Raw genomic sequence first — 72,089 nt, 5'->3', positions numbered from 1 at the left:
TGAAGATAGGCTTCGTGTAGAGATTTACAGAGTCTCACTGTTCCACCAGCAAAGCTTTAGAGAAAATAAGTTTTACATTGTTGAGGTTGATTTCTTCTCTGAGAGGATTCGTTCCTGAGAGGAGGAGCGTGGTGAGGGCAAGAGGTGCGGCGTCACCACACAGACCCCGGGAGTCCGGTGAAAACAGGCCAGAGGCAATCAGCCCGCAGACTCAGTTGCTACAGCTGCTTATATTGCCAAGGCAGCCAATCCGGTCAAGGGGTGGTCTATGCCCTAACCAATCACAGCCTGTTGCCAGTCAGGCTCTGTTGCCAGGCAGTTTCTGAAACTATCCAATCACAGCCTGTTGTCAGTCGGGCTCTGTTATCATGTGGTTTCCAAAGCCATCCAATCATGGCCTGTTGCCAGGCAGTTTCTGTTGTCAGCGGCCATCTTGGCATGACCTTCTCACCTCAGCAGCCATCTTGGCATGACCTTTTCACCTCTCATTCCACCACATTAAGTGAGTCAAATATCAACCTCTTCCAGAATTTCAAGGCATTTGTTAGGTACTAGTTTGTGAAGAAGGCAGCGTGAAGATACAAGACTAGAACAAGTTCAGAGCAGTGGAAATTCTTGACCAAGGCCTCTGAAGTATGTAAGATACGATAATCAGGGAAACCCACAATGAAGAGGCTGCTACACCTGCAGTGTCCACAGCCCTGAGCTACAAACCACAGACAGCAGCACCCTTGTGGTCTATGGTCTGGTTTCTTTGGGAGGAAGAATTTGCTTCAGTAACAGATTCTCTGCAACTTGCACAGGGTAGACCCACAGCTCTCACCTGGAAGAGATTGTGCCTCCTACCCCAGGGTCTGGTTGCCAATATCTGGAGCCATTTTGGGTTGTCATAGCTGGAGGAGAGGTGCCATGGGCATCCAGTAGATATGGATGCTGCTCAAGGTCCTACAACACACAGGACAGCCCCTCACAAAGAGAGATCACAGGATCCAAAATGTCAACGATGCTCAATGGAATAAATACACGGCAGACTGTGCATAGGAAAGATGTGTTCTCACTGCTATGGGCTGGATGCTCTGCTCACGGTGATTTGCACTGGTGAAGGTTAGCAGGCTCACCTCTGTGAGCAGCTGCTGACTGGGTGAACCCCTGAGACCACCAGGCCTCCCCATCACTGACAGATGGTGAGAAAACCTGAGGCTGACGTGACTTTCTTGAGGTCACACGCGTTAGCGGACGAGAACCGGAACGTGTGTGCACCACCCCTCCCAAGTTTACATGCTGAACCGTAATCCCCCGTGTGATGGGACGTGGGGGAGGTCATGCATGTGTCTTGAATGGTATGCATGTTCCTGCATGAGAGGCGGGAGGGGGCAGTTCCCCAGGGTGGACATGGCCAAAAGGTGCTGTCTGTGAGGAAGCGAGTCTTCAGCAGACACTGAGTCTTTCCAGCCTCCGAAACAGTGAGCGGTCAGTTTCTTTCTGCTCTATGGTATTTTGTTATGGCATCCAGAACAGACTAGGATCGGCCCTCACACACTGTGTCCTTCAGAAACAGCCCCAGATTCTGGCAAAGAAATTGTTGGCTCTGCAAGTTACGAAATGAAGCTGCTGTTGGGAATGATTTTCTTCTTTTTCCCAAAACCATGGAATTTTCATGTGCACTTGTGTGTGTGTTCACGTTTACCTGTAGAACAGACTCACTTCTCTCCGAGACCGGAAGTGCTTCAAGAGATAAATCAGAGTCCCGACTGCAGGTAGGCAGCCTGGGTTAAATTCCTGCTCACAGGGGCCGGTGCTGTGGCTCCGCAGTTTGAGGCTCTGGTCCGCTGTGCTAGAATCCCATATGGGCACCGGTTCAAGTCCCAGCTGCTCCACTTCCAATCCAGCTCTCTGCTGTGGCCTGGGAAAACAGTAAAGGATGGCCCAGGTGCCTGGGCCTCTGCACCTGTGTGGGAGATCCAGAAGAAGCTCCAGTCTCCTGGTTTCGGATCATCCCAGCTCCGACCGTTTTGGCCATTTGGGGAGTGAACCAGCAGATGGAAGACTCCCTCTCCCCTCCCCTCTCCCCTCTCCCTTCTCCCTTACTCTCTCTCCCCTCCCCTGCCCTGCCACCTCTCTGTAACTCTGCCTTTCAAATAAATAAATCTTAAAAAAAAAAAAAAAAAAATCCCTGCCTGCAGCTCACAGCTAGAGGTAAAGAGGACACTTCCAGCCTGGGAAAAACAGCCAACTGAATCCTTGTGGAGTTGACCTGCTGTTCCCGGCTGCAATCCCAGCCCCACCCACCCCTCCCAAACACTTGATCTCTTAGTCCTGCCTGTCCCAAGGGACAGAGAGAACAGCGAAAAGCTCTGCTGATAACGCCTCTAGGGTGTGGTTGTGCGCTCTGGGAAACGGCCACAGAGCAGAACCTGAATCCAGAATCCGAGCTACCACGGTGGGGGGGGGGGGGGGGGGGCGGGGAGCAAAGCAGAGTTGGGTAGCGCCGCTGGAAGAGAAGCTGGGAATGCTGACTGTCAAGTGTGGGATTGCCAGGGGCCTGCGGAGCCACTGCTGAGAAGAATCACTATATTCCTAAAGTTGTACTTAGGAAATTTGTACTTGTTAAGTAAAAGATTTCTTTGGAGAAAAAAAATCCTTTGTCATGCCTCCAGGCAAGATCACAGAGCACAGCTTTGATCAGGGGGCAGACTACATAATGGATGGCTCAGTAGTGCCAGGGTTAAGGCCCAGCCACGTCAGCTTGTGCAGCTGGCCACACACCCATTGGCCTTCCTTACCCTCAGTATAAGGTAAGGAAGGTTCACGAACCCTTATTCAATGGGCTGGTTGTAGTCCCTGATCTGCTAGACCTTGGGAACCCCTTGGGGAATCTTTTGAGACCGAACAGTGTGAGAGATCCACTTCCACATGGATCTGATGACCTGACATGCCTGGTAGAAGCCATAAGGCAACAAGGACAAGGAGGCTCCAGAGAGGAAAGTTACCCAAGCGAGGCGCAGGTGCAGGTGGGTTCAGCCAGGGCAGTGAGTGCTGAATGGAGGTGAAGGTTCTACACAAAGGGAGGTGTGAGGATATTTATTGGCATCCTCCAGCCTCTCAGCCCTATGACCACTTAGAAAGAAGAGATCTGAAGAGAAAACTCAAGCCCTGGATGCCCATGGTCTCTGTCTCCTATGATAGGAAACCCCTACAGTGTTTCCTGCCCTCCACTCAGCCCCAGAAAATAAACCTGGCCAATTAGCAGAGGCAGTCATATTTTCATCCAAGCAAACGTAAGACAACAAGGCGCACATGAGCTACAGAGCGATCACAGCAACCAAAAGCCACCAAAGAGCAAACCCCAGAGGTCCATTTAGTACCACCTGCAAGTGCAGTTAGCTGCAAGCACTTCTGAGTGCAATGGAGATGGCGTGCTGGCTCCTCTACTCATTGCCCGTATCGGTCTGGTACTCCAGAGAGAGATCAATAGAATATATACATACAAGAGAAGATTTATTAAGAGAACTGGCTCACAGGTCTAGGGAAGCCAAGACATCCCACAATACACCAGCTGCAAGCTGGAGATCGAGGGAAGCCAGCGGCATAACGCCCAGGCCAAGGCAGCAGGCCGGAGATCCTGGGCTGAATGTGTGGCGTCCTGGAGTCCAAGGACCAAGAACCAGGGGTCTCTGAGGTCTGAGAGCAAGAGAAGTTGATTCTCCAGGTCCAAAAGAGAAAGAAAATTCATCCTTTTTCTGTGTATTAGCCAGGTTTTCATCACTTTAATTAAAATACCTGAGAGGAGGGGCTGACACTGTGGCACAGCAAGTAGAGCCACCACCTGCAATGCCAGCATCCCATATGGGCACCGGTTCGAGTCCCAGCTGCTCCACTTCCAATCTAGCTCCCTGCTAATGTGCCTGAGAAAAGCAGCTGAGGATGGCCCAAGTGTGCAGGCCCCTGCACCCACTTGGGAGAGCTGGAAGAAGCTCCTGGCTTCAGTCTGGCCCAGCCCTGGCTGTTACAGCTATTCGGGGAGTGAAGCAGCAGGTGGAAGCTTTCTCTTTGTCTCTCCCTCTCTCTCTAATTCTGCCTTTCAAATAAATAAAAAATCTTAAAAAAAATACTAATCAATCATTTTGTGAGAAGTAGTTTTTAGGGGGTAAACCCTAGTGACCTAAAGACCTCCCACTAGGCCCACCTCCCGGATTCCATAATGAGGTCAAGTCTGTGCTCCGTCCCTCCCCCCCCCCGATCTAACAATCCATTATCTGTTAACACAAGACTGCAGGGATGAGCCCCACGAAGCATTTAGCACAGTGCTTGATGCATGTACTCTCAGAGAGGAGTGATGCCCTCCTCATTGTGGATGCCTCAACAGAGGACTGGCAGTACTGAGACTGGGCGGCCAGAGGCAGGCGAGGAGACTATGGAACTCCAGGTGGGGCTAGTGGCAACGGACACGCAGCTCAGGCCGAGGTGAAAACAGGCTCACGACCGCGGAGGCCGGCGGCCAGGGTGGAGAGTGCCGGCAGCCCTCGCCCGCCCGTCAGCTGTCTGAGGCAGGTGAAGGTAGTGCGGGAGGAAAAACAGCAAGAGCAGGAGATGAGGGGGTCTGCAGGGCTGAGACACCTCCATCCCAGTGGAGCTCTTGCCAAGTCCCAAGCATGGGGAACTCTTGGGCAAGCGTCCAGTAAGCATCATGAATGGGGAGGAAGGCTGAAGTCCTGCCCACTGGCAGGAGGCTACTGACCCACAGGCCTCAGGACCAACTGGACTTTCCTGGATTCACAAGGCTCGGAAGGACGGTAAAAACGCAATTTTTTTTTTGACAGGCAGAGTTAGACAGTAAGAGAGACAGAGATAAAGGTCTTCCTTCCATTGGTTCACCTCCCAAATGGCCATTACGGCCAGCGTGCTGCACCGATTCGAAGCCAGGAGCCAGGTGCTTCCTCCTGGTCTCTCATGCGGGTGCAGGGCCCAAGCACCTGGGCCATCCTCCACTGCCTTCCCGGGCCACAGCAGAGAGCTGGACTGGAAGAGGGGCAACCGGGACAGAACTGGCGCCCCAACCGGGACTAGAACCCAGAGTGCCGGCGCCGCAGGTGGAGGATTAGCCTAGTGAGTCTAATAGACACCGGCCTATTAGCAATTGCTTTTTAAAATCAGATATAAATGGCTCTTGAACATATGAAAATACACTCAGCCACACTATAAAAAGTGCAAAACGTTAAGCTTTATCAGAAAATAAGCAAGAAAAACGTTTAAGGACATAAAACAACCCTGTGTGTATTGTCTGTGAGTGTGGATTTAGTGTGCTCTCTGTGGCTGAAGATTTGCGATTTCTATCAAAATTATAGCTCCACATTCCCTTGGACCCAGCCATTCCACCTCTAGGAATTTATCCTCCAGTTCTACTTGTCCCTTATGTGCAGAATGATGTATGCACAAGGTTTTCCATAACAGCATTGTATCCCAGAAAAAGACCGGGCAAGGAGACGGACAGGCATTTGAGCTAACAGTTAAGTCACCAGTTAGACACCTATGTTCCGTATCACAAGGCCAGGGTTCATTTCCCTGCTCTGCCTGCCGACTCCAGACTCCTGTTAATGCAGACCCTGGGAGGCGGTGGAGATGGCTCATATGAGTGAGCCCTTGCCATCCAAGTAGCAGACCTGGATTGAGTTCCTGGATCCCAGCCTTGACCTGGCCCTGCCCACTCCCCATTGCAGGTATTTGGGACTGAAGCTACAGTGGATGCACTCTTGTGCTCGTTCTCTCGCGCTCTCTTTCTCACTCCCTCCACCCCCCATATATATATACATACACAAATATAGATACAAACATATATACATATATATACATATGCCTCTCAAATAAAAATAAAATGAAGCATTTTTTTTAAAAAATGAAAAGGGTAGAGGAAAAACCTTAAATGCTAACTAAACAAATAAAACATTCAATAAAATGAAATATAGGCCGGTGCCACGGCTCAATAGGCTAATCCTCTGCCTGCAGCACCAGCACCCCAGGTTCTAGTCCCGGTCGGGGCACTGGATTCTGTCCAGGTTGCTCCTCTTCCAGGCCAGCTCTCTGCTGTGGCCCAGGAGTGCAGTGGAGGATGGCCCAAGCGCTTGGGCCCCGCACCCGCATGGGAGACCAGGAGGAAACACCGGGCTCCTGGCTTCAGATCAGCGCAGTGCGTCGGCCGCCGGCCACAGCGGCCATTGGAGGATGAACCAACGGCAAAGGAAGACCTTTCTCTCTGTCTCTCTCATTGTCCACTCTGCCTGTCAAAAAAAGAAAACAATCTAACTTTGGATTGTGTTATTAAAAAAATAAAATATATACCCACTAAAAAGAATGACAAGATATCCTATGTGTTCTTTTATTTTTTTAATTTATTCATTTAAAAGGCAGAGTTACATAGAGGCAGAGGCAGAGAGAGCAAAAGAGGTCTTCCATCCAATGGTTCACACCCCAGATGGCCGCAAAGGCAAAAGCCGTGCTGACAAAGCTAGGAGCCAAGAGCTTCTTCCGGGTCTCCCATGCAGGTGCAGGAGCCCAAGGACTTAGGCCATCTTCTACTGCTACCCCAGGCCACAGCAGAGAGCTGGGTCAGAAGTGGAGTAGCTGGGACTTGAACTGGCACCCATATGGGATGCTGGCATGGCAGGCGGTGGCTTTACCCACTACACCACAGCGCTGGCCCCTCTACATGTTCTGATATAGAATAATCCCCATGGAAAAAGTAGAAGTCATTACTACTATAGAGCTAATTGTGAAAAGAAAGAGGAAAACATGGGGCACACACACATTCACACACAATAAATTCTGTCTCATGACTCCATGGATGCTACAGCAGCTGAGACAGAAAGAGCAGTGATCCCGCACCCCATGGGAGACCAGGATAAGCACCTGGCTCCTGCCTTCGCATCAGCGCGGTGCACCGGCCGCGGTGGCCATTGGAGGGTGAACCAACGGCAAAGGAAGACCTTTCTCTCTGTTTCTCTCACTGTCCACTCTGCCTGTCCAAAAAAAAAAAAAAAAAAAAAGGAAAGAAAGAAAGAGCAGTGATGGAGCCGCAGCCTGGTGCTACCATTTTCCTCAGAGACCCCGGATGCTCAGCTCCCTGGGCTCCAGCTTGCTCACTGTGGAAGAGGCTAATAAATACTGCTTTATAAAGTTATCTTGAGTTTTAAATTTAAAAGCATCTATTTTTTATGACATGGTATTTTTAAATTCTTGTTAAAAGAGACCCAAAAGATACAGCCTGTATCCACTGTATAATAACCATTAAAACATTAGCTGTGTAGATTTTCACTTAAAAAACTTAATGACTGGGGGCCAGCACTGTGGCGCAGTAGGTAAATCTGCCTGCAGCGCCAGCATCCCATATGGGAGCCGGTTCTAGTCCCAGCTGCTCCACTTATGATCTAGCTCTCTGCTATGGCCTGGAAAAGCAGAGGTCCTAGGTCCTAGGGCCTCTGCACCCGCGTGGGAGACCCGGAAGAAGCTCCTGGCTCCTGGCTCTGGATCAGCTCAGCTCAGCTCTGGCTGTTGCTGGCCATTTGGGGAGTGAACCAGCAGATGGAAGACCTCTCTATGTCTCTTCCTTTCACTATCTGTAACTCTACCTCTCAAATAAATAAAATCTTAAAAAAAAAAATGAACTCCTCTCTGCCTCTCCTTCTCTGTGTGACTCTTTCAAATAAATATATAAATCTTAAAAAAAAAAAGGGGGGGGGAGCGGCGCTTTGGCGTAGCGGGTAAAGCTGCCACCTGCAGTGCCAGCATCCCATATGGGTGCCGGTTCAAGTCCTGGCTGCTCCACTTCCCATCAAGCTCCCTGCTACGGCCTTGGAAAGCAACAGAAAATGGCCCAATTCCTTGGGCCCCTGCACTCACAAAAGAAACCCAGAAGAAGCTCCTGGCTGCTGACTTCAGCCTGGCCCACACCAGCCATTTTGACAATTTGGGAAATGAACCAGCAGATGGAAGACCTCTCTGTCTCTCCCTTGCTCATTCTCTGTAACTCTGCCTTTCAAGTAAATAAATAAAATATTTTTTAAAAAAATATTCAATTTGCAAAGCTCTAGAATTAATGTGGTTAATACGGTATATGCAGAAGAAAGATACTACTAAGATACAGAGGAAACTCATCCAGGAAGGCAGTAACCAGGATCCAATAAAAGCAGGAGTTAGGAAGCAAGCAGTTAGTCTAGTGGTTCAACACCCAGGTCCCCCATCATGCACCAGTGTTCACTTCCCAACTCCGTCTTTCCGGTACCATCAATGTACCTGTGTTCACTTCCAGATTCCATCTTCCCGGTACCATCAATGTACCACTTCCTGATTCCAGCTTCCTTTCAATGCAGACCCTGGGAGGCCATGATTACATCTCACGTAACTTGGTTCCTGCCCATCCACTCAACCAACAATTGATAAGAGCCTCGAATATGTTGGAGTCTGGATACCTGGGAACACCCCTGTCTCTGTCCCTCTCATTTACCACAATGTTGAGAAACTGGAGTTTTTTAAGAGAAAAAAATAATAATAAAACAGGAAAAGAGAAGAGATGCTGCGGACCATGCTCAGTCCTCAGTCTAATACTGTTCTCCCCACCCCCCAAAAAAGAACCAGTCTTCCGCCAACATGTTGCCTGTCACTCCAGGCTCCCGTCTTCTTACCGGCGTGGAGATATTTCCGTGTGATTTGCACATTACCTTGCAATGCGCGTTTCCTCTGAAGCACTTTATCTTCTTCCAGGAGAGCTTCCTCCAGGCCTCCTGTGGCCTCCAGTTTTTATTATGTCCCTGCCAGCCATTGAGGCACCTCCCGTTGGAGTCTGAACCATCACAGCAGCTTTCCCGTGATCCTCTCCTGCCGCCAGCCTCTCCCACCTCCAAAGGGCCCTGCACCAAAAGCCAGATAAAGCCTCCTGGAGGTGACCTTCGTCAATACTTCCTGCCCAGAAACCTTCACTGGCTTGCTCACGGCCTGTAGAGTTGCCGGCTCTACCCGCGAGGCCGGCGCACTGCCGGGATGGAGCAATGGGGTTCTTCCCAAGAAGCACCGGAGACATGTTTGGGTGAACATGTGCGCTTTATTAACAGTCAAGCACACCTTTTAAAGGGCAGGCAGGAGGGGCGTAACTAACTCAGGGCAATACTAATTCTATAGGATAGACCCGATATTGGCACATCTGTGCCTCTCCAATCAGCTTGAAGATCACTAGCTCGGGGAGTTTTCCAGGTGGTCCTAATGGGCCGGGGCCACACCCCGGAGCTGTTTGCCTGATTGTCAATGACAGGGCCCCTTAACAGGGAGTGGGGGTGGGGAAAAGTGTCTGGGGTTCCCGCCACCTGCCAGCAGTCAGGTTGTGGGGTCGGTCCCTCCAGAGGCACACCATGCCCTCTCAACCCCCTGCATGAGCAGGGCAGGCAGACTCCCCGCCAGGTCCAGGATCACCCACATAGTTCAAAATACTTGTGGGGCATTAAGGGCACGATATGGGTGCTTATCACCTCCTCCTGCAGCCCGTATCTCATTGTCTCTTTACAGCAGGGTTTCTCAACCTTGGCACTGCAGTGACAAGTTATTTTGGACCTGATGGTTTCTTCTCTGGGAAGGGGACTGGGCTGTCAGGCATGTAGTAGCCTTGTAGCAATAGCCCTGGCTCTTTACCCAGCAGCCCCTCCTCCAATTACAGCAACCAAAAATGTGCCCTCTGGGGAACAAAATCACAGCACCACTCCCCAGGAAGCTTGCACTCCCTAAATTCAGGCCAACTCACTGTTCTCCCACCAAGACAATAAAAGAAGCGTCATTCGGTATACATACGCATTGTATACATACGCATTCCTTGTGCCTCTTTGGTATCACATACTGCTCCTCCTGGGATGCTTCCAAGTGCTCAGGAGCCTTCAGGGAATAGGGATCTTAGTCCTCCGGCATAGGAGAAATCCTATATCATCTACCCCCTGCCCCCTCTCCCACCAGCTCACCAGCTCCCTCTCACAGGACTCACTCCAGGCAAACACTTCCAACTCCCGGCTTCTCCACCGCTGACTCCTTCTGCCCATGCAACCCTGAAGCCAGAGATTCTCCTTGTCTGGACCACCTGGGATCCGATGCACCTACTCCATGCTCCCGTGTGGCCCTGTGTGCCCTCATCAACATCTCTGGCACACTCCACTGGCCCTGTACGTTTTTTTCCTGACTCTCCACCTAGACCATGAGCAACTTAAGGGCCGACTCTGTATAATACATACCCTTGTTTCTACAAAGCCACAGTAAAGACTGCTAACATGTGCTGAATGCCAGAAGCTGTTCCAGGTGCTTTGTATATTTTTATTAATTCATTTACTCTTCGAAACAACCATAAAAACAGCAGGTGTTGTTATGATGCCCATTTAAAAAAAAAAAAAAAAAAAAAAAACGGGGCCGGCGCTGTGGCACAGCAGGTAAAGCTGCCGCCTGCAGTGCCGGCATCCCATATGGGCGCTGGTTTGAATCCTGGGTGCTCCACTTCCAATCCAGCTCTCTGCTGTAGCCTGGGAAAGCAGTAGATGATGGCCCAGATCCTTGGGCCCCTGCACTTGCATGGGAGAACCGGAGGAGGCTCCTGGCTCCTGGCTTAGGATTGGCTCTGCTCCAGCAGTTGTGGCCAGTTGGGGAGTGAACCAACAGATGGAAGACCTCTCTCTCTCTCTCTCTGCCTCTCATTCTGTCTGTGTAACTCTGACTTTCAAATAAATAATAAAAAAAATCAAGAACCTCAAAGAATTAAAAGAAGTGTTTCTGTTAAAAAAAAAAAAAAAAAGCTTTATCTATTTATTTGGAAACAGAGTGACAGAGAACAAGAAATGGGGAAGAAAGAGATCGTCTTTCTGCTGGTTCATTTCCCAAATGGCTGCAACAGCCAGGACCAGGCCAGGCCAAAGCCAGGAGTCAGGAACTCCATCCCACCTGAGTGGCAGAGACTCAAGTGCTCGAATTGCCATCCGCTGTCTCTCAGGCACGTTAGCAGGAAGCTGGATCAGAAGCTGAGTAGCCAGGACTCAAATGGGCACTCTGGTATCAGATGCCAATGTCCCAAGCAGCAGCGTAACCCCCTGTACCATAACATCTGCTCCAGTTATATCCCCATTTTACAGACGAGGAAACTAGAGCTCGCACTAGAAAATAATCCTAGATAGGCTGTTTTCAAGCATACACTCTCAATCCATCACATTAATAGATGGCTAGTAAAATGTATGTTGAGAGGGAAACCCAACTATGCTAAGCCAAACTCTCATTAATTGAAATTGGGTTTAAAGGGAGGCTTATCTCTCTCAGCTTTAGTGCCATGTTCTCGGAAACCTCTGTGCCTTCAGAGACAAGTAGAGGAAGAAGCAAATGCATAGGCTGGTGCACAGAAGAAGAAAGGTGAGACAGAGACCCAAGCGAACTGCTGGCTGTGCACCCTTCATGAACAAAGGAGCAGAAGTGAGAAGAGTGGGACCTGGGACACTGGGACACTTTGTTGGACTGCCTGCTACTATCTACACCTTGTCTGGAAGGATCTGGAACTCTATCACCAATGGATTGCTGAAGCCACCTAGGAGACCCACTTTGCTAACCCCAAAACAGTTCCCGACGGCCCTTTGCCCTGGGCCTGCGACATCCTGGACTAGGTCTGTTCTCAGCTGTGGCCAAGTGTAACCCGTGTACAGTACATCATCTCTTCTGCTGCCTTAGCCAAAGAATCAAAAGAAAAAGAAAAAGGTTATGCAGTGTGGGATGATTTGTTCTTAATAGTTTCTTGAGATAATTAAATCCAATTTAATTTTGAATATGGAAATGCAAAATAATATTACTGTATTTATAATACCGAGCATAACAAATACAAAAGTGGAAGATCCAGAGATTATATCATGAAAATGCATGAATAATTATACTTTAAAGAAAAATCAACTCAATTCTATTTGAACTACTTCAGAGCATTATAAAAAAAGTGGAATAAGGGGGTTATAAATTATTTTTTGAAACTAGCATAATAGAGATAACAAAGCCAATCAAGTATATATGTCAAGACTTACAGCAATATCACTTTCAGTTTCAATTCAAAAACCTAAATATAATAAGCATAATAGCAAACAAAGTCAGGCAGCTCAAAGAGAATAATACAGCATTTCAACATGGGGTTTATTGCAGGAATACAAGGATATTTCAGTATTATGAAACTCAATATATAATTTACCATGTCAGAAATGAAATGAGAAAATAATCATATAATTACTCCCATGGATGCTGAAAAGATATTTGATAAAAATACAATGTCTATGCTCAAGAAAATCTCTCACTACATAGTTCCTTTAATTCAACTAAACACAAATTTATTGAATACTTACTATATGCCAGGCAGAGTTCTAGGCACTCGAGCCAGGAGCCTGGAGCTCCATTAGGATCTCGAAGGTGAGTAGCAGAGGCCCAAGTACCTGGTTCATCTACCTCTATTCTCCCAGGTGCATTAGCAAGAAGCTGGTTGGGAAGCAGAACAGCCAGGACTTTAGAATGGGGTGTGGACGTAACCCCCTGCACCATGACGCCAGCTCAACTCCGTGGTCTTTTTGCAATGCCCTCATGTAGTAGGAAGACCACATACCTGCAGATGTCATGGTATTTCCTGCTTCTGACTTTGCACCATTATAATTAACTTGTAACCTTGGGCAATTCATTTTATCTTCTTTTCATCCCTAGGCGTTAGCATTAGATCAAATACCCTTTGAGATCTAAATTCTCTAACACTTTACAGCTTACAAATTGACCTAAAAGTATTTTATATATCGGAACTAGTTTTGACTGCTCTTCCTATTAATACCAGATAGTTTACTGAGGAATCTAGCACCAAATATTATTCAGTGCCCACTCCTTTCACAATGTTACAGTGGAATGAAGACAGCATGCAAAGTGCATTTTAGGGCTCAGTGTAGAGTTTCTGGCTTGATAGGAGGTAGGTGGAACCCCTCACCCTATACAAATAGATACAGGATTGAACGCCTGGGACAACGGGCCCTGTGACTCATTCCAGAGGTTTCCACAAGGATGCTACAGCTCATAGATAATCAGTTGTCCATAATTCAAAGGCCTGTTTGCTTTGGTCACTTGTTTGAATCGTACATCTTTTCTGTGTCCTACCTGTTGGCCATCCTACAAAATTCCTCCACCAAAAAAGGGAAAGGGAAAGGGAGAGGAGGTGTTTAGCACAGCAGTAAAGATGCCCTCATCCCACACCAGAGTACCTGGGTTCAACTCCCAGAGCTGGTTCCTGACTTCCACTTCCTACCAGTGCACACCCTGGAAGGCAGTAGCAATGGCTCAAGTTATTAAGTTCCTGCCACCTCCGTGGAAGACCTAGATTGCCCTCAGCTATGGAAGTTGTTTGTGGAGTGGACCAGCAAAGGGGAGCTTCCTTCTCTGTCTATGTCTATGTTTGTGTGTGTGTGTGTGTGTGAGTGTTTCAAATAATTTTTAAAGAAAAAAATCACAGATCAATCTACTTGTTAACAGCTTTACTAACTAATGGGAATTATGAGATACCCTAGCTAATAGGTAAATAATGTGCTTCAAGAAATTTAAAAGCTGAAAGGCATCAGCCATTACATAGTCTAAACCACCCATGTCATGGGGAAGTGAGGCAAATCCAAGATAAGCAGGTGTTCCTGTGCGTGGTTTAAAACTGTTTCCACCTATAATCCTTTATCCTTAAATTGTTTCCCAAACACGGCTGTTAGTTACACGTCAAAACATTATTAGCCTAAAAAAGAAGTATGAGGTTATTTTTTCGATAATTATTTGGCTTACTCTGTGTTTCTGGACCCTGATGTTCCTGAGACCGTGACCGTAAGGAGCAGAACTTCTAGGCAGGAAACTGAGACGAGGGACTAGACGTCAGAGGGAAACCTCAGCCCTCCCTGCCACCTTCAGTCTCCAGTCACTTCTCAGGAACACTTGTCGTCTGACACCTTTTTTTTCTGTAACCTTCTCTCCCTTCTTTTCCACTTCCATCTCCAGCCAGAATGATTCTTAGAGCTCCCAGGCTTCTCGCAGACACATGCCCAACCTAATTCTACCCAGGAAACAGCTGTCAGCACATTTCCTTGGGGGTTTGTATTTCCCTTTAGCTTAAGTAGGTCATTGCACTAAAGGAAGTGTAAAGATGGAATGAATGAAAATAAGCTGCTGGGTCTGGCTTGTGTGCAATCTGTGAACAACAGCTCAGGGAGATGTGCAGAGCGGCAGGGCTGGGCAGCCAGGGGAGTCCCTGTGAGCCTGCAGGTGACTCAGACCTCACAGAGATACCAATCACACAGACAGTATGGGCACTCAAAGGGCCTTCATCCTAAAAATCGTAAAGTCAGGGTCTTGCCTGAAGCTGTGCACGAATCTCCTAGGGGAGAAGAAAGCCTGGCAGAGAGCTAGAGGTGAGTTCCACAGGCGGAGGATGTTTTGAGTTGAAAAGGGCTGACCTTGTCTCGACTGTTGAGGAACAGGTTTTTTTTTTGTTTGTTTTTTGTTTTTTCATGCAATTTGTTGAACTCTTTATTTAGTATAGAGTCAACCTGTGTATAAAGTTAGTTCAAAATAGATCTTAGTGGAAAAATAAGACTGGGAATAGGAGAGGGAGGAGGAAGAGGGGTGAGAGGGTGGGTACGGTGGGAAGAATCACTATGTTCCTAAAGTGGTATTGATGAAATGCATGAAGTTTGTATTCCTTAAATAAAAGGGTTCTTTGGGGGAAACAAAGGCTGGAAAGGGGGAGAGGATGACCCAAAAAGCAGAGGTCTAAGGAGCACAACTGACTTCCTCCCCACAAATGACCTGTTTCTCACCGCAACCAAGCTCATCTCCCTCATCTCCCTGGTAGGAGTCCCTTAGGGTAAGCAGACACCAGCCAGCCGTAAAATAAACACTCCCAGTTGGATGCAGGGTCTTAGGTAAGACTCCCAAGGATTAGACTGGGTGAAATCCAGTGAAAGACAAGTGTGAGCTTGTTGGGGAGAAGGAAGGAAAAATCACCCAGAAGAAACAGACACTGTGGGGAGCGAACAAGTAGCAGCCCTGACGTGGTCCTAGCGATGAGGTAGTAGAAAATAAATACCATGAAAAAAACTATGCATGGGTTTCAAAATGTTGGCTTCAAAACAAACACCTTGCAATTCCAGTTTCCACGAACTTTTTGAAGTACCTTCATCTGAGTGCCCTGAGCCTTTTTGGCATTGTTGGCCCTTACCCTTCGAAACCCCCTAAAAGCCCACTTCCTGCCAGGTGCAGCAGTGTCCTCCTGTACAGCCAGGACACACCCAACCCCATCACAAGAGAAGGTCTAGCATGGCTGCCATGCTCTAATCTGGAGAAGCACTCACTGTCCCAGAGAGATGACGCCACACATGCTGTTTTAAACTTTCTAGTAGCCATGTTTTTAAAAAGTAAAAAGAAAGCCGGCGCCGCGGCTCACTAGGCTAATCCTCCGCCTTGTGGCGCTGGCACACCGGGTTCTAGTCCCGGTCGGGGCGCCGATCCTGTCCCAGTTGCCCCTCTTCCAGGCCAGCTCTCTGCTGTGGCCAGGGAGTGCAGTGGAGGATGGCCCAAGTCCTTGGGCCCTGCACCCCATGGGAGACCAGGAGAGGCACCTGGCTCCTGCCATCGGATCAGCGCGGTGCGCCGGCTGCAGCGCGCCTACCGCGGCGGCCATTGGAGGGTGAACCAACTGCAAAAGGAAGACCTTTCTCTCTCTCTCTCGCTGTCCACTCTGCCTGTCAAAAATTAAAAAAAAAAAAAAGGTAAAAAGACCCATGAGGCAGACATGTAGCCCAATTAAGACCCCTATGTGTCATACTGAAGCATCTAGGTTCAGATTCCCGGCTCCACTCCTGACTCCAGCTTCCTGCTCATAAGACCCCGGGCTGCAGAGGGGCGGCTCAAGTGCTTGGGTCCCTGCCCCCCGTGTAAGAGACCCAGACTGAGCTTCTAGCTCTCAGCTTCAGCCTGGCCCAACCCTGGCCATTGCAATCACGTGGAGAGTGAACCAGCAGCCTGCTTTTTCTATCTGCCTCTCAAACAAATGATTTCTTTAAAAAAAATTTAAACAGATAAATAATAAAGAGGAAACAAGTGAAACTGATTATAATAATGTATTTTATTTGGTTCAATAGATGCAAAACATTGTTTCAACTTGTAATTAATATTGTAAAATTATTAATGAGACAATATGTTCTTTTTTGGAGTAAGTCTCTGAAACCCAGTGTGTATTTTATACTTATAGCCCTTCTCTATTCAGACCCGCAATTTCATCATAAATACTTGATTTGCATTTAGATTTCATAAACATTAGAGTTGATAAAGTAGATTCACAAGCCCTAGGAGCTTCAAACATGCTTACCAGTTTTTCCATTAATTTTATTATTCATTCTTAAATTTAAATTAGGTAAAATTTAAAACTCGGTTCTTTGGTTATGCTAGCTGGACCCAGTCCGATGGTGCAATAGTCGGTGACTCGAGAGGCTACTGTTGCATGCACGGTGATGCAGCTTTCGAGGGAAAGATAGACAGTCATTCGGGGAGCTCACAAACAGCCCTGCAGCTCCAGCTGTGATCAATGCGTGGCGCATATGTGTGCAGATACATCGTGTGGTGAGGTGGGTAGTGTCTGACCCCGTCTGAGGCGGGGGGAGGACCTTCTCTAGGAAGTGCTACTGCAGAATTCTGAAGATTAATGCAGGAAGAGAGTGCGGTTGGGGTGAAGAGCTTTCCTGGCAAAGGAAGCAGCATTTACCAAGGCCCTGAGGCAGAAGGGAATAGAAGGAGGGCGGTATGAGTCAGCATCCTGTGGGGAAACAGATGGTCCTTTCAAATTGGGCAATTTGAGGAGTATTTAATAAAGAGACTATTGAACAAGATGAGGCCAGGCTATTGGGAAAATAGAACAGAATAACGCAGTACCATAGCCTAGCAAGAGCAGGGAGCCATAAACCACTACCACCCCAGCTTGTGGGGGTGAGGGGATAAAGCAGTTTCCAGAACCCATACACGAATGAGGAAGCACATTTGACAGGAGCTGGGGCCTGCAGGAGACGACTACAACCAGCCGGCAGAGTTCCAGTGGCACAGTCACAGATAAGTGAACACCCGCCCTCACGTTGCCCTTCTGTAGCCTGCGCATGCGTCCGACTGGCCACGCCCACCAGGACCGGAAGGCGAGGGACCCGGATGGCGGGGAATGCACAGGGCAGCCTTGAGGCCCAGGGTAGCACATGGCAGGGTGAGAGTCGCTCTGCAAGGGCACACTGAAGAGATTCCAACCCACGGTTTGTCTCTTGGTTGTCTGTTACCGCTGTAGCGAATTACCACAAACTCAAAACACCACCAGTGAGTGATCCTAGAGTTCGGAAGTCCTAAAAATCACAGTGCTGCCTAGGTCGCGTTCCTTCCGGAAGTTCTCAGGGAGGGCCCATCGCCTTGCCTTTTCCGGCTATCGAAGGCCTCCCCGTCCCTTGGCTCATCACCCCCTCCTCACTTCCGTCATCGCGGCCCCTTCTCTGCCTCTGATCGTCCTGGCCCCCTTTTTGGGTGCCCTTTGTGGTTACACGGGGCCCAGCTGGGTGATCTCCCCACCCCAAGGTCCCTAGCTGAATCACATCTCCGAAGTCCATCTGCCACATATAGCAACACGTTCAGGGGTGTCCGTGATTAAAATATAGACAACTTTAGGGGCCATTGTTCTGTGTGTGTGTGTGTGTGTGTAAGTGAACAGAAACCACCAGGCTGGAAGACAGAAGGCAAAGAGGGGTGATGGAGAGTTTGGGTGATGATGGGCAGGAAAAAGCCCAATCAGCAAAGTTGTTTACACCATGGGAGGAGCATTGTTGTGCATGGAAAGTCTTTGAACTTGCATTCTGAAAACATACACTCTACAAAAGAAAAGTAGATTTGAGGAGGGCGCCATGGCTCACTTGGTTAATCCTCTCCCTGCGGCAATGGCATCCAGTATGGGCGCCGGGTCCTAATCCTGGTTGCTCCTTTTCCATTCCAGCTCTCTGCTGTGGCCTGGGAGGGCAGTGGAGGATGGCCCAAGTGCTTGGGCCCTGCACCTGCATGGGAGACCAGGAGGAAGCACCTGGCTCCTGGCTTCGGATCAGCGCAGCCGGGAAGAGCTGAGAAGTTGTGTGGAGATCATATGACCAAAGATAATGGCTTGGAATATGGAATGAGTGTAAAAGTGGAGAGAAGGGGAAGGACTTGGGAGATGCAGGGGCAAAGTTTGTAGGACTCCGCAACAGATCTGCAAAGCAATGGGGAGTAAAGGAGATGGATACTGTGTAGAAGAAACCAACTCAGTTTGTCCTGTTCTTTCACAACACAGACTGCTTCTGACACCATGCTGTGGTGGAAGGAGAAGGCCATGCCAAGATGGCTGCTGGTAATGGAGCCTGCCTGGCAACAGGCTGTGATTGGTTAGGGCATAGACCTCCCCTTGACCAGATTGGCTGCCTTGGCTATTTAAGCTGCTCTACCAACTGAAATAAACGAGTCTGCAGGCTGCTCGCCTATGGCCCACTTTTACCTGGCTCCTGGGGTCTGTGTGGTGACTCCGCGCCTCTTGCCCCCACCGAGCTCCTCCTTTCAGAACAAATCTACTGCAACACCATGCTCCAAGCAAGCAATCAGTTCCATAGTGGACACCAGCTGGGTAGACACTGATCCGAGTCAGTTTTGGTTCTATCAACCTGGAGATAGCATCCAATTCCACAGGTTGAGGGCTCAGACCCTAAGACCATCCCCTGCAGCCATACTTCAGGTGCCAGTGATAAGCTCCAGGTTGCTTTTCCTGCACTTCTGACTGACTGGCTATAAGTCAGAGTTCTCACAACCCCTTCCTCAGATTCAGTTTGCTGGAATGGCTCATAGGACTAAAGGAAACACTTAACATATTACCAAGTATTTTATGAGATGTATTTAGGTACATATGAGTTTATCTATTTGAAAGGCAGAGTGACAGAAAGAGAGGCAGCTCCCATTTGCTGGTTCACTCCGCCAAATGGCCACAACAGCCAGGTCTGGGCTAGGCTGAAGCCTGGACGCAGGAACTCCATCCAGGTCTCCCACGTGGGCAGCAGAAACTCAAGTCCTAAAGGCAATATTTGCTAGTCCTGGGCGTATTAGCAGGGACCTGGATTAGAAGCAGAGTAGCGGGGCTGGTGCTGTGGCGCAGCAGGTTAAAGCCCTGCCTGCAGCGCTGGCTGCCAGTTCAAGTCCCAGCTGCTCCACTTCTGATCCAGCTCTCTACTGTGGCCTTAGAAAGCAGTGGAAGATGGCACACCCATGTGGGAGACCCAAAAGAAGCTCCTGGCTCCTGGCTTCGAATCAGTTCAGCTCTGGCCATTGTGGCCATTTGGGGAGTGAATCAGCAGATGGAAAACTCTCTCTCTCTCTCTCTCTCTCTCTCTCTCTCTCTCTCTCTCTGCCTCTCCTCTCTCTGTGTAACTCTGCCTTTCAAATAAATGAATAAATATTTATTTTTAAAAAGAAGCAGAGTAACCAAGACTCAAAGTGGCATTCCGATATGAGATGTGGGCTTCCAAAGTGGCAGTTTAACCTGCTGTACCATGACACCTGCCCCACAAAGGATGTCGATGAATCCCAGATGAAGAGATGGATAGGGCGAAGTAAGTGGGAAAGAGCATGAAGCTTCCATTCCCTCTCCAGGCACTTGAATCTCAAACATATTCAGCTATCCGAACCCAGCTCTTTTTTGCTTTTTATAGATGCTTCATTATGTAGGCATCACTGATTAAACCATTGGCCATTGGCACTCAACTTAAACCCTCTGTCTCCCTAAGGGTCGTGGAGTTTGGCTGAGATCCCAGCTCTCTGAGCATAACGCTGCTTCCTCTGGCACCCAGGCCCCCACCCTATGGCTGTCTAGTTTGTCTCCAACCATCACCTTCTTTAAATAAGCTCAGGTGCCTTTGAAAGGGCTTGTTGTAAATAATAAAACTCTTGTCTTTTCTTTATGACTCTGAAGCTATTGCAAGAACAGAAGACAAAAGGTAAAATATTTTGCCATTATTGTCAAAGTCACTTTGGAAATTGCAAGGGCTGCAGGAGCTGGGAGCCAGGGCCTATGAGTGAAAAAGTCTGAACATCATGGTATCACAGACATGTGGAAGATGGTGCTGAAGTTTCTGGCTTGCTGACCTGGATGGATAGTGAGTAGCTAAATGTACTGCAAGCAACACTGCACTCAGAACAGGCTTGTTGTGTTTTGTTTTTCAAGCAACATACAATCGTATTTTGAAGTCCAGTAGTTGAGGTCAGTAAGTCACACATGTAATCCGATAAGGGGAGACATCACGTTGTCAGGGGGAGTGGGGAGCACGCTCTGCGTTTGTCACCACAAAACTGGTTACTCATGGAGCAAACTATGTAAGTATTTGGAGTGTTTCAAAGCCACAGCACAGCAGCTCCCCGACATACAGAGATGGTTCATGACTGGACTGTCACCCAGAGCAAACCTCACTTAAGTGAGGCAGAAGTGCAGGTCTGGAGGAGGAAGGCAGGACCTGGTGAGCCACTCTCAGTGCCAGAGAATCCCTCTGCATCCTGAATTTCTAGGTTAGCGTGATGCGTGATACTGGGTAACATCTCGATCTGTGTCATTCAGACAGGTTTGTTTGAAGGACAGGAGATGTGGTTTTGAACGTGCTGAGTCGGAAGTGACCTTAAAAGAGCCAAGCAGAGAAGCCAAATGGGCGGCTGGAGACAGAAGTGGAGTACAAGAGTGCAAAGGGCCTCTGACTGCAGAGGGAATTTCATCCTCGGTTAGCAGGTGGCCCTGGATATGAATGAAATCCCCTAGACGGGGCACCAATTAGCAGAGTGTCTAGGATCTAGCCTAGAGAGACTAGAACATCTAATGACCAGAGGAAGGACATAATACCAGATAAAAGAAGGCAGATAAGCCTGAGGCATCTCAAAAGCCAACGAGGGCCGGCGCCACGGCTCACTAGGCTAATCCTCCGCCTTGCGGTGCCGGCACACCGGGTTCTAGTCCCGGTCGGGGCACCAATCCTGCCCCGGTTGCCCCTCTTCCAGGCCAGCTCTCTGCTGTGGCCAGGGAGTGCAGTGGAGGATGGCCCAAGTGCTTGGGCCCTGCACCCCATGGGAGACCAGGAGAAGCACCTGGCTCCTGGCTTCGGATCAGCGCGGTGCGCCGGTTGCAGGGTGCCAACCGCGGCGGCCATTGGAGGATGAACCAACGGCAAAGGAAGACCTTCCTCTCTGTCTCTCTCTCACTGTCCACTCTGCCTGTCAAAAATAAAAAAAATAATAAAAATAAAAAAATAAAAAAGCCAACGAGATACATTCAAAGAGGATGTGGTCAACAAGGTTGATTGCTCCTCAGAGCTGTGTAAGTGCGTCTCTGGAAGACCAACATCAGCTCACCCACGTTCTCAGTCCACGAGAGTCTGGCGGAGCAGTTCACACCCTTACGGAGAGGGGGTGCCTACCCTGCCCCTCCACCAAGTCCACGGCAATTGGTTTAGGGTGGACACATCAACACTGAGATGTCTACGGAAGAGCATCCTTCTTTTTGCTGCCTTGAAGCTTGGGATAAAGGGCTTCAAGGACCCAGAGTTGTCGCCTCCCTCTTGCTGCCACATGATGTCTATGACTTCAGGCAACACTTGGAAGGCAAAAGATGGCAAGAACCCAAATACTTATGATATCTTTTCAGGTCTAATCCCAGCCGCCGGGCTTGTGGCTTGATGTAGCTTTACACTTCTAGCTTTAAATGAGTCATTAATAACCTTCTGCATAAGCCAAGTATTTTGTCGCTTACAATGGAAAAGATGCTAAATTCTAGGGGAAGATAAATGACATATAATTTGTGTCCAAGATCTTTAGAAGAAAAAATGCATTACATATCAAGTTGCACAAGGTATTGATTAGAATTTTCATCAAAAGCATAATAAAAGCATGAAAATAGATAAGAGAATTTTGAGAGTAGAAAAATAAGAGTACCGGAAGAGTCTCATGAAGCTGAAATACTCAGAAACAAACTGGAATATGTGTAAAAAGAATTAAATAGTCCCAACTACCTTAAAGTAACTTTCTTTATTGTGACAAGAAATCTAGTTCAAAGCTTTTTGTGTTCTCCTTTGTTTTAAGCTTGTATCTTTCATGAGCCTTGAAATGGCAATTTTACAGATGCATGAATTGTAATATTCATGGTTTCCACAGCATTCTAATTGTTCTCAGTAATTATAATTCTCATTGACACAAAAGTTACAGGCTCCTGGGACTTGCTCAGTAGAACTTAAGACTGTTGCTAGGCACCCCATAAAAGTTATTATCCCCTTTTGGGGAACTGAGGAATTTGACCTTGAGTAACTTCTACATTTGGAAGTTAAAATTTACTGGCCTGTCTTCTCTGAACTCATTTAATGAAAGCTCACCAAAATGTGAGGCCACTTTGACCTAAGGGAAGAGAGTGGATCCAATAGATGAAGAACCACAAATATCCACCATGTACAAGACAGCCAGCTAGGCACGCTTAAGAACTTGAGGCTTAGAAACTTTGCTCTCACAGAGCTTGGAAATTTGTGGCAGAGGTAGGACATACTCGTGAAGAGCCAAACCAATATTCAATCAAATGCAGTGAGTCCAAACAGCAAGAACTCGGAGATTGGAAGAGCAAGAAGTCACTGGGGGTGGAATGCCTTAGCGAAGGCATAAATGAATGGTCAGAGACATACAGGGCTCTGCTGGCAGAGATCAGTATAAACAACCACCAGAAGGAGAAAGAGGTTGTAGGTAACCATAAATGTTATAGAACAGTCCGGCTGAAACAATGATTCTGGGATGTTTGAAAAGGTAGGGAGAAAATGGAGACCTTAAAAGTGTGGGCTCCTTCTTGTGTGAAGTGAAGTACTGAGATCGTATTTCAGGCACAGTCCATGGAAGCAGACCACATGCCTGCCCCAAGAGCAAAGCCTGCAAAGTGAGAGCCTGCGATGGTGTGTGTGTGAGGAATAGCTCGCTGCTGTCAATCAATGCAGTGTGAAATGGAAAGGGCCGCGGGAAGCAGCATTGTGCTGATACAGTCGGGGCTGTGGTTTCAGAGGTCTTCCTCCAGCTGCTGCGTGGAGGATGGATGGAGCGGGGATGAGACCGGAAGGAGCCAGGTAGAAGGTGGGGTTAATGAGGGCCTGGATGAAGACCGTAACAACGGCAATGGGGGGGAGAAGATGGTTAGCATGCATTAGGGCCCATTGCCGCAGTGGCACTACACTCTCAACTTTTGGGAGAAGGCTTCCTGGCTGCAGGAGTCATCGCCAGACTATACATCACACCCCTCATCAAAATGTCCTCCTACCCCTATATGCACCAGCACTGCCGTCATCACCTTACCCTCCACATTGTTACCCACTCCAACCTCATTTAGGAGGAAAGGCTTGGTGCCCCCCAGAGGACCATAAAACCACCTTTGCACAACCAAAGTGGTGGCTGGTCTCTTTTCGAAAGTCTGTAGTGCTGCTCTGCGGGCCGAGATGGGATGGGCACCATCAACAGCTATAATGTTAAACAACAAAGGGTAAAACTGGGCTCCAGACCTACATAGAATGTGTCTTCAGTACAGCAGCACAGGAAGTCTTTTGTCTTCTGTCTGAACCTCAATGTATTTAGTCATTTTTATTAGGTGCCAAGTATATTTTATTTCATTTTATTTGTCTAGGCTTTCAGTAGCATTTTTTGAGGGGTGCTTTATGCTTGATCCTGGACTAAGCACCAAGGGATCTATGAGAACAACCAAGTTCCCAGGACACAGTCAAAAGGACAAGAGCAGTAATCATTTGATAAATTGAGATGAGATCCCCTGATCTCCCTCTGTGGATCTCCATCCTTTAACCCTCTTCCCTGAGCCTGTAAGCTTCCACCCAGATTCAGAAATGGCCATTACATTTCTTCTGCTCCCTGTGATGGCCTCTGTTTCTTTCATCATTTCATGTGGGTTCCAACTTTCTTTGCTGCTATTGTTATACCTCTGTCATTATCAGATTGGTGTGGTCTTGACTATAGGCAAGGAACATTTATTTTGTTCCAGCTGAACTGTGGAATACCCTCCCCCCCACCAACACACACACCTTTACAGTAGGCCCTATTACTAGTCAAAAGATAACTTTACCCCTGGCCTCCATTTCTAAGGGAACTCTCTAGAATTCATTGTTCAACTTGCTTTTTGTTACAACCCTCTTGCAAATGGCTCTGGCTATAGAAACTGACTTAATAAAACACTGTTAAAATCTCTATGGGGCTGGGCCAATAGGGCTAGAAAACTTCACCCTTACCTGTCCTTCTGCCCCACCACCCTCAGGATCTTGTACCAACCTCCTGTGCACACTCTCCTCTCAGATCTGTTATTTCTTTTTGGGATGCTCACTCTATGGTGTGCGTGGTTTCCTTAACAGCTCAGGAGTCCCGGGCCTAGAGCACGGGTGGTATGAGCTAAGCCCTTCAAAGGGACCCACACCTGTCTGGATTCACAGCAGACAAATAATTTAGGTCCCCAGTGCTCTCTCCACACACACAAAAGTGATTCATGGTCAAGTGTTTGGAAGGCAGCTATGCTCACCACTATACCACCAACGCCCCACCATGGTCAAGTGTTTGGAACTCAGGGCCATTTTCTAAGGAAACAACTGAAAAGGAATGGATGGGTGCCCAAGAGAAATCACAAAAGTCCACTTGACCCACATCCTCCATCTGAGTTCTAAACCAGCCACAGAACCTACCTAACAGTAGAGCAAGGTTTCCACGGGGAAGAGGGTTCTGAGTTCCAGCCCTGTACTCACCTCTGCCAAGGCCATCAGCAGCAGAACAGCCTGCCTTTCACCCTCTGCAACCTGCCCACCCAATGGTAGGGAATCATCAGAAGCCTAAGAGTTGAATTTTTTTTAAAGGGAGTAGAGGGAGCAGGGTGGGCATGGACCTGGGAGGTCAGGCAGGTTTTCAGGGAGGAAAGTACAGAGGGGCTCGCTGCCTCTGGGATTGGGGCTCACTCAGACACTCAGACTGGTTCCCCTAAGCTGCTACTTGGGGGACAGGATAGGCCCTGGTGGTGAGAGTTCAGCTGGAGGGAGTACTCAGCTCCTGTCTGGTCTATACCACAAACCTTGCTCCAAAGTGAACGGTTGGAGTAGGGGCTTAACAAAAACGCCTGAACACTACAGCTAGCTCAGTATTGTGATCAGCACTGATCTTTGTTAATGAGGTCAGATCCAATCAACGCCCTAGACCAGACGTCTGAAATGTGCAGCTCACAGAAATATTTAGTGTTTGACAGTCCTGTTGGCTAGGGCCCTTCCAAGGACCTGAGAAAATCCCTGACCTCTTGCTCTGTCTCTCTCTCTCTCTCTCTCTCTCTCTTCTCTCTCTCTTTCTTGCTCTTTAATTAATACTTATGTGGAGTCAGGGCAAATTTACTTATAATGGGAAAATTTAGGTGTGGAGAAAATAAGCATGAGCCTCTTTTATTCCCTTCAATCTGTTCAGAAAGATAAAGGAAAAAAATAGGTTTTCCTCGATGATAGAGTGGGAGGAAGTGTGAAAAAGCTGTCTATATTTTTAATAGCCCTTGTTTGGAAACTCAGAAAGTAATTTTTAAAGTAATAATAGCACTATGAAAGTTTCTTTTCATTGCGAGTACCAATGGATTTAAATAAGGGCTCTTCCTTCTAGGTCTATTGTCTTATTCTGCTCTCATCTAAGTCTACTCTCTTACTCTATTTAAGATACTGTGATGTGAAATTACTTCTACGTGGCCACATACCTAAGTGAAAAAAGAGAAGATGATTTAGAAAGTTCACCACATTCCAAAGGGACTATTTCAAGTTTCAGAATCCTAGTAGCTTTGATATTGAATTAACAAATAGGTCCATGATAATTACTGAGAGGCAATTCATTCACCAGTGTTTTCTGAGATTATTGCTAAACAATGTATCACAGGAGGCTATACACATAATGCACACTCACAAGTACAGGGCACAGTTCTGACACTGGTGGAGTTTATAATTCTCTGCATATATGAAAAGTAAAGAACTCACTTTTTCACTGTAGCCAACTACCAAACCATGTACCTATTACTCTCTGAAATGAAAGGGCTAGACCCAAGTTGAGCTCTACAGAACTGTGACAATTTACTGAGACAGAGAGGTCCTTTTGGTTGTTGGAAACTAACTGTAGCCCAGCTAGGGTTAAGTTTGACCTTGTCTAAGAGACGATGAAGAAAATGGCCTCATCAAAGCTAGAGGTTGGTTTTGGAGCAATTGGGAAGACGTTTACAAAGAGGAAGGTATGGTTGGAGAAGATAGTCCAGTCAACAGTGTGGAGCTTGGTTCTGTCTCCCTCTGCATGGATTATGAGGTCACTGTAGTATTCTAAGAGGAACTGGCAAGAGCCAGGCCTACTGCGGAGAAATGAAAATTAAGAGGGTCTCCAAGAAACAAAAGGCAATTCCTACAGAAATACGGATAGACAGTGTGGTTCTGACATAAGTAGGAGACACTTCCCTTGTAAAGGTTTGGTCTTGGTCTTGCTTCTTCTCTAGTCTCTGAAGCCATCTCCTCTACACCTTTCATTTATATGTCTTGTTTTTTTACTAGTACTGTTTAGGGATTTTTTATTTTTAAATTCTTTTCTTAAGTCGCACAAGTTTACAAATTTACTTTGGAAATTTTGACAACTCTATAGGAAAGATAGAAATAAGATATTACAAAGCACCTATACCCTCATCACTCAGAGATGATTTCAGAAAATGTTTCGATGTATGTTTTTCCACCCTTGATCAATACATTTTGGAGTGATTATGGAACAGGCTGAGCGTGGTGGGGTACAAAGACAAAGCTGTGTGATTTTCTTCCTCCCCACCAGGGCCTTCAAGTGTGTCTCATCAGTTCTCCATCCTCTGCCCTCACCCAGGATCTGGGCAGATGCCATAGCGTTCCTGCCATGTTTGGGCATGGGAACCATTTAACATGCTAGCCTTTAAAGTCCAATTCTATCTAAGTCCAGATCATGCTTCTGCCTTCCCTGAGCTCAGGGCTATCTGTAGTGCAAAGACTTGGATTGGAGGAAGCTGTCGTGTTGGGAGTTAAAAAGAGCCCAGGTAGGCAAGAAACCATAAGGGAACTGGCCTTTTGAGAGCTAGTGGGTTACTTTGGAACAGTTGGGAAGAGATGAAGGGAAGGGAGAGCATCCCAATCACCCCATGGACAAAACCCACATACCCCACCCCAAGGGTGGAAGTGAGGCCTCTTCCCACTTTGCTGCCCCCTCTCGTTGCCATGCCATTGTGGACTGCCCAGCCTACTTCCCGCTTCAGATACCTCCAGGGCCATATCAACTGCCACAGTCCATGCTGAAAAGCACTCTCTAAACTCACTTCACGTTATCTTTTCTGAGAAAACTCTTCTATAGGCTGCTGCTAGTGGTAATGGTGATTACTAAGCCTCTTTTTTTAAATTGACCATAAATACTATGGAACTGTTGATTATATGAGTATACTTGTTATCAATTATTCTTAGCTTTTGACTTTGGCCAAAAATTCTTGCTAAAAAAAGTCCCATTTTTTCACATCCTAACACATATACACATACATGCACACAGATGAAATAATATTTAGAACATATTATTATAGTAGTAATATTAGATCACGTCACTTTGCACTATCTTTTTTCCATTAGTATACAGTGAACATTTTCCACTTCAAGGAAGTATATCCAAAAAATGTGATTTTATTGGCCCATAATTTTTCAGCATATGACTGTACATTCCTCATTATTTCATCAACAATCACTGTCAATTACAATTTCACCAACATATCACTTTACATATGAATCTTTGTGCACATATCAGGATGTTTGATTACTCCATTAAGATAATTCCCGGAAGTGGAATGTTTTAATCAAGGGTCATCGACTTTTTAAGGCTCTTGACACATACAGCAAAGGTAGCCCTCAAGAAATGTAGAACTCATACACACACTGTACCTACACATTCCTCCCATGTTTTTCATCTTTGCGATTTGATTCCTGAGCTATCAGACTTTTTTGCCTGGGTGCATATTTGATTACCATTAAAGGAGACTCATTGACTCTTTCTTGTGCAAATGCTCTGCTCCTGGCCCCTGCTCATTGTTCTCTTGGAACACTTTCTTTTTTTTTTTTTTTACTACTTTCTTACTGAGATATAAACTGACTCCATGTGATAGGTGCCCTTGTTGTCCTATTGTAGTTGTTGACAAGCATTTCCCAACTTGATTTACTTTTGTTTGTAATATTTTTGGTTTGAAGAAACTTTGAACTTTTGTAAAGCCAAACACTGGTGTCTCTCTTGCATAACCTGGCTTAAATGCAAAGAAATTTGCTTGAAGGACAGTGGTTAGCTCACAGAAATTTGAAAAGACATCCTGTAGAAATTAGGCCTACTCTGTGGACCCTAGGAAATAAAGCTAATCTCAACATCACCAAGCTTCCAAATCTTCCTGCTTCTCTAATCTCCTTGGTCTCCAATTGGCTTCACTTATTTCTGCCAGAAGTTTTCTGCTGATTGATAACCTTCTAGCTTCTAAATCCAGGGAGGCCAGCAGGATTTATCTTCAGGCAGAAAAATTCTGGGGAATGACTTTTACTGGCCCAGCCTCATTACACGTTCACCTACAGACCAATCACTGATGCCAAGAAACTAACGATTCGCTAGATAACAGACATGTCACCAAAGTGGAAAGAGAGTAACTAACCCAAAGCAAAGATCCGGATGGGACACTGGGCAGATAAAGCAGCACAAAATAGAAATCAAAACAAGTGGTTGTGGTAAGTTTTTCCTTAGTATTTTCTTCTATTAGTTTGATGCTTCTTTTCTTAACCTGAGAAATAGTAAGCTTTTCTCCTGGGTTTCATTTGTCGCATTTAGCTCTGTCTTAACCAAATCCCTTCATTCCTTTCTTCTGATATTTACGTCATCATTTCCACAGGCTTGGCCATAGCCAGGACGGCCGGTTGAGGCTGCCTTGTTTCTGTGTGTGGTCCACTGTTACTCTCACCTCCGGCACACCCATTCTGCACAGCATCACAAATCTTACATTCCCCAAGCCCACACCATCTGTGTAGTGATGTCATTCCCTCTCCCAAGCCCCGCGTGGCCTCTCTGCCCTGCCCATTTGCCACAGAGGAAGTGACCACCCCTCTGCTGGATCACAATGAGCTGTTGTTTCACGCGGCCCTCGCAGCTCTGCCTGGCAGACACCATCTGCGTTGTATAGAAAGGAAACTGAGGTACAAAACTGTCAAATCGCTAAGTAACACGTCGTTCGCATGTAGCAGAGAGCCAGGACTTGAACTTCATTGTCTCTGAATCCTTACACAAGAATCCTCAGAGCAGACTCCTCCCATCACCAGACAGTAATCCCTCACTTCAAACGCGTCTGCTCACCTCCCAAGTCTGTGAGCTTCTCTTTTGTTTTTGGATCTTTCCTTGTGGTATTTCTCACCAAGAAGTTTCCTTCATACTCCTTTCCACGTACAATCACGTACAATGGTCCCTCTATACGCACAACATCATTTACTCCCAGTCAATCGTTGTCTAAGAATATTAAATGGAAGATTCTAGAAGTAAACAATTTGTCAGTTTTAAATTGCACACTCTTCTGAGGAGTGTGATGAAATCTCTCATGCCTTCCTGTCCAGGATGTGAATCACCCCTTTGTCCACTGTCTTCACACTGTATATATTACCCACCCATTAGTCACTTGGTAGCTGTCTCACTTATCAGATCAACTGTCGCAGTATCTCAGTGCTTGTGTTCAAGTGTCCCTTATGTCACTTAACAGTGCCCCCTTAACCACGAGAGCAGGATCCAAAGGAGCCATCAGAGCATAAAACACAGAAGGACGGAGACTAGGTGCCCAAACGGCAGGGCATTCAAGAGAAAACAGAGCGTGGACTGCCATGGCGTTTGATACTATTCACAGTTTCAGACAACTTCTTGGAATCCCCCAGAAGGGGGGGGTCTGCTATATTTATAGTTCACCATTTCTAAATCTCTACTTAATTTCATCTCTTCCTGGGGTCTTAACTGATTATCTCACAAGAATAGTGTTTCTACTCAAAATGATTAAAATCTGCTTTTATGATATCTATTCAATTTGGGGATTATTAGCTCCTATACTGTCATATGCTTTAACTTGACCACTCTGACAAACTAGATTGTGAGTCTCTTGGGGTCTAACTCATCATTTATTTTTCTCTGTATTCCCCCCATGCTCAGTTCAAGGCCTTGTAAGAAGTTAGTCAATGCTTGTTGATTCATGTCTTTCTCTTTGAAGGTGCTATATTGAGTCATAATAATTCTTAAAGAATTTTCCCCCTTGGCAAACTATTAATTTACTCTTAAGACTTTCAAATCTTTGGACTTTCCCGTGAGGATCAGTGATTTTTCAGGAGAAAATAATAACAACTGTAAAATTCTAAGATGATAAATATATTGGGGGATTTTCACCAGCATGTATGTAGTTACCCCCTAATAAGCACTAATAAACATGCAAAGGAGTTTCCCTACTAAATTACACTAAATGGAAGGATTTATTGATATATATTAGTAATAGTTCATGGTGTCTAAAAAGACAAGAAATCAACTTTAGAGGACATTAGACTTTTTACCCATTACTGTTCACTTTCTAGTATATTTTACAATATTGTTTTACATAATAAATAGAATTTACTGGAAACCAAAATGTTTTGAGGGAATGTGGAGAAATCTTCTAAATACTGTTTTATACTGGGGGGGTTAGCCCATCTGTTTCAACTGACATTGCTTTGAAAATTGCATGAAACTTTGTAGATGATAAATGTTTACAATTTGCATCCACATTGTTCCTGACACAATAGACTGTTAAATCCCTTGCCAGGAATTTGAGCAGTCTGCAGGCCATCCACATTATTTATCAAGGGGGAAAAACATTATTCACGAATTTTAATTGCTCCTATGGCACCAACAGTCTGAAAATGAAACATAAAAATGTAGCCTTGGGGAAGTTTTGCTGTGCAATGACTTTAGTGCAAACCTGACCAGAGGGACCAATGCCTCTATCACAATTACCCAAGGACCTGAATAGAATAAGTTAATAGTTTCAGCCAAGGTCCTGCTGGGCAGTTGGCATATTTTAAAACTCATTCCATCCACTGTGAACTCAACAACTCCAACACAGAACCCAGAATAAGTCAGTCCGGATTTGGATAGTGTATTCCATACTCATCTTTGAGACGGATTTTCTAGGTCAAGGTTCAAATATTTTTCTGAAAACTGGAGAAATCCTTCCATATCCTTCTTCCATATCCATACCTAGAGTATTTAACTCTTCCATGTTGCAAAATGAGGATGAAATTTGTTTCCAAAAACTAAGTTTCTGTGTATCTTAAGAAAAATGAAAGTATGGTATCAGGAGGTTCTTTGTTTTGCTTTGTTTTCCAATGGAGAAGCATTCAGTTTCCCTCAAGGACCTATGTCCTGAGAGAGAACTTTTCCAATGCAAGGCTTATAATTAGGGCTTAGAATAAAAGGACCCAGCCAACAGAGGGCCTGAAAAATCAGGCTGATCTTGCTCCCAAGGAAACTAATACTTAAAGGGTTGGTGGTAGAGCTGGTGAGAAATACCGAAGTGGAAAAGAGATCTCAGGACGCAAGCCACCACAGAGGCCACTGGTTACCAGGAAACCCATGAAACCTTAGAAATAGCCACCCCTCGCCAGCGCCGTGGCTCAGTAGGCTAATCCTCCGCCTTGCGGCACCGGCACACCGGGTTCTAGTCCCGGTCAGGGCACCGATCCTGTCCCAGTTGCCCCTCTTCCAGGCCAGCTCTCTGCTGTGGCCAGGGAGTGCAGTGGAGGATGGCCCAAGTGCTTGGGCCCTGCACCCCATGGGAGACCAGGAGAGGCACCTGGCTCCTGCCTTCGGATCAGCGCGGTGCGCCGGCCGCAGCGCGCCTACCGCAGCGGCCATTGGAGGGTGAACCAACGGCAAAGGAAGACCTTTCTCTCTGTCTCTCTCTCTCACTGTCCACTCTGCCTGTCAAAAATTTTTAAAAAAATAGCCACCCCAGATTTGCCTAAAGCTTTCTGTGCTGTTGGCAACACCATCCTTCTAGCTTCACGGATCAAACACCCTGGAGTCAGCTGGGGACTGGCTTCACAACCATGACAAAAACCCACTGGGTCTTGTAACGTCTATTCCATTCGTTCTCCTACGGTCAACTCTCAACACCTCTGTCCCAACACTTCTTTCCTTAAATTTCAGCAAGGGCTTCTCATTTCACAGAGAGTTACGCTGAACTCTTCTCAATGACTTAGAAAGCTGTACATGACCAGCTTCCTGGAAGGCTCTTCCTCCTGATATCTACTGGACCAACTCTTTAAACATCCAAATATTCACTAAGACATCACACTCTCAAAAAGCCTACATTGACCACCATACACAGAAGATCAGACTTCAAAAAGATCATGGAAAGTGTGTATTACGAAAAAAAAATGCATGGATTTAAAATTTTTCAGCACCAAAATGAGCCTATCTTTTTTTTTTTTTTTTTTTTTTTTTTTTAAGAGAGAGAGAGCACACTTCCATCCACTGATTCATTCCCAAAACACAACAGCCATGGCTAGGCCAAGCAGAAGCCAAGAGCTAGGAACTCAATCCAGGTCTCCCGTGTGGGTGGCAGAGATCCAGCTACTTGAGCCAGCACCACTGCCTCCCAGAGTCTGCGATAGTAAGAATCTAGAATCAAGAGTCAAAGCTGGAAGATACTCTGATATGGAACCCAGACGTCTTCATCACTAGGCCAAATGCCCACCCCAAACTTATCTTTTAATTCCATTTCCTGTGAACTTTTTGAAGTCACCACATATTTAAAACTAAATCGTGTCCCAGGTGCCCGCAGTCTATGCCTGCCTTATCCTATTGTACTCTTGTTTGTTTACAGGCTTTTTATATAACATTACCACTTTCTAAGTTACTGCAGAAATTCATTATTATATTTGTTAATTTTGTATTCTAGCTATAGACTGTGTAAGTTCCACAGTAGGAGGAGTCTAATGTGACAGCACCTGGGTTGTAGCAGAAACTGAACAATTACCTGTTGGATAAACTAAAAAAGAAGCCATAATTTACTCGTGAGTCACAGACAGGACAAATGACCTGGCAACCTAAAGATTAGCAAACTCCCCATTGGCATATGTTCCCCAGAGTCTCTGGAAGATATATTCTGTGGGTTATGCTACTGCAGCAAAATAATATCTTTGTCTAAGTCAGAACACAGTGGTGGAGATGTTAAGTTCTGAACCAATGAAATTTAGAAGTTAGGAAAACCAGAATTTCACAATAATTAAATATTAGAGACAGGTAGCTAATTGAAAGTGTAGAATACAGGAGAGTGAAGAATCCCAAGTTAAATGAATCATCCAAAATTAGGGCAGAAATTAAAGGAAGAGCAATGTAATTACCTGTGTGTTCATCAACCAAGTTTCTTTATTTGGTAGTTTAATATTTATTACACTTTAACAACATATGTCAAAATCACAATGCTTATATGAAATATATTATCAGACTTCCTTTCTAACTTTATAAAGACATTTTCTTAGCATTTCTCTCAATGAATATTTGTTTACTTAGCCCAGCTTTTTTTTTTTTTTTTTTTTTTTCCTGACAGGCAGAATTAGTGAGAGACAGAATTAGTGAGAGAGAGAGACGAGAGAAAGGTCTTCCTTCCATTGGTTCACCGCCCCCCCCAAAAAAGGCCGCTAAAGGCCACTACGGCCGGCGCACCGCACTGATCCAAAGGCAGGAGCCAGGTGCTTCCTCCTGGTCTCCCATGTGGGTGCAGGGGCCCAAGCATTTGGGCCATCCTCCACTGCCCTCCCAGGCCACAGCAGAGAGCTGGACTGGAAGAGGAGCAACCGGGACAGAATCCGGGACAGAATCCGGTGCCCCAACCGGGACTAGAACCCGCAGTACCAGCACTGCAGGTGGAGGACTAGCCAAGTGAGCCGCGGCGCCGGCCTATCCCAGCTTTTCAATATCTTTCTCTTTCCCTTCTTTCTGCAGCCCACACTGCATTTCCTTTAGGTTTTCTTGCTATATTTTATATCAGTTGTTGTTGTTTTATATACTTATGGGGAATGTGCTATAGTTCATCCTTGTGTTTCAGTGGATTTAGCTATTTAGTCAATTGAAATTTTTTCTATTTTCCCAACTTTGGGGGAGCTTTATGTGTTGCTTTGCTAGAAATATTTTATGTGACAACTACTCTTTTACATCTAGCCTTTTGAATCAGTTCCCCCCAAAGTTTGAGTATGCTATCAAAATCTGAACTTTTTAATGAAGATTGCTTTACCTTATGGATTTTTGATTATCTATTTCTATTAAAAATCCCATATAGGCCAGCGCCGTGGCTCACTAGGCTAATCCTCCGCCTGCGGTGCCGGTACCCCAGGTTCTAGTCCCAGTTGGGGTGCCGGATTCTGTCCCGGCTGCTCCTCTTCCAGTCCAGCTCTCGGCTGTGGCCCGGGAGGGCAGTGGAGGATGGCCCAAGTGCTTGGGCCCCTGCACCCACATGGGAGACCAGGAGAAGCACCTGGCTCCTGGCTTCAGATCAGCCCAGCGTGCTGGCCGTAGTGGCCATTTGTGGGGTGAACCAATGGAAGGAAGACCTTTCTCTCTGTCTCTGTCTCTCTCTCTCACTGTCTAACTCTGCCTGTCAAAAAAAAAAATCCAATAAAAAATATATACTCATGTTATTTTCTTTCCAATCTGTACATCTTTTATTTCTTCTTCATGGCTTATTGCTCTGTTTACAACTCCCAATCCTATGGCAAATAAGAGTAGCAAGAGTAAACATTCTGATCTTGCTCTAATTCTATGAAAAAACATTCAGTTTTTCACCGTTAACTATAATGCTATCTATATGGCTTTTTTATAAATGTTCTTTATCTAGTTGAGGAAGTTTGCTTCTATTCATAGTTTCTACCACGAATGGATGATAACAGATGTTGGTGTTGGATTTTTGTGACATGGCTTTTCTGCCTTAATTAATGGGATTATATGACTTTTCCTCTTCGTTGATATGTTTGTTGATAATTACATTAATTGAAATAGTCACAGTGATACAATTTACATAAAATATATTCACCCATTAAAAGTGTGAAATTCTTTTTAGCATATTCACAGGTTTTAAAACATTGAAAATTATAACTACCAATTCTAGGATGTATTTAACACCCCCAAAAGAAATCCCATACTCAATACCAGTTTCTCCCTTTATCTTTACCCCACAGGCACTGACATTTACTAATCTACTTTCTGATTTCATATATTGGCCTATTCACAATATATGGCCTTTTATAACTCAATTCTGGCACTTAACAAAGTGTTTTCAAGGCCCAAATTTTTGCATTGCATGCATTGGTCATTTACTCTATGGCTAAATAATACTCCATTGTATGGTTATACATTTATTTATCCATTAATCAGTTGATGAGCATTTAGGATGCTTTTAATTTCTGGAAATTGTGCTAATTTTGCAGTGAATATTCTAGTGCAAGTTTTGTGTGAAAATGTGTTTTCCATTGATGAACTTTTAAATAATGAGCCATTCTTAAATATCTGAAATAAATCCCACTTTGGTGATGTGTGATTCTTTTTGTACATTGCTGGATTTGATTTGATAATATTTTGTTAGCTATTTGTGTCTATGTTCATGAGAGATTCTGATCTATAATTTTGTTGGGGGTATGTTTTGTTTTTTGTTTTTTGTCTCTGCATTGACATCGTATGGTTTAAGTACCTGCACTGGCCTTGTTAAATGAGAGGTGTTCTCTCTTCTACTATTTTCTGCAAGAAATGGTATAAAATTGCTCTTAATTCCTCTTGAAATATTTAGTAGAATTCTCCAGTAAAACATGGTGATTTATTTTTTTTAGAGCTTTTCAACTACAAGTTTAATATCCTTATCATCATAGGATTATTCAGAATGTTTCATCTTGGTTGAATTTTATGGTAGTTTGTGGTTTTCAAGAAGTCCGTTTCTCCCAGGTTATTCAAATTTAAAAAAAAAAAAGAGTTATTTATTTATTTGAAAGGCAGAGCTACAGAGAGGCAGAGGCAGAGAGAGAGAGAGAGAGAGGTCTTCCATCCATTGGTTCACTCCCCAGATGGCCACAACGGCCGAAACTGCACCAGTCCGAAGCCAGGAGCTAGGAGCTTCTTCCAGGTCTCCCACACGTGTGCAGGGGCCAAGGACTTCGGCCAGCCTCCGCTGCTTTCCCAGGCCACAGCAGAGAGCTGGATTGGAAGTGGAGCAGCCAGGACTCAAACCGGTGCCCATAGGCAGGCAGTGGCCTTACCTGCTACGCCACTGCAGCGGCCCCAAGGTTGTTGAATTTTTAAACATAAGCTATTGGTTCTATTCTCTTTTTTATCCTTTTAATAGCTGTAGGATATTTGATTTATTATATATATATATGTATATATTTGATAGCAGTTTCACTGCTGATACTGTTTTTTGGTTTTTTTGTTTGTTTTTTGTTTTGTTTTGTTTTTTGACAGGCAGAGTGGACAGTGAGAGAGAGAGACAGAGAGAAAGGTCTTCCTTTTGCCGTTGGTTCACCCTCCAATGGCCGCCGCGGTTGGCGCGCTGCGGCTGGTGCACCGCGCTGATCAGAAGGCAGGAGCCAGGTGCTTATCCTGGTCTCCCATGGGGTGCAGGGCCCAAGCACTTGGGCCATCCTCCACTGCACTCCCTGGCCACAGCAGAGAGCTGGCCTGGAAGAGGGGCAACCGGGACAGAATCCGGTGCCCCGATCAGGACTAGAACCCGGTGTGCCGGCGCCGCAAGGCAGAGGATTAGCCTATTGAGCCACGGCGCTGGCCTGATACTGTTAATTTATATCTTCTTTGTTTGTTGGTGTTCCTAAAGTCTTATCAATTTTATTGATTTACTAAAGAATTAATTAATCTCTTGTATTGATTTCCTCTGTTGTCATTTTCATTGATTTCTGCTCTTTATTAGTTTTTTTCTGCTTGTTTGGGCTTTATTTGTTCTTCTTTAGTGTTTTTGAGGTAGGAATTTATGTCATAAATTTGTGACTTTTCTTTCTTCTAATATAAGAATTTATTGCCATAAATTTTTTTATCAACTCTACTTTAGCAGTGTCCCACAGATTTTGATATAATGTGCTTTCATTTTATTCATATCAATGTATTGTTTTTCAATTTCCCTGGAGAAATCTCATTGACCCATGGATTCCTTACAAGTGTGTCATATGATTTCCATGCATTGAAGTTTTTCTTATTCTTTCTTACTATTTTCCCATTTGGTTTTACTATGGTTAGAGTACCTGATCTATATATAATTTCAATTCCTCTAAATTTATTGAGGTTTATTTAACAAGCCAGGATAAGGCCCATCTGTATGAATGTTGCATAAATACTTCAGGAGAAGGTATATTCTGTGGTTGTTGGGTAGAGTAGCATATTGGCTGATAATGTTTTTCATTCTTATTTTTGCTGATTCTATACTTAATAATAGTGCTACGAATTGCTGAAAAAAGGGTATTGAAGTCCACAACTATCCTTGGGGAGTTATCTACTGTCTCCTTTCAAATTTTTTTTTTAAAGAATTGTATTGGTATTTTGTTTTTGCTTTTTTAAATATTTATTTTATTTATTTGAAAGACAGAGTTACAGAGAGAGGTAGAGACAGAGAGAGAGAGGTCTTGCATCCGATGGTTCACTCCCCAGTTGGCAGCAACGGCTGGAGCTGCGCCGATCTGAAGCCAGGAGCCAGGAGCTTCTTCTGGGTCTCCCATGCGGGTGCAGGGGCCCAAGGACTTGGGCCATCTTCTACTGCTTTCCCAGGCCATAGCAGAGAGCTGGATCGGAAGAAGAGCAGCTGGGACTAGAACTGGAGCCCATATGGGATGCTGGCACTTCAGACCAGGGCTTTAACCTGCTGCACCACAGCACCGGCCCCCTCCTTTCAGATTTTACCATGCTGTTTCTGTTTGTTCATTTTCCATGTATTCAGAAGCTCTGTTATTGGGTGCATATACATCTAGGATTGCTGTGTTATCTTGGTGGAGTGATCTTTGGCTAAATAAATATTTATTCTCAGACTCTATGCTACAAAGTTTGATAGTCCCAGGCAGCTTGTGTTCAGAGCTTATAACCAGTCCAAACTAAATATTATAAACATGCAAACCAAAGTTTAGTTTTGGTTTTTAGTAGACTTTATTTTATTACAGTAGTTTTAGATTCACAGCAAAATTGAATGGAAAACACAGAGTTCCCATATTCCCCTTCTCCTCACATATGCAGACATGCCCACTATCGGCTCCCCACGCCAAGTGATCTGTTGGTCACCATCCACAGATCTGCATTGACCACATCTTCACCCAAAGTCCACAGTTTCCATGAGGACTCACTCTGGGTGTTTTACATATTATGGGTTTTTGCAAACACATAATGTCATGAATCTACCATTAGAGTATCCTAAAAAATTAGTTTCACTGCCCTAAAAATTTTTTACAATCTCACTATTCACTTCTCCCTTCCCTCTAAATCCTGAAAGCAGTAATCTTTACCATCTTCTTACAAACCAGAGTTTTTTTTAACCTAATGTCTTATAAGAGTTATATAATGTCTTACACAGTGGTAAGGTAACCACTGTAACAAATGTGTACAACAATATGCAATACTTCACACTCTATAAAGCTATTTTATTTTCACTCACATAGAGTCTAAAACAGGTCTATCAGATAGGAGAGCACCTGTCCATCACGTGGTTGATGCATCTTCATCTTGTGCCCTTGTCTTCTTTCCCATGTGACTTCTAAATTCATGATACGCTCACTTCTACCTACAGAGATGGGGAAGGAACATGGGTAAGAATGCAAAGAATTTTTGAGTGCTAGGCCTGGAAGTGTGTACACTTGGCTAAAACAGCCAACTGCAGTGGAGGCCAGAAAAATCTAGTCTAGTTGAGTGCTTAGGAAGAAGAGGAAGTCAGTTTACTGTGCATCTATCTAGTCTGTATCACAGGTCTAAAGACCCCCAAAGGACACACGGATAGATTTTAATGTACTGTTTAAGTGTTGGGAACATATAAGTAGTCATGTGCATTTTGTTGAGGAGAGGGAAGGAAGGGCTATACCTTCAAATTCACTGGGAATTTGAGACTTAAACATGTGTAGAGATCAGGATGGTGGATAGGAGAGAGCACTAAAACAACACAAGTGAGCCACAGAGATGGGAGATTACAATGTGTATTTGAAAAAAATGGCCTAAAGCTCAGACAAGCAGAAGAATTGAGTTTATTTGGGAAAATATCCACTTAGCATCAGTTGGTCAGGGACACCAGACACTAAAACCCCGGTTTTACAAGCATGAAAACAAGAGGGACAGTTACACAACAGGGGTGAGGAGTGTTGCTGCAGACATTCAGGATGCCATGAGAGCCTACTGCAGGGACATGACTTCTAGAAGATTAGGAAGACACACTGGAGGAGGCGACACTTAAGCTGAGCCCTGAAGGACAACTAGAAGTGGATAAGCTAAGAGTAGAGAGATGCATCATAAGAATGCATAGGATGGGGCATTGGGCACAGCAGTTGGAACACTGCTTGGGATGCCAGTATCCCGTATTTGAGTGCCAGTTCCACTCCCAGTTCCAACTTGCTGCTGGGTTCATGCTGAGGGGCAGCAGGTGACAGCTCAAGTTGTTGGGTCTCTGCCACCACATGGGAGACCTGGACCGAGTTCTCGGCTATTGCGGACATTAGGGGGATGAATCAGTGGTTGGGAGATCTCTCTCTCACTCTCACTCTTACTTTTGCTCTCTCCACCTTTCAAATAAATAAATACCAAAGAAATTTGAATGTTATCCTAAGAACAACAAAAAAGATCAAGTCTGAATTAAAATCACTCCAGCTGCAGCATGGAAAATGAATTGGAAGAACGAAAAGACTGGAGGTAAGAATATTGTCCAGGGGACTGTTTGTTTTCTAAGATTAATTTATTTTTATTTACTTGAGTTACAGAGAGAGGAAGAGATAGAGAGAGAGATCTTCCATCCACTAGTTCTCTCTCCAGTGGCTGCAACAGCCAGGGCTCAAAAAAGCCAAAGCCAGAAGCCTGGAGTTTCCTTCAGGTTTTCCACATGGGTGCAGGGGCCCAAGCACTTGGACCGTCTGCTGCTGCTTTCCCAGTCTACTCCTCCCTGTCCAACTTAGCTACAAAATCAGGGATTCCCACGTCTCCCTCCTCAGGTATGAAAATTGGCTAGAGCAGTTCACAGATTACAGGAAGTGCCTTTCTTACTGTCACTGGTTTAGGGTAAAGGACACAGATGCACAGCAGGATGAAGAGGTACATAGGGCAAAGCCTGGAAGAGTTTTGCTCACAGGAGCTTCTGTCCCTAGGGAGTTAGCACTCCCCAACCCAAAAGCTCTCCAAGCCCTGTCATTTAGGGACTTTAGGGAGGTTTCATAGCACCGGCAAGAATGATTATTAACTCAATCTCCTTCCCTTTCTGTGGAGAGGAGATGCTGAGCATTCGAAACTTCTCACAGGCTCTGGTCTTTCTGGTGATCAGTCCCCAGTCTGAAGCTACCTAGGAGCTGGGTAAGAGTTGGCTTGTTGGAACAAAGCCACTCTAATCACTCACGACACTCCGAGGGATTCAGGAACTGCTTGTCGGAAACTGGGGGCAAAGACCAAGTTATTGTAACAAAAGATACTCCGATCACCGCTATCACTCAGGAAACAAGATTTTTAGGAACTGCATCAGGAATCAGGGAAGAATATCTATATAGTCTCCTGACTGGGTCACAGTGGCGAAAGAGCAGGAAGGATGATGGATTTGGGAATCGGGAGGTATGGCCCAGAATTTACTCTTTGACTGACTCTAGGATTAAAGGAAGAGTCAAGAGTGTCCAAAGAACTGCATAGACAGTGGTGCTATCCAGTACCAAGCTGAAAGCTAATTTTAACTGAGAAGGTTTCCGTTTGGGAAGTTCAAGTGTAAATAGAGACTGAATGTGAAGACCCAGTGGAGATGGCCGGACCACAGTGGGATTTCTGGGTCTGCAATGAATCAAGAGATTAGGAATGGTAATACAGACCTGAGAACGGTCACCGGGTAACAGGAATCTTGGAAATGGATATGATACTTTAAGGTGGAAAGTTTGGAGTAAGCAGAAAGCAGGTCCGAGTTGGATCCTCAGTGAATCCCCAAACACAAGTGGTAGGAGACACAACTTACAAAGGAGACTGAGGCACCGCTATGGAAGTAGGAAGAAAGCAGAAAGGTTCAAGGAAGGCAAAGGGAGAGTACTTTAGGCAGCATAGAGTCGAATCCTGCCAGGCAGAGGTTAAGCTGGCTGGGGCTCATTGACTTCAGGGACAAGGTGAGAATAATTTCAGTGACGCAGCAAGAGCCATAGCTGCCCTGCAACCTATGGTGAAAAAACAGACCTTGGGTGCAATGAGTGGAGGAGTTGATTCGGAGTAGAGAAGAAAGGGTGGGGACAAGAGCAGGATGTGATTGTTAGCATCGGAGTCATTTGAGCATGTTTTGTGTGAGAATTTTGAGCACCTAGAAGAATGATATCAATGTGGAAGGCCTGGAATTACAAGTGGGAGAGCTTGTTCTTAAACACTGAGAGCCCATTTCAAGCAAGGGAATGACAGGCTCATGGTCTCAGAGCTGTGTACTTCTGTTCCAAGGACAGCCTAGCCTATAGAAAGTCACCTTGTCTTAAAGAGTGTTTAGTTTTGACTGTTAGAGAGAGAAAATTTCACCCACCAATACGTGGGGGCCTTTTCAGGTTTTTTTTTTTTTTTTTATAATTTATTTGAAAGGCAGAGACACATAGACAGGGAGACACAGAGAGAGATCTTCCCTCCATTGGCTCACTCCCCAAATGGCCACAACGACCATAGCCAGGAGCCAGGATTTCTTCCAGGTCTCCCGCATGGGTGCAGGGACCCAAGGACTTGGGCCATCTTTCATTGCTTTCCCAGGCACACCAACAGGAGCTGGATCGGAAATGAGTAGCCGGGACTCAAACCGGCACCCATATATGATGCTGGAGTCTCAGATGGTGGCTCAACCTCCTGTACCACAGCGCCAGCCCTAGGGCATTTTCTTTTTATGGATTCACTTCAAAACCATTGTCTAATTATCTTTTTCTTACTGGGACAAACATCTTGTTAAGCTTTGTTCAGTTTGCAGTTGTTCCAATCTTAATATAACTGGATAGATTTAAAGGACTAGTCCAGCAACTGGCCTATTCGATAAAGGGTAGCTAATTCTGTAATTTTTTTGTCCTCAGATTCTTAAACACATACACACACACACACACAGGTATCAACCATCATAAACAGCAGAAGAGAAATAAAAGGAAAACCCTATTCAGGCACAAAATTAATATGTTGTATGGACAGGGGAGGGTAGAAGGGATTGGGTTATTTGATGGATATAAGTGAAGGAATCCTGGTTATATATTTAGAGGAAAAGCAAATCCTAAATTTGCTTCATAAGCAAGATTTAATACAACACAATAAGTTCAGGCCCAAGTGGGATGGTGGGTAAGTTTCAATATCTTCTGCCTTGTTCATAAATCACAATATTGATCAAATATAAATTAATGCATGAATGCATGTATTTGGGTATGAGAACATATGAAACCTCATTTATTATGTGAGAATGAAGTGGAAAGCAATTTTTACACAATGAGCACCTATATTAAATCATCTAGCATTTTTAAAAATCTTAACTGAATGGATCTTTTGCACAAATCTATTCTTTACATCTCTCATGCTAAAAGCAAAAACAAAACACTCTGTGGTATATTATCACTCCGGTTATTTTGCTTTAGGTTCTTGGGGGAAAGAATTTAAGACTAAGGGGTATGTGAAGAGATAGATAGGTCTGGGCCTCTTAACTTACAAGGCCTAAAGCCCACCAGATTATTACCAGGCCCCTTCTGTCAGGTTCTATTTGCCTCTCAGTCAGAAAACTTAATTGTAGCTTAGACAGCACCTTTCTTAGCTCCTCTAATAATGACTCTGTCCTTTGTTCTAGACCCTGGCTAGCGCACTTGGGCCTCATTCCTTCGTAATCATAACCTCTACTCTATCTCCAATGGCTCTACTCTCAACCTGTGTGTACTGGTGGTCCTCTTCCCCACTTAATGCTGTATAATTGTTCAGACCTGGTCAATGCCACTCTTAGGAGCATTGGTTACTATCCTCACCCTGTCTTTTATGACCTTGTCTAAATATGATCAGAGCCGGCGAACTTGGAAGGCTTCCATAGCCTTGACAACTCATGACGAGAGCCTAGGGTGGTTACTGGTGCCATAAACTAGAGTGTCAATTTGTTGGGTCAACAACAGGAGCCACTGTGCACTTGCTCCTCATGTGGGATCTCTGTCCTTAATGTGCTGTACATTTTGATTTAATGGTATAACTAGTACTCAAACAGTATGTTTCACTTTGTGTTTCTATGTGGGTGCAAACTATTGAAATCTTTACTTAATATATACTAAATTGATCTTCTGTATATAAAGAGAATTGAAAATGAATCTTGATGTGAATGGAAGGGGAGAGGGAGCGGGAGAGGGGAGGGTTGTGGGTGGGAGGGAAGTTATGGGGGGGAAGCCATTGTAATCCATAAGCTGTATACTGGAAATTTATATTCATTAAATAAAAGTTAAAAAATAAATAAATAAATAAATAAATAAATAAAAAAGACTAAGGGGTGAGCATGACAACTCATGAAAAATGAGACTTGACAGGTCACAAAAAAAAAGTGGAGAAAGGGACTCCCAAGACTCCTTTGTACTTTTACTACCTATTTCCCGCCAATGATCAATATATCCTGAGTGACCAGTGTGTATTCTGTTTGGCTTTCTCCCTCGATTGGATTTGCCTCTTCAGAAGTCCAATCCTGTAGATAATGGTCACTGTTTAAACTGAAATATCAGACAACAAACCGTTTGCATTTTCTCTAAGTCAATGTCTAGTTACATAAGTTATTCACTGGTACATTTAAAAAGAGTCAGTATCTTCAATAAGATGCAGGAAATACATCCTCGGGGCATATTGCAAAAAGGGTGTAGATGTGGTAAATCAGTGAAAAACGCGTCTAATTGGAAAGTTGGGGAAGAAAAAGGTGACTTTTTGGTGGAGTTAATGGCAGCAAGAGTTCTTCTGTAAACCCCACACACAAACCCAAGAGCAGTGTTCTCAACTCTGAGCTTCAGAACAAGCTGCCTGGCTTCTGATAAATATGCCCAGGCCCTGACCCCAGGCCCACTAAATCCAGAGAGCCAGGGTTTGCCTCTCCCCGCTTTTTTTTTTTTTTTTAAGCCCTTCTTGACTTTGATGTAGAGCCAGCATTGAGAATCACTGCTCCAGAGCTTATTGCTACAAGTGAATTGACTGAGAAGCACACGTAGGGTTATGCTAGGGTTAGGGAGACCTTGGAGTAGCAGGAAAGGTTAGTGTTAGCCAAAATCCTCCAGGCCTCTGACTGCAGGCATGGGGGAGGTTGAGGAAAGGTGTTGCAAACAACACAGAGAACCGGAAACCATGGTCCGGACCTCTGAGAAATCTTTTCAACACCTTGGACAACTTAGAAACGCAGGCGCTCGATGGAAGCAGACCGGTAGAAAGTGAGTTTGCGGCCACGGGAGATAATGAAATTCCTCCTGTTTGGGACGCATCCCAAGCTCTGGGATAAAAATCCAGGGTTCTAGGGACACGTTACTGAGTACGCACGGGGAAGTGAGATGCGCTCCAGGAAACACACGACACTGAATTGTTGACGCACATGTAAGTTTATTAGAACTGTTTCTGCCTTAACGGGGCCACTGAGAGCGTTCCAATCGCATTCTGTCTCCACAGGAAAACGCCGGCCGTTCAGGCTAACCTGAGGGCGGACACAAGGCGTTCTTAAGTAACTTCTAGGGAGAGCCGCGTGTGCGATCACGGGGCAGTGCGGTGGGAACTGAGGCTGGTAGCAGGAAACCATGAATGAATTCTCTTCAAAGTTCAGGCTTCCAGGCTCCTGATGTAACCAACCTGCAAGGGAAGCCCGGCCCCGAGGGAGGAGCGAGCCCGCCCCGGGGGCTGCAGGCGAGGGCCTGGAGCCACGCGGCTCAGGAAGCCACCCCCGCGAACCCAAGGGAGGACACCCCCCCAGCCCGTCCTCAGGTCCAGCCCCTCCCCAGCTAGGGGAACGGGGCCCTCCGCCCCAAGGCGGCGGACCACAGCCCTCCCTAAAACACCTGACCCAGCACGGCTACAGGCACGCCGGCCGGGAGCGAGGAAGACTCCCAAGAGCGAGTGCGCCTGCGCGGAGGCCCCACATGGTCCGTAGTTTCAGCCTCCGCTACCGCGCCTTCGTCCCCGACCCCTCCTTTTCCCCGCCCCCACGGCGTACGTCACAAAGACTGACGAGCAAAGCGAACAATCACAGTCCCTCTCCTCGTGAGCCCCTAGAGAAAGGGGAGGGTGGGGAGGGGGGAGGGAAAAGGACGGAAGGAGCGGGCCTGAGGGCCGGCTCGTCACACTCACCCAATCAGAAAGCTCTGGGCAGGGGAGGGGCGGGGCTCCAGAGGGGTGGGGGGGTGGGGCTAGGGGAAAGAGTTGGAAGGCAGCGGGCAGAGAGGGCGGGCTCCCAGAGATTAAAAGCAGCCAATCAGAGCACGCCGGCTTCTTTCGGAGAGCGGCGTGGGGCGTCGCCGCCGCCGCCGCGCGCGCCGGGGGCTGGTTAAGGCCATGAAACAAAAGAAAGCCTGAGAGGGGAGCCGCTGCCACCTCCACCAGCCCGCCCCGCCGCCGTCCCCACCCACCCACCTAGTTACCTACCTCTGCCTGCTCACCCGGCCCCTGCACCCCGCCCGCTCCGGCCTGCGGGCGGACCTGGCGCGCCTCGGCCCGGGTCGCCGGCCCCGCCGCCGCCGCCGCCGCCCCGGAGGAAAGGTGTTTGCGCTCCGCAGGGCCCGGGCCCTGTCCGCCATGGGGCCCGCCGCCCGCCGCGCCTGACCCGGCCGCCGCCGCCGCCGCCGCCGCCGCCGCCGCCGCCGCCGCCGCCATTGACAGCGCGCCGCCGCGATGCCGAGCGGCAGCTCCGCGGCCCTGGCCCTGGCGGCGGCCCCGGCCCCCCTGCCGCAGCCGCCCCCGCCGCCGCCGCCGCCGCCGCTGCCGCCGCCCGCCGGCGGCCCGGAGCTCGAGGGGGACGGGCTGCTGCTGAGGGAGCGCCTGGCCGCGCTAGGCCTCGACGACCCCAGCCCGGCGGAGCCCGGCGCCCCGACGCTCCGGGCCGCGGCGGCGGCGGCGGCGGTGGCGGCGGCGGCGGCGCAGGGCCAGGCCCGGCGGGCGGCGGGGCTGAATCCTGAGGAGCGGGCGCCGCCCGGCCGGCCCGCGGCCCCGGAGGCGGCCGAGCTGGAGCTGGAGGAGGACGAGGAGGAGGCGGAGGACGCGGAGCTGGACGGAGAGCTGCTGGAGGAGGAGGAGCTGAACGAGGCCGAGGAGGAGGACCGGCCGTCGCTGCTGCTGCTGTCGCCGCCCGCGGCCGCCGCCTCGCAGAGCCAGCCGATCCCGGGCGGGCCCCTGGGCTCGGTGCTGCTGCCGGCCGCAGGCTTCGATGCGCGGGAGGCGGCGGCGGCGGCGGCGGCGGGGGTGCTGTACGGAGGGGACGATGCCCAGGGCATGATGGCGGCGATGCTGTCCCACGCCTACGGCCCCGGCGGCTGCGGGGCGGCGGCGGCGGCGGCGGCGGCCGCGCTGAACGGGGAGCAGGCGGCCCTGCTGCGGAGGAAGAGCGTCAACACCACCGAGTGCGTGCCGGTGCCCAGCTCCGAACACGTCGCCGAGATCGTGGGCCGCCAGGGTGAGTGCGAGAAGGGGCCTGGGCGGGGTGTCCGCGGCGAGCGGGCTCGGGGGTGGGCGGCCCCGGGGCTTGTCAGGGCGCTGGCCCGGCTTGGCGCGGCCGCTTCGGACGGAGGAAGGGACGGGGTGGGAGCGGCGAGGGATGCTGAGGCGGCCGGAGCCCCCCGCCCAGCCCTGGGCGCTTGCGGAACTTGACTTCGCAGAGCAGCCCAACTCTGTCGGCCTCGCCGCATTCCTCTCGAGCCCTTTGTTCTCGCTCTGGGAAAGGCACGCGGGCTATGTTTTAGAGCGCTTGGGTGTGCACGCCGGACACACACACACACACACACACAACGGGCCGGTAAGGTCGTGAAGGAACTTTATGCGTTGGTCCAGTTTTCAGCCCATTCTCCTCCTCCCTCGCCAGCGCACCAGCGCTGCAGACAGACTCCTCCCACCTCGTGCAGACAAAGGACCTATGTCTCGGATTCCAGGAGTAGATTTGTGGAGGTGGGGGAAGGGGATGCCCGGAGTACCTCTGGAGCCGACACTTTCAGGGAAAGTCCCGTGCTCTCTTCGTGGTGCTCCTCTCCCCTTTAGGAGAGGGGTGCGTGTTACCTGGTGGCGCCTTCCCACGACGTGCTGTGGCCTGGCTGGTGCATGCCTGTGGACTGTTAGGTTGGGAGCATTGTTGGGGTCAGAGAGAGATGATGGCGCTGCTGCTTAAATGATCTCATCTTTCCCAAGTGGTCTAAATACACATAAATAAGAGGTCTGTCAAAATGGTGGTTTCACAGATCAGCGTTGTCTCATTTCTTTCCTGTAAGATATTCATTAAAAGAAAAACCGTCTCAAAGCTGGATGGAGATAGCCTGGTGTTTAGCACTGAAAGGCGCTGTTTAAGGCTTAGGCCATTCAAGTGAAAACTTTGTTATTCCTGCGGTGGATCTGGGAACTCGGTTTCACACGTCTTGTTTATTTGCGGAGATCCCTAAGATAATAATCCAGGAGAGAACTGTTTCACCAACATAAGATAAAATTAGAACCTCTAAACTTGTAGATACAGAGTGAGTTAGCCATGCACTTGAGAACACTGAAGAATTGCTCTGTAGCAAGCTCACATTTTGCCCCAGGCATTGAGATTATGGTAATTGAATTGAGAAACAGAGGTTGATTCAGACAAACCTTCTGCCCCTAAGAAGCTAACAGTATAATCAGTAGGAGAATGGCATTAAACTAAAGTGAACCTAATGGCACTGACGGTAGTGTAGCAAACAGAACAATCCCAGGAGAACATGCATCCTCGAGGGCCTTCAGAATGGGAAGTAAGTTTAACACAGAGAGCTTGAAGAAAGTGAGGCACAGTGGGAGAAAGGTGTGTAAGAATAACTTCTAAGTGTGATGGGCAGGTAGCGTTGAGTTTCGGTGCTATCACGGATCTGTGAAAGGGAGTGATGGGAAGGACTGGGGACGCCTGTGTCCTGGCCAGAGCATGGAGATCCCTGAATGCAAGATGCTACTTCCTGCCACAGGGTGCTTCAGTGCGCTTAGGCTGCAGGGTAGGATCACAAAGGAAAAGAATGTTTGCCTGCCAGCTTCATTAAGAGACAAGATATGGTATATTTTGTAGGTTTAGTTTAATAATAAACTTTAGTTCTTCACTATATTATATCTTTTAAGCGACATAAAAGGATCCTTAATTGTGCAAACTGCTACCTTTTATGCAAATCCATTATTTAAAAGTAATCAGATTAGCTCCAAGTTTGTTTTGTCCCATCCATTACATGATAGCAAAGTTTTAGTTTCTAGGGCTGTGCTTATTGGATAATAAGAAAAATGTGACTCTGTTCATGTCTTGGGACATGAAGACAAGTTGCTGACTATTCCTTTTGCACTTAGTATTTTCCCAGAGTGGACAGTAACGTTAAAAGTATGCCATCACCCTATATCTTAAGAGCAGAAAGTCTTGCCCTTTTCTGTTGTGAACCATTTATTTGACTAGTGGATCATTGGCAGTCCCTTTGCCAGCCCCACACCCCAGCATCATGGACATGAAACCTATGAAGTAGTTGCATACTCCTGTGGAGAACCAGGTGACTTCTAGTGTTCACACCCTTTTATAGTGCCATCGTTTCCCCATGGGAGGGTAACTGCCTGTCTCAGGTGAGTAAAACAGGACAAATCATTTCATTTTCCAGTTTGCTTTGGGGGTGCTACATTTTCATACTTAAGAATTATCCATTCCTTCCATTTTATTCATTACCTAAAGTCATAATTTTCTGTTTGACATCTGTTAATTGGTTTTGGAAATAATTATGTCACAGATGGAGACATTTGTGACTTCAAGATTAGGACAAATGGAGTTCTGAGTCACATAGACTAGCAACTCAAATTAGATGGCCTCTGGTTCCAGTGTCACAAATACAAACCACTGATTTTGATGGTGATGCAAGTTGGCAGAGTGTTTCAAACACTGAGTATTCATACCCTCTGGTAGCATATGGTCCTTTGTAAATGGGAGGGCCCTGTTTTTTGTTGTTGTTACGCTTTCCATCTATTGTGAAACCAATATTTCTGTAAAATAAAGCCAGGAACTAAAGATTCTTATTGATAATCAAAAACATTTTAGAATAAGAGTATCAAAAATAAGTCACAATATATTTGAAGACCAAATTTTGCAGATTTAGATCTATTCCATAGTAGCCACAACATATATTAACAGTGGTTAACAGGTTTAAATTTTTTTTTAAGATTTATATTTATTTGAAAGAGATAGAGGGAAAAAATAGAGATCAAAGATCTGCTGGTTCACTCCCCAGGTGGCCTCAATGGCCAGGGCTGGGCCAAGCCAAAGCCAGGAGCTTCATCCAGGTCTTCCACCACACCCATATGAGATGCCAGCATTGCTTGGCAGCAACTTAACCTGTTACACCACAATGCCAGCCCCAAGAGGTTTAATTTTACTCAGTGGGTTTTATTCTAGCCATTGATGCCCAGTAGACTAAAAAGTGAGTTCAGATAGAAGTCTAAGGGTTGGCACTGTGGCATAGCAGGTAAAGTCACCGCCAGCATCCCATTTGAGTCCTGGTTGCTCTGCTTCCGATCCAGCTCCCTGCTAGTGCACCTGGGAAGACAGCAGAGGATGGCCCAATTTCCTGGGCCCTGTACCAACAAAGACGACCCAGGGGAGACTTCTGGCTCCTGGCTTCAGATGGTCCCAGCTCCAGCCATTTGGGTAGTGAACCAAGGATGGAAGACTTCTCTGTCTCTCCTTCTCTCTCTCTCTGTAATTCCGACTTTCAAATAATTTTTTTTTTTAAGAACTCTGTTGATGGTGTGATGTGTTCTGTAGTCTCATAATCTAGAAAAATCATCTCCAGACTTTTTTATTTGTACATCTTGTCCAAAAAAAGGTTATATTCCCAATATCTGGATATTTATGAACAGTATATATGCTAATATAGTATAAAACATGTTTAAAAATCTCAAAGAATGCAGTAAAAATAGATATAGGAGTTATAATTTTTTTCCTGCACTCAAGTTGCATCCTGTTCTGGCTATCATTAAATGAGCCATTTTGGACTTTTTTTCTTCTTGATTGAGCTACTTTGACTCTAGTGATACGGTGTGTTGTCACCTTTCAAACAATCCTTTACATTGTTTTAAGTTGCTAAAATGCTTCCCTGTGACCATTTTTTACAGTTTCTTACAGTGGAACTCCCCCTCTGTAAGCTCTAGCCCAGCTAAAATAAGGTGTGTGAGTTTGACCAGAAGCAAGCAAACTTGGTTTTGCTTTACATGAATTTTCTATTTATGAAAAGCTACATTTCATGATAAGCAGTTTCAAAATAATGCCCAAGCACAGTCTCTCTTTCTGTTGGGGAAGGACGTTGTTGCTCTTCTTGTTTGTGCTGGTTTTGTGTTCACTACTTTACCAGTGCCATCTGACCCTGCTGGGCGAAGTTGCTCAAGTCGTAGAACTTAGCTTTAGACCAGTTGGTTTGACATCAAAGATAAAGTTCATTCCGCTTCACATTGCTTCCTTCCAACTACCGAGACATTCTGCTTTGGAAGGTTGACAGTATTCTGGGTTAAGTCCTGTTCTACTCATCTGAAGTTAGGATACTGGATTTCTAGTATGCATAATTTAAAATACCACTATTCAAATTAGTTTACTTAAGAAAATCCACTGTTATTTGTAGTTCATAAAGTTAATGTGTGTGTGAATGTGTGTAAACTTTAAAAATTTAAACTTCTCTAGGCTTTAATATTTAAGTTTAGTTGATAATTGTTTGTACTATTAGCTCTGGGGCCATTGGGAACAATTCAGTTTTGCAGATGGCTGGGAAATCCATGGCATTTTCTTCTTGCCTTTTTCAGTTAATGAACTATTCTGATTCACTAGGGATGAAATGGAAAATAAGTGGTAATTCAAAGGCATATCTTCTACGCACTGGTTACCAGCATCCTAAAAATGATCCAACCAGCCACATATGTAAGAATTAGTACTCTTCTAGGGATTTCTGCATAGAAGAATTCTCAGCAATGTTAATGGGTTGGAATTTTAGGTAGTTCTTTCGTACATCTTAAGTTTTTTTGAAGAAAGGTAATGTTGAGTTATGAAGAAGTATTTAGTATATTCAGTTTTTAATTCTTTTAATGTTTGTACAAATTGAAGAACGTATGGAAAATTTAATATTTTTGTCCCAAACTGAATGTAAAAATGCTTTAGAATTTGTTTCAGTGTAAAAATACATAATGCACACTAAACCAAATTACCTATAGGACTCTGTTCAGCTGTATTGGAAAGAGCCAGCAATGAGAAATAGTTATTCCTGGATTCTGATTACTGTTTGCCAACAATTCACTTTGTGAACTTGGACATGTCACTTAAACTCCCTACACTTAAGATCTCTTGCAGCTGGGCTCAATCATATCTACATTACTTCTAGAGATTCTGGATGGTACAAAATTGACATGTGAAACTACAGTTGATAAGCTCATGTTACTTTCATTAAGGTCAATCTGAAATTGATTTAGAGCCATTCTGTTTAATGTTGTTCACCTTTTCTCAGCATTAGGAGACACACATTCTTCACACATTGTCCTACTGTAATAGAACTAGGACCAGCCGGTGTCTAAGTACGTGTTAAGTACTGGCACTTTGGCCGTTGTAACAAAGAACCCTGACATCTCCATGTTAAGACAGCCAGGGTCAATTTCTTGTTCACAGGGGCTCTGCTCATTTTAGTCATTCAGGGATTCAAGCCAACAGAGCAGCCACCATCTCAAATGTTAAGGATCTCCCCTAGTGCCAGAGGACGAGAGACTATTGCACGGCATACACTGGCCTTTAAATGTTAGACCCGGAAGTAATACTTATCACAACCACTCATGTTTTATTAATCTGAGTGACTCATCTGGACACACCTTACTTCAGATGGTGAGAATGTGCTTTACAGAGTTCCTATAAGGAGAGAGCTGGAATATTAGTGAACAGTCACGACAGCTGCCACGTACTATTTGATGTACACAGTACAAATCAGTGTTGTTGCAAGATTTTAAACAATGTAATTTCTGCCACATAGAATTTATAATTTAGTTGAACTTGAAAAAAATAGATTATAATGTTCATAAGCTACTACATGTATTTGCAGCTCTAAAAAAGTCTTTAGGAAACTCAATAGACTGGATAATTATTTTAAAACTCCATTGATAGGTGATTCTGAAGTGATTTTTCGTATTATTATTATTTACTAAACTGCATCCTTAATGCGAATTTACTTTTTTCTTTTCTCCATGCTACCATTAGTTACAATACAGAGATTAACAAAGGTTAAATCTAATATTTAAGCCTTTGAGAATAATTTTCTAATGTTAGGATTACCAAACAGCTATACTAAATTGAATGTATTCATGGGCCAGCGCTGTTTGCGTATTTCAAATCTGTATTCTGTGATTTTTGAGAGTTTTCGGTTAAACTGAGTAACTATAGACCCTCTTCAGTGCCAGTATTTGGATTTTAAGGACAGTGTACGTGGTTTGTTACTATAATTCGTTACTGCAATGAAGCCTGCTTTGACCACAGGTAAAGTTATAACATGGAATAATAAAACTAGGCCTTAAAATGATTAAATTCTTTAATAAACTGTTAGTTGAAGGTAAGCATAAAAAAACTGGTCTTGAATGTGATCAAAGAGAAATGGTTCCAACAACTAGAAGATAACTCCCTAAAAGGTCACCAGTGTAAAATAACTGCATTTGGGGCTGGTGTTTTTATTGCTAGCTGCCTTCTTTGCATACCCTCCCTTCCCCTTTGCCGTATATGTCCCACATACCATTTAGGATACTGCAGGAACCGACATTAAGCTTAGAGTTAGAAAACTCATGTTAATTTCACCACTTGTTGTCTGTTATCTTGGACAAATCAGTTACTCACTTTGTATGTTTTAGAATGTATTTAAAATTGGAGGTTTGGAAGTATATTTCCTAGTAAAGAACTAAGCTAATCTGGAAGAGAATTATTTACAAATAATCTAGTCCATTATATGATACCTGAACAAAAATAATTTCTATTAACATATGCTGAAGGACTTGAGCGTAATTTAGATCTCACTAGAAGGAAAACTGTTCTACCTTTCATCTCTAATTTACACCTTCTTATGGCTATTTCAACTGTTAGTGAAAGGCCTGAAAGAAACACTAGGTTTTGTGTTTTTGTGTTTTATTTTTTGTCTTCTGTGTAAAATAAGTGAAAAAAAGATGTGCATTTGGGGGCAAGGGGGTCCTCTTTAGTACCTCTGGTGTTTTTTTGTTTGTTTTGTTTTAAATAACTTGTACATGCAGAGAATTCACCACCCCTAAAATTTGTGAACAAGGAAGGTAAGGCAGGTTGCGAGAATGGTGATTTTAGAGCCACTAGTTTATAACAGGCCAATTCTAGGCTTCATTTTCTTCACATATAAAATGAAGTTGGGCTGGATGGATGATGTCTCATACCTCTTTTTTTTTTTTTTTTAAATTCATTTATTTATTTGAAAGGCAGAGTTGCAGAGGCAGAGAGAGAGAATCTTCCACCCACTGGTTCACTCCCCAAATGGCCGCAACAGCCGGAGCTGGGCTCGATCTGGGAGCCAGGAGCCAGGAGCTTCTTCCTGGTCTCCCATTTGGGTGCAGGGACCCAAGCACTTGGGCCATCTTCCACTGCTTTCCCAGGCCATAGCAGAGAGCTTGATTCATATTGGAACAGCCAAAACTCAAACCGGTGCCCTTTATAGGATGCTGGCACAGCAGGCAGAGGCTTTACCTGCCACGCCACAGCGCCAGCCCCCTCTCATTCATACCTGTTACAGTCTACTTTTTTGTCCAAGGAGAGTGAGTATCTAAAATTTGTGAAAATAAATCAGATTTTCATTTAGCAGTTAGGTTGATTTGATACCTACCTGCTCCCAGTTTTGCTAGTTAGTTTTCACAATCTAAATTTAACTAAGTTTGTTTACTAAAACTGTCCCCTCAACTATTCATTCAGAACTAGAGACCTTTTTTTAGAAAACAAATTTTTATTTGGTAGAGAAAAATAGAGACAAGGATCATCTGTCCATTCACTTTCCAGATGGCTGAAGTGCTTTTGTACTGATCCCTAAAGTGAACTGAAGTGTATTTTTTTCTTTTTTTTAAAGAGTTATTTATTTGAAAGCCAGAGTTACAGAGAGGCAGAGGCAGGGAGAGAGACACACAGGTCTTTCATCCGCTGGTTCACTCCCTAAATGGCTGCAACAGCCAGAGCTGTACCTACCCAGAGCCAGGAGCTTCTTCTGGGTCTCCCACGAAGGTACAGGAGCACAAGGACTTGAGCCATCTTCTACTGCTATCCCAGGCCGTAGCAGAGAGCTGGATCAGAAGTGGAGCAGTTGGCCGGCGCCGTGGCTCAACAGGCTAATCCTCCGCCTTGCGGCACCGGTACACCAGGTTCTAGTCCCGGTTGGGGCGCCGGATTCTGTCCCGGTTGCCCCTCTTCCAGGCCAGCTCTCTGCTGTGGCCCAGGAGTGCAGAGGAGGATGGCCCAAGTGCTTGGGCCCTGCACTCCATGGGAGACCAGGATAAACAGCTGGCTCCTGCCATCGGATCAGCGCGGTGCACCGACCGCAGCGTGCCAACCGCGGCAGCCATTGGAGGGTGAACCAGTGGCAAAGGAAGACCTCTCTCTCTCTCTCTCTGTCCACTCTGCCTGTCCAAAAAAAAAAAAAAAAAGGAAGTGGAGCAGCCAGGACTCGAACCGGTACCCATGTTGGGTGCCAGCACTGCAGGCATGGCTTTACCCACTACACCACAGTGCTGGCCCCTCGAAGTATATTCTTAACAACAACAACAACGAAGAAGTCAATAATTTTTACTTTAGAGGGGGGAATTTAACACTGTGATTAAGATGCCACTTGGGACACCTGCATCCCATCTCAGAGTTCTTGGATTTGAATCCCAGCTGCACTTCTGACTCCAACTAACTGCTAATGCACACCTGTAGAGCAGCAAGTAATGGCCCAAGTACTCTTGGGGTTCCTGCTACCCACATGGGAGACCAGGATTGAGTTCTAGGCTCCTGGCTTCAGCATAACCTAGCCCCACTTGTTGCAGGCATTCGCATAGTGACCAGCAAATCTCCGTCTTCCAAATAAATAAAAAGTGGGGGAAAAAAAGCTATAAGAAGGACATGTGATGGCCGGCACCACGGCTCAACAGGCTAATCCTCCACCTTGCGGCGCCGGCACACCAGGTTCTAGTCCCAGTCGGGGCGCCGGATTCTGTCCCGATTGCTCCTCTTCCAGGCCAGCGCTCTGCTATGGCCCAAGTCCTTGGGCCCTACACCCCATGGGAGACCAGGATAAGCACCTGGCTCCTGCCTTCGGTTCAGCGCGTTGCGCCGGCCGCAGCGGCTATTGGAGGGTGAACCAACGGCAAAGGAAGACCTTTCTCTCTCATTGTCCACTCTGCCTGTCAAAAAAAAAAAAAAGGACATGTGAAAAACTATTCTTTCTATATTGTATATTTGGGGGATGCATTCAGTTCTTAAATGACTTATTTAAAATACTGAATTGTGTGCATCAGAAACTCCTGTTGGGATTTAGCTGATGTTTATCAATCAGTCTTTGGGAGATGTAATACTGAAATTGAGTTCTTACAAAGTGAAAGGAACTTTTGACTAGTCCATTAGACTCTTTCAAGGGGAAAAAGACCTTATTTTCTGTAAAATCATTAAGTAATATGATCACTCAGTAATTGTAATATATCATGAAATATGAAATAATATGCTTTTAGGAATAAGTCATAGAGAGTAGCGAAGGGAGTATGGAATTAAGACAACTTACGTTTGAGATAAAAATTTTATAACTTACATATCTTTTTTATTTTTTTAATTAATTTTTTTTGACAGGCAGAGTGGACAGTGAGAGAGAGACAGAGAGAAAGGTCTTCCTTTTGCCAGTTGGTTCACCCTCCAATGGCCGCCACGCCTGGTGCGCTGCGGCCAGCGCATCGCGCTGATCCGAAGCCAGGCACCAGGTGCTTCTTCTGGTCTCCCATGCGGGTGCAGGGCCCAAGCACTTGGGCCATCTTCCACTGCACTCCCCGGCCATAGCAGAGAGCTGGCCTGGAAGAGGAGCGACCGGGACTAGAATCAGGTTTGCCGGTGCCGCAAGGCGGAGGACTAACCTATTGAGCCGCGGCACCGGCCATAGCTTACATATCTTGAGCAGTTCAATGAACCTCTTTTCTGCCCTTCCTAAAGCACTCTATTATGATGATTAAATGTAGCTGTATCTAGGAGAGAGCTTAGAAAATTTCTAAAGCACTCTGCAAATTTTTGTCTTCAAAGCTTAAGTCCAGTCTGCCAGCTGAGAGCTGAATTTGCTCAAGAAATACTTGCTGGGAGAGGTGAAGTAGTCTTTTAAAAAATAAATAAAAGCTCCCTTTTGCTGAGGATTGAACTGAATAATAGATATTACAATAAGCTTTTAATACAACTATTCAGTGAGAAAAATGTATAATCATGGTCCCTTGTGCATGCAGGAAAGGTGAAGCTTCATGCCCTGTTAAGTTCCCAACACTGGCAAGGGTTGGTCTGTCTGTTCCCAGCCGTCGCTCCACCAGCCTTTCCTTGAGGAAAGAATAGACATGTGCACATAAAATGTGTCTGTGTCCGGAACATTTTGTGGATTAGAGGTGACTATTTGCTAGGAAAAGAGAGACATGATCATAAAGTATAAGCATTGGGAAAGACCTGGTGGCTGAGTAATATAACATGAAATAGCCCATTCTGTTGGTAGATTGGAACCCAGTCCTGCAGATAGTTTTTTGCTCCTTATATTGTTTCCTTTGAACTGGGCCTTAAATGACTCAGTGTGGTAGCTATAATAATATTATACCTTAGTTTGTATTCTTGTGTTCTGAAACTTTTAACACATACAATTTCATCTTATCCAAAAGGTCTCTCACACATATATTTCATCTTTTCCAAAAGGTCACTTGGAGGAAGGTATGTGCTAGTAAGGTTTTTCAGGTTACTTAAGGAAATATCTGAACAGAGAGAGCAGAAATAAGACATGTTTAAGAGGTGATGGTGTCAGGGTGAGAAGGTGGGTAATGGCCACTTAATGTGTAGGGGTGGGGTGGGGCAGAAGGGGAAGGGGTTTCTTATCAAACCAAAGAAATATTTTGAAGGTAAAAGAGCTACTCAGATTCCACACTTCTCTCCCCATCTTTATTAAAGAGAGTGAGTAATGATTTCCCCTAGATGCTCTTTGAAGAAAGCTATACCCAAAGAACTACCAAAAGTGAAAATATACACATGATGCAGCTTTGATGTTTCTAAGGGTTTGAGCGTTATTGAATCACGTTATATACGTAGCTAATACATGAAATAAATGGGAAATATAATGAACATAATTTCTGAACTTTATCAAAACTCAAAAATTTGAAATAAATGTAATAAATGTTAGAACATAATAGTGGTCATACATAGTCCCTGCTCTGCATACGATCTTTATTTCTCAGAATGTTTTCAAATGGCTATTAATGATAGCCTATTAAGGTAAGCCTCCAGTCTCTTTCCATTTTTTAAGCTTCCACTAACCTAAGTATCTGATCATGTCACTCCTCAGAATTCTTTGCACCTACAAGATAAGGTTTAAATTCTCTTGTCTGACTTTGAAGACTTCTGCTTCCCCTCCAGCCATATCCCCCACCATTTTACCCTTTAGTCACTTCAAGCTCTCACAAGATTGACCCAGTGTCATCTTGTGATCTCACCACTGTCCCATCCTGTACTCTTTATCCCCTGCTTTTGCACTTAGGTCTTTCCATTCTTCCCACCCAGGCAAAACCACTTTCTTTAAGCTTCAGTTCAAATGCTTTTGAAGCCACCTTTCACTTCCTGTAAGCGGTAGAGGCATCTTCTTTGTTTGCACCTACTGCTTTGTATGTGTTTTCATTAAAGCAGTCACCTTATCAGTATTGCTTGCATGACAGTTTTCCCTTTAGACTGAGTTCCTTGGGAGTAGAAATGATGATGGTTCTTTTATATCACCTGGAAATAGGGAGCTTAACATTTGAGTGGGTGAGTTCAAGCATTACAGGGAACTTCTATCTCTGATTGGTAAAGGGCTTTTCTTCCCTAGAAGGAGTGATTTGACTAGAAACACCAAGACAGAGCCCGTAGGACAGGTGGGAGACAGCTTTCCTACCATGCCACTCACTTCTCAACTTAAACACAATCACCTGGTAGGAGTTCTTGTCAACACTTGGCTTATACAGTCATGCATTACGTGAAACATTGCTTTAGCCAATGCACAGAGTGTGCCTACGCAAACTAAGCTATGGTTTCACGAGGCAACATGTTTGGACCACCAGCCGTATGTGGTCAGTCACTGGCTGACATGCTGTTGATGCAGCACATAACTGTGTTTCTTCTCTTCCTATTTGACTTAGCTCTGTCGCCTCATCCTATTCCATTGCCTGTACTTCCCCAAACCTTTCCTGCCATGGCCATTGGGTTACTATTCTTGGGTTGGGGTTTAAAATTTCCATGAACCAAATATATAACTCAAAATTAGGTACTTGGAAGAAGGGGGAAATAGAGGAAAGGAAAAGATTAATGTGATAAGAAGAATAATCCTTCCCACCCAAAGGTGTCCCTACCAAGATGTCCATACTGTAACCTCCTAGAGACTGAGTGTGTTACCATATTTGGCAAGTCTGCAAATGTGACGAAGGGTGTGGACCCTGCTTGGGAGAGTTGCTTGACGTCATCTTGGTGGGCCCAGTGTAATTGCTTGGGTCTCTAAGAACAGAAAAACTTCCCAACTGGGTCTGAGACCTGAGAAAAAGAGGTTCTGTAGCATGAGAACGGAGCCTTCCTTGCTGGCTCTGAAGATGAAGGAAGGGAGTGACATGCCGAGAAGTGACCTCTAGAAGTTGGGACTGTACCTCAGCTGGTAGCCACCAGGGCAGCTCAGTCCATTAACTCCTAGCCCCCAAATTCAGCCAACAGCCTGTATAAGGAAATAGACCTTCTCCTGGAGCTGCCAGATGGGAACAGGCCATGTCAGACTTCTGAGCACCAGAACTGTAAATAATAAATATATGTAAAAATGTGAGTATATTTAAAAATAATAAATTTGCATCATTGACGTCATTGTGGTAACTTGTTATGGCAGCATTAGAAAACCAAAGCGGATCATAAGCAAATTAAAGACCAGAAAACGATGTCTGATCTTTTATATAAGGTCCCCAAAAATATGTATTATGAGAAAACTATGCGTGGATTTCAGCATTTTTTGTACCAGGGACTGGCAGCAGGTTAAACCATCACCTGCAACACCAGTATCCTATATTGAAGTGCTGGTTCAAGTCCTAGCTGCTCTACTTCCCATCCAGCTCCCTGCTAATGCACCTGGTAAAGCAGCAGAAGATGGCCCAAGTACCTGGGTCTCTGCCACCCTGATGGGAGACCTAAATAAAGTTCCAGGCTCCTGGCCCAGCACTGGCCATTGCAGCCATTTGGGTGAGTGAACCAGCAGGTGGAAGATTTCTCTCTGTCTCTCCCTCTCTCTAACTCTACATTTCAAATAAAATATGAATCTCTTAAAAGATTTTTCATCACAATAGACTTCAAATTTTATATTCCTACAAACTTTTGAAGTACCCTCATATTAACTTTTAACACCTTAATAAAATACAGTGTTTCCTGTCGAAAGTCGCTGCTTGATTCTAATTGAAAGCCTTCCAGAATGTTTTGTAGATTACTAAATAAGAATGTAATACTGATGCCTAACATTTTAATCTCTGCTCTCTTAGAACATTGATTGTGGAGTCCTTAATGGCTTAAGAACTCTAATAATTTTTAACTGCTGTGTAAGTTACCACTAATTTAGCAGGTTAAAACAAAACAAATTACCTGTTTCTGTAGGTTGGAAAGTTCAGACAATACAAGTCTGAATTCTCTATTCAGGGCCTCACTCAGCTGAAGTCAAGGTATTTAGCTAAGACTACAGTTCTCATCCGGGGCTCCTGTCCTCACCCAAGCTCCTTGGGTTTGTAGCATGAAGGTCTCCATTTTCCTTCTAGTCTGAGCTCCTAGAGACCACCTACTGTTCCTGGCTGTAAGATCATCACAGGCAGTTCACAACAGTCTTCCATGTTAGCCAGAGCACGTCCCTCAGACTCCTCTTCTGAAGCCAGTTGGAAAACACTTGGAAAGGGCTCATGATGAGATCAGGTCTACCAGATGATCTAGATGATCTCCCCATTTTAGGGAGAACTGACTTGGACTGTAATTGCATATAAAGTCCCTTCCCAGCGGAACTGCCCTGCAGTGGTGTTTGACTGACTGAAAGGGTACACCAGGGCTAGAACACTTGGGGCCATCTTAAAATTCTACTCCCCATACTGCCACGTGTACAGGTGCTGAGGCTGAAAGGACTTGGCAGTAAGTGGTCAGCAGCTCCATCGGCTTTCATTTTTCTGCTTAACTGTAAACTCCTTTGTTAGTGACCTGAGTGTTAAATCAGTTCTTTATTATATAATGCTTTTTCTGTTGGAAAATTGGACCAAATTGTGTAGATAGGCCACGTGGTCTTTTTGCCACCACCTAAATCAACTGTGGCTTAAAAATTAGTTATAAATTCTGCTCTGGGTGTCCAAGATATGTTTCTGGTGGTTAGCAAATGGTTTATTAAAATTCAATATTATAAATATTTCTGGGCTCTCGGGCTCCAGAAGCTGCTTTGGTTGACCATAGAGCAGAACTGAATATAGTGTTACTGTCTTCAGCTGTGGGAATTTCACATGCAGAATCAGTTCTTATTCCCAGATCTCAATAATGCCTGTACATCACTATGCTGGTTTTGTTGTTGTTATAAGTACATTCTTTCTTAGGTTTTGTGGATCTAGATAGTGGCCTTTAAGATGGTCTAGTCTAGTGGTTTTAAACTTTTCTGATTGTAACCCACATCAAGAAACAAACATTTTAATATTGCGGCCCATTGTATATATTTCACTAAAAATGTGAGACACACAGTTTTTCTCTATTTATTTATTTGAGAGACAAACAGAGCTAATTCAGTCTGTGGAATGTGCTGAAGTGAAAGCTGGAAACTCAATCAAGGTCTCCTGGGTGGGTGGTGGGGACCCAATCACTTGAGCCATCACCTGCAGCTACCCAGAGTAGTCTGCATTAGCAGGAGGCTGGAGTCAGGAGCCAGAGCTTGGTATTGAATCCAGGTACCAAACCCAGTATGGGGCAGTGCAGGTATCTTGACTGGCCAAATGCCCACCCCTCTGTTCTTTTTTTAAATGCTGATTATAAACCACTAACTTGATACGGCAACTCACTGTCTGAAAGCACTAAATGTACCATAATTTCAAATTCTTTTCTTGCTTTCATCTCTACCAGCAACAGAGGACCTCCTTGGTAAAGCTGAGAGAGGCCCTCTTTATCCTTAGGAACAAGGCAGAATCCTTTACTAGACCAGGGAGTGGGAGGACCAGAGTCCTGGCTGCAGCTAAAGGGTTTTAGGGTGAAACAGCCCCAACAACAGTGATATAGAAAGGCAAAAATGGGTTCCTACACCAGGTACAAGTTGGAGACACTGGAATTTACTTCCAAATCAAGTTAAAATTACAACTATGAATGTGTTCGTGCTATTGTTGGCCTGTTCTAGGCTTCTGCCCGCTGACCACCTTGGATGCAGATCAACATGTTGATTTTTAACTGCAACTGTAAGAAAACAAATGTTCGTCCTTACAGTTTAGAGCTACAAAACATTGTTCAGCTTGGAGATTTTGAAATAATTTACCCTGCTATTCATGTAATTTAAAATAATCTTAGTAAAACTAGCCAAAAGTCTAATTGATATGACTAGCAAAATGTGTCATCTCTTTATACTCTTTTTAATTTAATCATATTTCTTTGAAGAGGTAATGCATTGGTCTGCCTCAAAGCTTGCTCTTAAAAACTAAAATACATAATGAAAAGTAAGTCTCCCTTTTAACCTGACCAAATAAGCTTGTTTTATGAGTACATGATACTCCCTTATATAGCTGTTCTGACCTCTTGATACTCCAAACAATAACTGAAATCATTTTGCACCTGTACAGGTATTTCTGCAAGATGAGTAAGACAGGATTGTAGGGCACAAGGGAATTTTTTTTTTTTTTAAGATTTTATTTATTTGAGAGGTAGAGTTACAGCTAGTGAAAGGGAAAGACAGAGAGATCTTCCATCCACTGATTCACTCCCCAAATGGCCACAACGGTCAGAGCTGGGCCAATCCAGAGCCAGGAGCTGCTTCTATCTAGGTCTCCCATGCAGGTGCAGGGACTCAAGTGCTTGGGCCACCTTCTGCTTTCCCAGGCCATAGCAGAGAGCTGGATTGGAAGAGGAGCAGCTGGAACTAGAACTAGTGCCCATATGGGATGCCGGCGCTGCAGGCAGAGGATTACCCTATTGTGCCACAGAACTGCCCAGGGCACAAGGCAATTTTGATTTGATAGTATAGTCTGCCCTCCAGAGAGGATAGTTTATACTTTCCCCACCTTTAGCTAGCATTGTTACAAACTTTTTGATAGTAGACAATTTTATAGGTGGAAAAAAATCATAACTAAATTCCCATGAGAATTTCATCATCAGAACCATTTGTACGTTTACTTGTCTATAAACTGTTTGTTTTAACCTATTTGGTTGAATTTTTGGTGTTTGAAGGGGGTCAGTATATATATGAAAGAAATTAGCCACAAGTGAGATGATTTATAAATAATTTTTCTGCTTTTTTTGATGACTTTTACTAGAAGCAATTTTTCAAAAGCATAGTCTATTTTATTATACTCTTACGACTTCTAAGTTTTTTTGGTCACTCTGGGATTATGAATTCTTCCATGATTTTTTTAAAAATCTGAATTTCCAAATAGAAGTGAGTCTAAAATACTTAAAAGCTTTTTACCTACCTCACCCTCAAATTATAAAGCAAGTTTGTTTCTTCCTGTTTAGTTTGTGTTGCTTTGTAAAAACGCAGGGTGGGTGTCGTTGCGTGACAGGTTAAGCTGCCACTTGGGATACCTACATCCCAAATCCCAGTGCCTAATTAGGGTCCCAGCTTCCAATCTAGTTTCCTGCTAATGTACAAAGGAAGCAACGGATGATGGCCCAAGGACGTGGGATCTTGCCATTCGTATGGGAAACCTAGATGGGATTCCTGGCTCTTGGATTCAGCCTGCCCAGCCCTGGCTGTTGATGTCGTCTGGTGAGTGAACCAGCAGATAATAGATCTCTCTCTCTCACTCTGCCTTTCAAGTAAATCTTTTTAACAAAATAAAAACACTGCCTATTCAAGTGGTGTCCAACTTTAGAATGTGTCCGAAAGTACTGTGTTAGTTGTTTGAAATTCAGAATATATATGATCCTGTAAAAACAATATTACAATTGGTGATGTTTCTATTTCCCAGTCTGAATTAAGGTACTGTATTTAAAACTCTCCTGAAAATTTAGGGAGAGGAGTACTTTCCTGTGTTTATTGGTGATGACTTCAAAGTGGTTAACTTTGTCTTCATCCCCTTCTTTCTTTCCGTACTTCATTGCCAGTGGCCCTTTTGGGTAGGCCTGTGTCCTGACTTTATCCCCTCAGATGTAATCCAAACTCAAACATCTCTTTCCAGTGACCCGTGTATTAAACACCCCATTTGTTAGTGCCAACCATAGGCCAGATAGTGTCCTGTGTAGCTTTAAATGTATTGCTGTGGTTAAAACAGTTATCCAGGGCTGGTGCTGTGTTACAGTGGGCTAAATGGCCACCTACAGCAGTGGCATCCCATAAGGGCAGTAGTTCAAGCCCCAGCTGCACAGTCTTCCAGTCCAGCTCCCTGCTAATGCACCTGGGAAAGCAGCAGAAGATGGCCCAACTCCTTGGGCCCCCACACCCATGTGTGAGACCCAGAAGAAGCTCCCAGCTTCATCCTGGCCCAACGCTAGCTTCTCACTCTGTAATTCTGCCTTTCAAATAAATAAATAAATATTGGGGGGGGGGGTGGCGTATACCTACTAGGTATCAAACAGAAAATGTTTTGCTGTAGTGCAAATGACAATTACTTATAGTCTAAGAAATATTTATTTAGAGAGATTACTTAAGTCAGTGTTCTAATAGTAAACGTTGGAAGGAGTCGACCTTAGATCCTTAGGCTAATTCTCCCTTTTCCCTAGTAGAAATTGCCCGATATTTTTCTGCAGGATGAGCAGAACTGTCTGCTGGGAATGTGGTTCTAGCAGATTGCCTGCTTGTTGCAGTGCAGAATGTGAAGTCATGTAGCTGAATAATAACATCTCCCAGAGTGGAGAGTGTGACTAGTTGTGAATTCACATACCCCTTGTGGGATTTCTTAGGCATCTCTCCATTAAACACTTCTTGCTCAGTGGCTTGTGATTTCATCTCAGCCCCAAGCCACACCTACTGGTCTGAATGAGGGAGTCTGCTGGACATTTTGCCTATGTAAAGGATAAGCAAATAGTAGAGAAGTTTCATTGCTCTCGTATTCCAGTTCTTTTTGTATTGTGGAGCAAAAGTAGATAAAACTTGCGCCACATCACCAGTTTCATCTTCCTGTAGTTCATTGTAGATAGAAGTGCTTTATAATGAAAGTTTCCAAGTTTTACAGAGGCAGAAAATGGACTCACTAATAATTTCTTGATAGATTCTCAGATCACCCCTTCCCCCTGGCCCTTACGTGATTGCAATTTGCTATTCGCCCCTTTTCTTCCCACGCTCTTTTCAAATGAATATAGCCTTAAAGTTTCAGCATCTTTAACATTAGTGTGTTGGGTTTCCTTACTTAACTGGTAATTTAGTCTTTAGCTCCCCTCTTAATCTAGCTCTCTTCGCCAACAGCAAGATTTTTGAAAATGTAGTATAATGAAGGAAAAATTAGAAACCTGGGAAAGCTCTTTGAGGAAGGGAAGTTCCACAGTTTGTTGAAAGGGGGAACAGGATCTTCATTTGTGGTTAAAATCCAAAAGTTCAGTATAGTAAGTAAAGTTGTTTTGAATATACTGCAAGTGAGGCTACCATAATCAACTCCTTTCAACAAGATTGGATTAGCAATATGTGTCAGAACACAAAAGTCTTAAAGCACAACAGACAAAAAAAGATTAGCTTCAGAGCAATATGCATAAAAAACACAAGATTCTTTGTTTTGTTATGTTTTAAGATTTATTAAAAGGCAGAGTTACAGAGAGAGAGATGTCTTTCATACACTGGTTCACTCCCCAAATGGCTGCAATGACCAGGGCTTGGTTGATCCAAAACCAGGAACCAGGAGCTTCCTCCAGCTCTCCCATGTGGGTGTGAGTGCCCAAGCACTTGGGCCGTCTTATACTGCTTTCCTAGGCCACCAGCAGGGAGCTGGATCAGAAGTGAAGCAACTGGGACCCAAACCAGTACCCATATAGGATGCCAATGCCGATGCCACAGGTGGAGGCTTAACCCACTACACCACAGAACCAGCTCCCAGCACAGGGTTCTTATGTATATTTTTTAGAAAAATGTTGTCTTTCAACAAATGAAACATAGCCACCCATGTATCTCCTTACATTATAGTCAACTTTCACTTTGGGAATGCTGGAGGGGACACACAAACATAGAAGCTTCGTAGAGGATGAGGCATCCAACCTAAAACCTACAGGACTCACAGGAGTTAAAGCAAACAGAGCTAGGAGTAAAGAGGCAAAAATAGAGGCGCATTCGAGATCTAGAAGCGAGGAAGCACTGACATGTACCACAGGAGGTTAATGTAACTAAAGCATTCTACAGGGTTTAAGGAGTGAGAGGAGGGAGAAAGGGAAGTGGCAGGAGGAGAAGCTAGAGAGAGACAGAGAGACACCATGAAAGCAGAGTCTTGTGCACTGTGCTGTTACAACTTTATCCTTGTGGTAAAAGATGGCTGATAAAGCAAAGAAGTGATCGTGTGATCTGTGCTTTATTTAGAAAGCATCCTCTGACAAAAGTATAGAAAATTGATTGGCGTAAGATAAGACTGGAGGAAGGAGACCTGTTTAGTGTGGGGTGGGAACCTGTTGCAGTTATGCAAGGTAGAAATTATTTACTAGTAAAATCTGGGTTTTTACACATGATCCCTTTGTTGGGGGGAAAATAGGAAAGGGCAATTTAAGGAAAAGACCTCAAATTGTCAACAGGATGTCCCTGGCTTCTGTATTCTGAGGAACAAGGTGTAGCGTGGTATGTTTATGAGAACAAATCTGTTCTGGCAAGCTTCATGTTAAGGTCTTTGAAAAGTGCAATTCCAAGGTTTTATGCCTTAATTGTGTATGTGACACTTTATATTATAGTATAAAACCCTTAAACCTTACACACTTGGCACTGATAAACAGTGATTGCCCAAGTTGGTTTAAGTTTGGAATTATGAAAAGTTATGCAATTTTTGAATATTTTATTTAATGTTAAATATGCCTAGGATTTGGGGACAAAATCCTTTGAGTTTGGATCTGCCAATTAGGGTATTTTTGACAGATAGAGATAGATAGTGAGAGAGAGAAATAGAAAAAGGTCTTCCTTCCATTGGTTCACTCCCCAAATGGCCACTACAGCCGGCACTGCGCTGATCCGAAGCCAGGAACCAGGTGCTTCTTCCTGGTCTCCCACGCGGGTGCAGGGGCCCAAACGCTTGGGCCATCCTCCACTGCCTTCCCAGGCCACAGCAGAGAGGTTGAACTGGAAGAGGAGCAACCGGGACTAGAACCCAGCGCCCATATGGGATGCAGGCAGAGGATTAGCCAAGTGAGCCACAGCACCGGCCCCTAGGGTAGTCATTTTTTAATAAAACCATATTCAGCACCTGTATTCTGTACAGTATCTCATTCTTTTTTTAAAGGTTTTATTTATTAATTTGACAGAGTTACAGAAAGTGAGAGGGAGAGACAAGAGAGGAAGGTCTTCCTTCTGTTGGTTCACTCCCAGATGGCCGCAATGGCCAGAGCTGCACCAATCCGAAGCCAGGAGCCAGGTGTTTCTTCCCAGTCTCCCATGCGGGTGCGGGGGCCCAAGCACTTGGGCCATCTTCTACTGTTTTCCCAGGCCATAGCAGAGAGCTAGATTGGAAGAGGGGCAGCCGGGACTAGAACCAGCGCCCATATGGGATGCCGGTGCCACAGGTGGAGGATTAACCTGCTGCGCCACAGAGCCAGCCCCAGTATCTCATTCTTTTGAATGGAGTAGGATCTTTACAGAGAAGACAAAATTATTATATTACTTTTTTTACCCGAGGCTTTTGTAGTAATTTCACCCATACATAGTTCAACAGCAGTTTTTTATCGCCAGGCTACTCGTCTTTATTGAAATTTTCAGCTTAACTTTCATAGAAACACAATGTCTTTTATATTTATATTTCACTAGTTCATATTTATTTTCATATTTCATTAATTTGCATAATAAGTAGCTTAGTTACTAGCATGAGTACAGGTAGCATAAACAAGATGGGGATTAACACAGCTGACCCTTAATAAGTGATTAATAAGTAGAATTTGACGAAAGCAAAAGTGAGACCTAGCCACGAGCATTGGTTGTCATTGTGATCAGTTGAGTTTTCAGGGGCAAGAGTAACAGGTAAAATGGTAAGGCAGTTTATTTGAAGTCAGTGCCAGTACTTCTGTGGTATTGCCAAAGCTGAGGTGCTACAGGTAACAGAAGTACTATAGATGTTGAAATCAGACTGGATTAATTCTGGCTGCACCACTTACTAGCTGTGTGAACTTTGACAAGCAAGGTACACAGTTTTTCTGAGCTTCAGTTTCCTTATCAGTAAAAGGAGGTTAAAAGTCTGGTTCTTAGAGTTGTTGTATAAATTAAAGGAGAGACAAAATAGTTGGTAAGTATTTCACAATGTGCATTGTTTTCCTTTGCCATCTAGCTCTAAAAGGTGGTAAATCATGAGAGCTGTGAAAATCAAACCCACTCGTGTGATAGCTTAGCTATGAAGACTACTTTATGGATCATTTGCAGTGACTCCTGACAAAAGGAAGAAAACAATAAGCCTGACTTACGAGTTTAACACCTCCCAGTTGCAGTCTTGTCCCAAATGAAAGACCTCCAAACTGTGAGCATTAGTGGGGATTAGGAAGGTTTTATTTAAAAAAAAAAAAAAAAAAAAAAAGACCCATTGCCAGACATTTAGCTGGATAGGAGCCTTCTGTGTTTTGTCTTTATAAATATTGGTGAAGTTGATATTGATTCTTATGAAATGTTTTCTTTCAAACAGGTTGTAAAATTAAAGCACTGAGAGCCAAGACAAACACGTATATCAAGACACCTGTTCGTGGTGAAGAGCCCATTTTTGTTGTGACTGGACGGAAAGAAGATGTTGCCATGGCCAAAAGAGAAATCCTCTCAGCTGCAGAGCACTTCTCCATGATTCGTGCATCTCGAAACAAAAATGGCCCTGCCCTGGGAGGGCTGTCATGTAGTCCTAATCTGCCTGGTCAGACCACCGTCCAAGTCAGGGTCCCCTATCGTGTGGTGGGGTTAGTGGTTGGACCCAAAGGAGCAACTATTAAAAGAATACAGCAGCAAACCCATACCTACATCGTAACTCCAAGCAGAGATAAGGAGCCTGTCTTCGAAGTGACAGGGATGCCGGAAAATGTAGACCGAGCACGGGAAGAAATAGAGATGCATATTGCCATGCGTACAGGAAACTATATAGAGCTCAATGAAGAGAATGATTTCCATTACAATGGTACCGACGTAAGCTTTGAAGGTGGCACTCTTGGCTCTGCGTGGCTCTCCTCCAATCCAGTTCCTCCTAGTCGCGCAAGAATGATATCCAACTATCGAAATGATAGCTCCAGTTCTCTAGGAAGTGGTTCCACCGATTCCTACTTTGGAAGCAATAGGCTGGCTGACTTCAGTCCAACAAGCCCATTTAGCACAGGAAACTTTTGGTTTGGAGATACACTACCATCTGTGGGCTCAGAAGATCTTGCAGTTGACTCTCCTGCCTTTGACTCTTTACCAACATCTGCTCAAACTATCTGGACTCCGTTTGAACCAGTTAACCCACTCTCTAGCTTTGGGAGTGATCCTTCTGGTAACATGAAGACTCAGCGTAGAGGAAGTCAGCCATCTACTCCTCGTCTGTCTCCTACATTTCCTGAGAGCATAGAACACCCACTTGCTCGGAGGGTTAGGAGCGACCCACCTAGTACAGGCAACCATGTTGGCCTTCCAATATACATCCCTGCTTTTTCTAATGGTACCAATAGTTACTCCTCTTCCAATGGTGGTTCCACCTCAAGCTCACCTCCAGAATCGAGAAGAAAGCACGATTGTGTGATTTGCTTTGAGAATGAAGTTATTGCTGCCCTAGTGCCATGTGGCCACAACCTCTTCTGCATGGAATGTGCCAACAAGATCTGTGAAAAGAGAACGCCATCATGTCCAGTTTGCCAGACAGCTGTTACTCAGGCAATCCAAATTCACTCTTAACTATATATATATACATAAATACTATATCTCTATATGGACTCGTAAAGGCATGGGTATAATGGTACCCCCCAGTAAACTTCCTAATGAATTCTTATGACTGTTATCAGGCTTTATTGGGATTAGGCTAAAGTTGTTAGTAAACTTATAAAAGGCTGCTATGGTAACACTAAACCTAAGTGGTCTCTTGTCTATTAGTTTGGTTTGAATTATTAATACTGTCCTATAGACCCAGAGACATAGCTTGTATAAGAACTGCTAAAGCTGAAGTTTACCTTGGCTGAGTGAAGATCGTAGGTTGTGTGAGCCTATGAGAAAAATGTGTACATCTAAGGTTTTAAACATTGGGTCCCAAAGCCTACACATTAAGAGTTTATGGAGGGTACTTGGCATTACAGATGATTGAGACACTTCCAGTGCTGCCTTCTTTACACTGCCAGTTTTGACAAAACAGGTTTGTTTGTTTTTTATTTTACAACAACTTATGCCTAATTCTGCAGGATTGCAAGTAATTTTTTAATGCATTGTGATTACTTATTGGTAATAATAGGGCTGATGGCAGTTTACTAGATCACTGGTTATAATTTGGGACAAAAACTGCTACATTGACCTTCATCTCGCCCAGAGAGCTCAATCAAGGCTGGTGTGATCAGTGGATCAGGAATGCAATTCTCTCAATTGTGAATTCCTACCCATTGCCTCCCTCGGAGAATATGGAAATGGCCGCCTGGGTTTTCCCATTTCAGGAAGGGCTTTGGGATGCTCCTGTATTGGCTAATAATTGAGGATGCGAACATTCCATTCATTAGTCTGATCAAGCTATTAATTTTTAGACTAGATCAAAATGTGAAACATTTTATGTTCAATTCATATTTGTCTTGCACATTATAAATATATTTTTATTTTTTAGTAATTTAGGGGAGGGTGGGAGATAATGCCCTTGGCATAATTCACAAAAGCAGCTGTGACAACCTCCAATCATTTTACTTCATTTCAAAACTATTTCCAATCACAAGGAACGATTTCTTTAAAATACACTTGTACATTTCACCTGTGGATGTCTATCACTTCATCCTCAGTATGTTCCCAAATCTGTGCTGGCATTGAAAGGACGAACATTATACTGGTGGGTTTTTCTACTAATTATTTTTTGAAGCGTTATTTTTCCCAACACAAAAGAGCTTTTTTTCTCAGTATAACAAAAATTGAAATCCTATGTGTATTCAATAGTAAATAGACAAATTTTATTTTTTATTTCCACTTGAAGAGTTACATTTCGTATAAAAGTTTACAAATAACGGTTTTTATTTTGATTTTTTCAGTATAAAAAAAGTTGCCTTGATGGCATATTATGATGTAATGCTAACTGCTTGTAGGATAGTTAAATGTCAGTATTGAAACCTAATCTCTAGCTGCCGTCTTGTAGATATGAACGAATGTTCACCAAGCATGTATTTTGTATTTTGTTGCATTGTACACTGCAACTAATAAGCCAAGGAATCTACATATATTAGGTGCGTGTACTGTTTCTAAAAACCACAAACTAAGAATGATAAATTATCAATATAGTTTAGTATTTGCTAATTTTACTACACTCTTTTGTTATGTATATGTAGGGAAGTCATAGGGATTATAAATTCAATTTGAGTAAAGTTTAAAACCATATATTTTATGATAAAGGGCCTTTAACTTAAGATGGCCAAAGCACTGATATTATATATTTGCTGTAAAGAGAATTATAAGAGTTTTATTTTTCTGATATTAAAAGTTACTTAATAAAGACTTGTTTCCATTAACTTGAATGTACTCTCCTTGGTGTTTTTCATACAATCCAGTCAGGACTGGAAGAGGGCTGTCTGGCAGAATTGAGAATTTTCTTCTACCCACTTCCCCCACTTCTCAACCTGTGTGCTCTTTCTTGTAGTGCTTTTTTTAGTGTGCTCTTGGTGATGAGGGTATCACTTACGCTCTTTGTCTAAGTTGAAAAGTTTAGCTTGCTCTTGAGGTGAGTATTATGGGAAATTGGGAGACTTACCTGGTTTTAGATGT

At 44.8% G+C, this 72,089-nt stretch overlaps 1 protein-coding gene across 1 annotated transcript; it reads left to right on the top strand.

The window, feature by feature from the left end:
• Positions 1-46,254: 46,254 nt before the first annotated feature.
• On the top strand, positions 46,255-71,811 carry MEX3C (mex-3 RNA binding family member C). The gene is made up of 2 exons (XM_062201684.1): positions 46,255-47,032; positions 68,818-71,811. Exons 1-2 carry the CDS (start codon positions 46,255-46,257, stop codon positions 70,041-70,043), a joined length of 2,004 nt encoding a protein of 667 aa, XP_062057668.1. The 3' UTR covers positions 70,044-71,811.
• The last annotated feature ends 278 nt before the right edge of the window (positions 71,812-72,089 follow it).

The sequence above is a fragment of the Lepus europaeus genome, chromosome 9 (assembly GCF_033115175.1).
Source record: "Lepus europaeus isolate LE1 chromosome 9, mLepTim1.pri, whole genome shotgun sequence".
Taxonomy (NCBI): Eukaryota; Metazoa; Chordata; class Mammalia; order Lagomorpha; family Leporidae; genus Lepus; species Lepus europaeus.
The sequence above is the reverse complement of the archived record's forward strand: the minus strand, read 5'-3'. Positions and strand labels throughout refer to the sequence as shown.

Bases quoted from the DNA above. Each gene is read 5' to 3' on its own strand.
- MEX3C (XM_062201684.1), top strand. From the start codon at position 46,255: ATGCCGAGCGGCAGCTCCGCGGCCCTGGCCCTGGCGGCGGCCCCGGCC. The intron at 47,033-68,817 runs GTGAGTGCGAGA...TCTTTCAAACAG, and splicing joins CGAGATCGTGGGCCGCCAGG to GTTGTAAAATTAAAGCACTG.